This window comes from Canis lupus, chromosome 4 (assembly GCF_003254725.2).
Source record: "Canis lupus dingo isolate Sandy chromosome 4, ASM325472v2, whole genome shotgun sequence".
Lineage (NCBI taxonomy): Eukaryota > Metazoa > Chordata > Mammalia > Carnivora > Canidae > Canis > Canis lupus.
Window position 1 is genome coordinate 10,071,994 of NC_064246.1, and position 72,089 is coordinate 10,144,082.

The 72,089-nt window shown below is 42.1% G+C and overlaps 1 long non-coding RNA gene and 1 other non-coding gene across 2 annotated transcripts; both read left to right on the plus strand.

Moving 5' to 3' along the window:
- The first annotated feature begins 1,415 nt into the window (after positions 1–1,415).
- On the plus strand, positions 1,416–37,075 carry LOC112660845 (uncharacterized). The gene is made up of 3 exons (XR_003137244.3): positions 1,416–2,482; positions 3,137–3,716; positions 31,968–37,075. It is a non-coding gene; the product is annotated as an uncharacterized LOC112660845 (long non-coding RNA).
- On the plus strand, positions 26,272–26,378 carry LOC112660928 (U6 spliceosomal RNA). The gene has a single exon (XR_003137318.1). It is a non-coding gene; the product is annotated as a U6 spliceosomal RNA (small nuclear RNA).
- Positions 37,076–72,089: the final 35,014 nt, after the last annotated feature.

The window sequence follows — 72,089 nt, forward strand, 5'->3', positions numbered from 1 at the left end:
TGCTGCAGCAAGCCCTGCTAGAGAGCAACTGCAGACCTTTGCTTCTAATTGGCCTCCGTCTCTGCACACAGCCATTTCCTCTGCCTGCGGCAGAAGTCATAAAAAGCCAGGCTTTCTTCCATACCTTTGAAAAGTTCAAAGGAACCCATATCCTGGGGAGATCTGGCAGTGCAGGCACCTGGATCTGAGGGGACCGAGGACTCTGGGTGCCCCCGCCCCTGCCCTGTACTGCTTGTCAGTGTCAGTATCCCGTGCTGCACGGGAGGGGAGGCTCAAACCTTCCAAGGCCAGCTCTGTTCTGTTTTATGGGATCAGGCTGTGCTCTTTAACCCTGCCCTGCATTTTGCAGCAGGAGCTCTCATGGCCACAGAGCAGGTCATGAAACAGATGTCAAGCCCATCCTAAAGCAAGTGTGTGATAAAGCCAGACTCAAAGCTGGTGAGTCAGTCAGCCCTGCTCTGGTCACATACTGTCTCCATGGCTTTGCTCCCATCATGTTTCTGCTCTTTCTCTGGGGACCCTGTGTTCCACGTGGAGCCCAAGGTGCAGATGTGTTCAGGTTGGGGGTAGGCTTTGCAGGCTCTTAGGCATAGCTTTTTGGTATTGACTGAACTTGGTTCTTTCCCAGTATCCAAATTGGTGACTTTTTAAAAAAATACTTTATTTATTTATTCATGGGAGACACAGAGAGGCAGAGACAGGCAGAGGGAGAAGCAGGCTCCCTGTGGGGAGCCCGATGTGGCACCTGATCCCAGTATCCCAGGATCACAACCTGAGCTGAAAGCAGATGCTCAACCACTAAGCCACCCAGATGCTCCCAAATTGGTGATGCATAACATCTTAGATACTATCCTGAACTTCAGACCCCCAGAGTTTCTAGGGGAAAATGAAATAGGTCTGTGCTTTCTATCCCAATTGGTGGTGCTTACAATGTGCTCTAGAAATGTTCAAACATTTCTGAGAAGGAAAACCCAGAGGTCCCAGGTTCTGGAACTCTGATAAACCGAGCCTTCCTGAGGTGATTGGATTCTTGAGGGATTGGGACCAAGGGCTGAGGGGCAAAAGTAGGATTCAGGGAATGGAGAAGGTGCTGACAAGCTTTCCACTGTACACATTAATGCAATTGAATAAGCATCCCATATTCATCTACCAGCTAGTTTGATGGGCAGTAAAAGAGTGAATCTCATTGGGGGGGGGATATATAAAAATTTCACCTTCCAATCTAGCCCCATCCTCTTTCTAGATACATGTGACTAAACGGCTCCCTTTTGAGATCCCAGTTTCCTGTTCCCTAAGCAGAATTTATTCATCCATTCAACAAGAGTTTCTTTCTTTTTTTAAAAGATTTTATTTATTTGAGAGAGCATGCATGCACACATAAGTGGGAGGAAGGGGAGGAAGATGGTAAAGGGGGATGCAGACTCCCTGCTGAGGAGGGAGCCCTAAGTACATGGGCTCAATCCCAGGATTCTGGGATCATGACCTGAGCAGAAGGCAAAGTGTTTACTCTTTTACTACCCATCAAACCAGATGGTAGATGAATATGATATGCTTATTCAATTGCACTCATGTGTACAGTGGAAAGCTTGCCAGTACCTTCGTTCCCTCCAGTGTTTGACTGAGTCCCTACTGCAGCCACTGGGCAAGTATGTGGCATCTGTAGCCACATCATTCTTAGCACATTGGGCTGGAATGTCTGCCTGTTGCTTCACATCTACAGCCTCTAGATCATGTAGGGTGGAGGTGAGAATTGAGCCCTCCCTTTCCCCCCAACACACGCGTATTCACACACACACAAGCACACACACATATTCACAAATACACAAATGTGCATACACACTTCTACACACAAACACTACAAACATGTACATACTCCCCTCTCCCTCAACCTCCTCCCACTGGTTGAGGAATTGGGCCAGAAGAGAAGATAAGGAAACTTTTATCTGCTTTTAATCACAGCATTCTGTACAATAATTATTCTGTAGGATTTTTCAATGTCTCACTGAAATTGTTCTAAGTTTTACTGATAACAATAGTTTAACACTATACAAATAGATACGGTTTTTATGGTTTGCAGCCTCTGGAACATGGTCATTTGTCCACATTTAAAGAGTTTGAGGCAGCAATATCCTTCAAGGTTTTTTTATGTTATTAGTTTGCTTCTGAAACACATCTGCTCAATCCTGCTGTGGTACATATCGCCCCAGCTCCACCCAGGTTATGAATGTCAGTGCTGAGTTCTGCCTTGAGATATGAATTCAGTTTGTCTGGCAACAGTTCTGATTATAGTGTGTTTTGTGCAATGAGTCACCAAGCTCAGCATCTCCCCACAATGGGGGGTTCTGTGTGGGGCTGACTGCTTTCCTGACCAGCCTTGATCACTTCTGAGTGCTGTAAGCTTGGAATTACTGTGATACTCTGCTGTTCGCTCCTCCAGCTACTTGGCCATAGTAGTGCCTCTCTTTCAGGACTCTTGTGACAAGTAAGTGAGAGATTTTAGTAAAACCTCTGACACATGTTTTGTGGCCCACTGGTGAAATAAATTTGATGGGCTGTGACCAGTGTTAAAGAAATAAATAAACAAAATAGAATGGATATTGATTTTTCTTTGGGGTGATGAAAATGCTAAAAGTTCCCAGAATAGATGATGGCGAATGTTGCACTACTCTGGAAATATGCTAAGAGGTATCAAGGCATACACTTGAAATGGGTGAATTTTGTGGTATGTAAATTGTATCTCAATGAAGCTATTTATATATATATCTCTATATATCTCTATATATAATCTCTAAGAGATTAGGAGCCCTAAAAAAATCCATCAAGCTGTGTGTTTGAGATTTGTATACTTTATTATGGTATGTAGGTAGGCCTCGGTTAAAAATTAAATATAAAAAATGGAATAGAGAATATAAGAATCTCTCCCATGTAGTGAGGCCAAACAGTATTTTTGTGAGACGTATGTGTAAATATGTGTGCGTTTGTGCATGTGTGCATGCACTGGGCTACAATAAAATGTGCTTCTTACTGTGGGTTGTTGCATAAAATGTTTAAAGCCTAAATGTTTAGCCTAGATCTGCCCAGTCAGAATAGGCATTTAACAATGGTTATTTATACCCTCCCTTCTTTTCTTTTCTAGAAACCCAGAGCGTGCCCATGTTCAGTCATTGACCTTCCAGTATGGCTGTTTTTGCCACAGAGAAGAGAAATTCTGACTAGCTATAGAAGCCCCCCCCTTCCTTCCTCCCTTCATGTGCACACGCGCACGCGCGCGCGCACACACACACACACACACACACACACATACAGACACACACTCAATTAAGTCAAGCTGTTTTTTCCAGTTAAATAAACATCACACCCTTGAAAGGAAGAACAAATAGCGGGACTATCCCCAAAGAAAACGTGCCTCTGGGCTTCTGGTTTTGAAGGTTTTGTAATGTTTACTTTTCAGCGTTCTCTACTTGACTGCTTCCCTCTTTCATTTGATTTTAAATACCATGGTTTGAATTAGCTATCCTTGTGCCCTGACCCTGGGTAAGGGGTTGTTTTGACAGACATGTGGCTCCCCAGCCCCTCCCTCCTTCAGAAGTGAGAGTGGTAGAGCTTGTATCCAGAACCTGGAGATACAGAAGCACAGCTGTTGTGTGGGTGCGTGTAGCACGGGGATCTCAGCCACTGACACCCTCAAGACATGTGTGGACTGTGACTCAATCCAGGTAAATAGATTAAGTCATCAAGCACTTGGTGACCTTATGAAAATGACCAAGTTGCAGATAGCCTGGGGTTGACTCTGTTTGACCAGGGATGAAAAGATTGTGTTTCTGTTGCTTTTGGACAATGTTTTTTCCTTTGGGTGTTTGCTCATGTGACACCTTTCATGACTATCGAGGGGGCTGGCACAGATATACTGGATGGAGAGACCAAGTTGGGAGTGACAGGGATGGCAGCTGTCTATTGGCACAGGGATGGCACTGAAGTCTGGGAAATTGGGGAATTATTAGAATTTAATCTGGTTTTGTAAGTTCTGGGTTCAAATTCCATTTTGTGTTTTAGAGCAAGATGACTAGTTTGGGGCCACTGGGCAAGTGGTTTGGGATAGAGGGTTAGCCTCTGATTGTGATTAGCTATGATGATGAGAAGGCCATGTCAACTCCTTTAGTCACTTGGTATCCCTGAATGCCCAGAGCAAGGGTGGATGTTTTTATTATTTTTACTTCTGATTTTCTGCCCCCCCCCACCAATAAGATGATCTATGGTAGATGATAAATAGTAGATGGTGGGTGGTAGAGGCTCGGTAGTCGATGGCCAGTAGTGGATGGTAGTGGTTAGGTCCCAGACCTTGGACTCAATCTACCCACTGGGAATCTTGGTTTTGTCTCTTATTTGCAGCCTGGTCTTTGTGCTTCAGTTGCTGTATCAGCAAAATAATAGCACTTTACTTGTGGGATTTCATTTCTATTGTGGTAAAATAATATGTAAAATTTACCATCTCAATTGTTGTCAAGGGTACTGTTAAATATATTCATATTGTGTTACCATCACCACCATCCATTTCCAGAACTCTTCATCTTGCAAAACTGAAACCCTGTCCCCATTAAACAACAACTCCCCATTCCTCCTCCCATCCCAGATCATGGAAACCACTGTTCTATTTTCTTTCTCTATGGATTTGACTGTTCTGGGTACCTCATATGAATGGAATCCATACAATATTTTGTTTTTTGTGACTGACTTATTTCACTTAGTATAGTGTCCTCAAGGTTCATCCATATTTGTATCATGTGTCAGAATTTACTTCAAGGCTGAATAATATTCCATGTATGTACATGTTTTGCCTGTCCACTAATCCATCAATGGATACTTGAGTTGCTTCCACCATTTGGTAATAGTGAATAATGCTGCTGTGAACATGAAGGTAGAAATATCCATTTAAGTCCCTGCTTTCATTTCCTTTGGGTGTATACCCAGGAGTGGAATTCCTAGGTCCTATGGTACTTCTATTTTTCATTTTTTTGAGAAGTCCATATACTGTTTCCACAGCAACTGCACCATTTTACATTCCTACCAGTAGTGTACAAGTGTTACAGTTTCTCCACATCCTCACCAACACTTGTTATTTTCTGTTAAAAACACCTTTTAAATAATAGCCCCCCCACCCGGATTTTATTTTTGAGGGTTACATGACAGAATGTATGACAAGCGCTTAGCATAGTGCTTGGCTCAGCAGATGATAGCTGCCTTTGGTACCTCAGGTTTTAGCTCTTTCTTTCCTTTTTTTTAAAGATTGTATTTATTTATTCATGAGAAACACACAGAGAGGCAGAGACACAGGCAGAGGGAGAAGCAGGCTCCATGCAGGGAGCCTGATGTAGGACTTGAGCCTGATGTAGGACTTGATCCTGGGACTCCAGGATCATGCCCTGGGTTGAAGGCAGACACTTAACCCCTGAGCCACCCGGATGTCCCACTCTCTTTACTAGTAGAATAAGTGCTAACTTTCTCAGAAGCCACTTCAATGCCTGCTTGTCACCTTGCAGATCACTGGCCCAGGAATACCAGGGCTGTGCATTTGGACAAGAGTAATAGATTCAGCTGTAGTCTGGAAAGGCCCTATATGGCTTGGGGTCATGTCAAGCTTGGAGATTCTTGAGAACAGTGTGGCTTTAAGGGTACCCCAGGATGGGGAGTCCTTTCTATGTAACCTCTTAGTCTTTTCTTGTCTGAGTTCCCACCACCTTACCAGGTTTCACTACCTGGCTTGGTAGACACAAGCTCTGTATAGATAGATGAGCAATGAGAATATTTTGCTGTGTCCCATGGACTCTTACAAAGAAAGACATGGTGATTAACACAAAGTTTTTTTTTTGAATTCTTATGGAAATGTTGGGAAACAACCTTTTTAACACTTGATCATTTAGTAAGAGGATATTTGAAATATTCTCTTGAATAACTAGCAAGATGAGAAATGGCCTTTATTTTCTAGATTGAGGCTGCATATTTGAAAAAAGGACAAAATGAACATGATATCAGGTAGGAAGACAGTTAACATCAATAGCATTTATTTCATAATTGGAATATTCCAAAAGAGGCTAAGAGACATGCTCTGCGTATACACTATTTCTCAGCCAGACATTGGGCTCTGTCCTCTCCACCTTCAGCAAATGACTGCAGATTTATGTACCACATGTAGGGGTTTATACTCTCTGGTAAGGCCTGAGAAGTGATTTTTGGACTAAAAAACCAGAAAGGGGGTGCCTGGGTGGCTCAGTCTGTTAAGTGCCTGTCTTCAGCTCAGGTTATGATCCCAGGGTCCTGGGATGTAGCCTAGCATCTGGCTTCCTGCTCAGCAGAGTCTGCTTATCTTTCTCTCTCCCTTTGCTCCTCCCCCCTGCTGGTTCTCTCTCACACTTGCTCTTTCTCCTAAATAAATAAATCTTAAAAAACAAAAAACAAAAAACAAAGGAAGAATTCAGTAATTCCCCCCCCCCCCAAAAAAAAAAATAAAAGGAAAAGGATAGAAACTTCTTTGTGGTCTGGAATTTTGCTCAAAAAAAAAAAATTCAGGGGAAGGTGTTTTTGTTTTTTGTTTTGTTTTCTTTTCCAAGGCAAGTTCCCCCCCCGCCCCCAGGCAAGTTTTTTTTTTTTTTTTTTTTTTTTTTTTTTTATGATAGGCACACAGTGAGAGAGAGAGGCAGAGACACAGGCAGAGGGAGAAGCAGGCTCCATGCACCGGGAGCCCGACATGGGATTCGATCCTGGGTCTCCAGGATCGCGCCCTGGGCCAAAGGCAGGCGCTAAACCACTGCACCACCCAGCGATCCCAGGCAAGTTTTTAATAGTCATGTTTCCATCAGCTCCATAGTCCTTACCCCTCAGTTTAAAAACAAACCTAAATGTAAATAGTTTTACATTTTGATCCAACCTTAAAATAACTCATTGGAGTATACTTGTTACATATATCTATGTATCTACATTTATTGCGCGCGCACACACACACACACACACACACATATATTATCTGTAGATACAGGAATGGATACCAGTTCCATAGTGTGGTAGCTCATAAAATTTCAGTGGCCTTTTTAAAGAAAAAAAAGACATATGTTCTTACTGTGCAGAATTTTCCAGAAACACAAGTGTGTTAACCCCTCCCAGGTTCTGGCGGAAGCTGAGTTTCGCCGGCTTCCTGGAAATCTGCCCGCGGGCATACATGACCCTCTGTGAGGTGTGCCCCTGCAGAGGCTCCCCGGAGGGTGCTCCCTTGTCCGGGGCTCCGCCGGCGGTGCCGCACCCCGGGAGCCCCGCTGCAGGCTCCCTCCCGGCTCCGAGGCCGCGGCCCCTCCCTACCCGCACGGGCCGACTCGCGTCCAGGAACGGCGCTTCTCCGGAGCGAATCCAAACGCTTTGGTCTTGATGAGAAGATGAGAAAACCTGCGGCGGGGGGAGGGGAGGGGAGGGGAGGCAGAGAGAAGAGGGGGCGCAGCGCCGGCTGGGGGGTGCACAGGGCTCTCCCCGCCGCCGCGGCACGAGCAGCGCCAGCTGTTTCAAGCTGCGCTGGCAATGGCCTCTCCACGTGGAGGCCGGAGGCCGGAGGCCGGAGGCCGGGAGGCTGGGAGGCTAGATTATTCACGAGACGCGAATCGGCCGGCGCCCCTGGAGCCCCCCTCCAGCAGGTGCGTGGTCACCTCCCCGGGGTCCCGGGAGCCCGCCCGGCCGAGCTCGGCCGCCTGGAGCCGCGCTGACCGCCACGCGGCCGATGCTCAGCGTCCAGCCGTCCCGTCTGTGCGTCCTTCTGTCCGCAGAGGCGCAGGGTGGGTGCTCGGGAGAGGAAGGACAGCAGACGCACCCCAAGGCGAGGGTGCCCGTGAGGAGAGCGGAGAGAGACCGGGGAGATGCTCCCGGGTACACGGACCAGGGGCCCGGTGTCTCCGCGCCCCGTGTACCCAGACTGGATCCTGGGTCAGGGAGAGAGGCCATAAGGGACGTCATGGGGCAAAGAAGTTGATACATGAATTATAGAATAGATCATGGTATTAAATTTCCTGCATTCGAAAATTATACTGTTGTTATGTAAAATAGGATCTTTGTTCTTCGGATGAAAATGCTGAAATATGTAGGCGTAAAAGGGAATATTGTCTCTGAAACTTACTTTCAAATTGTTCAGAAAATAGTAATTATGTATACATATATGTATACATACATATATAGAGAGTGTACAAATGTAGCAAAATGTGAGTAATTGCTAAATAAAGGGCATAAGGGAGTTCTTCGTACCATTCCCAAATTCTCTAAAGTTTGAAATTATTTCACATCAGAAAGTCACAAAATAAAAAAGTGGAGGGTATGGAGTTCCTAGAGCCATGTATTTTGGGGTGTTTTCCACCTGTCTATGTTAGAATTCCTTGGGGCGTTTAATCCTTTTTTTTTTTTTAAGATTTTATTTATTCATGAGAGACAGAGAGAGACAGACAGACAGACACAGGCAGAGGGAGAAGCAGGCTCCACGCAGGGAGCCCGATGTGGGACTCGATCCCGGTCTCCAGCATCACGCCCTGGGCCGAAGGCGGGCGCTGAACCGCTGAGCCACCCATGAGTCCCGGGGCGTTTAACCCTAAATCAGCTCCAGCTCCTGCTTCTATGGCATTAGATCAGAATTTTGTCTGCACGTTGGAGGGACGGCTAGCCTGGGAGAGGCTCTGACAAGGAAACACACCTGTCCTTCCACCTATTAGGTTATAAGCTCATCTTCCTGGAGGAAGTGTTTCTTAAAGTAGCAGCTGCTGGCTGCCTGAATCAGAATCATCTGGGGGTGCTTGTGGGAAATGTCTACTCTCAGGCTCACCCCAAATCTGCTGGAGCAGAGGTCTGTGGGTAGAACCCTGACTCTGTAGCTTAAACACCACTTAAGTATGGGGAGGGGGCATTTTCTGTAGGTTCCATTAGGTCTGACAGATAAATATTAGTTATGTCCCAATAATAATAATAATAATAATTATAAAAATACTGAAAGCTTTTGTCTCAAACTCTTAATCAATGGCTTTTGGAATCATCAGGGGTTCCAGAACAGGTGGACTCTTCCCCTCTTTCATTCTCTGGTAGTTCCTCTCTTTGGCTACATGAGTGATACTGGTGCCACGAGTTCCCTCGTGCCATCACCTCCAAGGTGCCCCTTGCTGTTCCTTGTAGGTAAGGGCCCAACTATCTCTCTTTTCTCTCCAGCAGTTATGCTTATTTATTTCTTATTTACTTAACTTTTATTTAACCTTTATTTATTGAGTAGCTCATATACTCACAGAGTTGAAAAATAAGAGGTATGAAGAAGACATGAATAACATCTCTGTGATTCCTGCCTCACCAGCTCTCCCAGGGGCACACAATTTCTTGTTTATCATTCCAGAGAGAGTCTCTCTGTATTAAGGAATAGGCTTTTCTTCATTTTTAAAGAACAAATTCTAGTACATTTTAGATTTTATTTTGTACTTTGCTTCTTTTGCCTATTTAAAAATATATCTAGGAGATCATGCCCCAGCAGTCTATAAGAGGGATCCTCATTCTTTCTGTGACTGCATAGTATTCCATTGTGTATATGACCCATGATTTGGTTAATTGATTCCCTTTTGATGGCCATTTAGGTTGTTTTCAAACTTCCCATTATAATACATATATGAGCATATTGCATGTTAAATTCCTAAAGGTAGAATCAGAATTGCTGAGTCAAAGGATATAAGCTTTGGTAGGTTTGATACATGCTGCCAGATTTCCTTCCACTGAGGTACCAAATGACATGGCTACCAATCATCTGTAAGAACCTATCTTACCACACTCTTGCTGCCATAATAGATTATCATTTTTTTTGACATTTGCAATTTTATAAATGAAAAAAATGGTGCTCCATTGAAATTTTAATTTGGATTCTTCTTATAATAAGTGGATTTGAACATCATTTCATGTTTAAAATCCATTTTCATTTTATTTTGAAGGCATTCCCCTGCACCTCCCCACCCCTGCCCATATCTCTCACTCTTTTCTCTTGGGTTATGTTTTTATTGACAAGGAGCTGTTTCCAGATTAGCAACTTGTTAGTGACGTGAGGTGCAAAATGTAATGCCATGCAGACTCTGAAACATTTGTATGTAGTTCAACGGATCAGTCTTTTCTTTAATGGATTCTATTTTGTTTTGTAGTTAAGGAGATATTCTTTATGCCAAGATGACTTAAACAATTATTCCATGAAGACTTCTAACTCTTCCATGACTTAATTTTTATATTAAAAATTTAAATCCAGACTACATTTACTCTGGTGTAAGATGTGAAGTATGAATTCAACTTCATTGTCCCCACAGATGTTTATCTAATTGTTCCAACATCGTATTTTCTGTACTGATTTGATGTGCTGTCCTTTCCATACACTAAATTTTCATTTGTGCTTAGGTTTATTTATAGACTTTTAGTTCTATTTCATTTATCTGCCTCTCTACTTTTCATCATTACCACACTATTGCAATTACTAATCATAATATGTCAGTATTTGTCTGGGTTGTCTGTTATTACTTTTCTTTTTTAAAAATGTGACTGCTTTGTTAGCTTGTTTCTATGCATAATCTTTAGGATCAGGTTATTTACTTAAATAATCTTGTTGGTGTTTTATTTGGATTGTTTCTTTATAGGCTATTTATTTATATAGTAAGTTAGAGAGAAGTGACATTGTGTTATTTCCCAATCCAAGAGTATGATGAGCCTTTGTATTTGCTCAGGATATTTTTAATGTGTCCTACAGTAACATTTTAATTTTTTATATAGATTTTTACTTAGTTCTTTTTGACTTTATCCCTAAGCAGTTTATCCTTTTCTATTGTAAATTACTCTTTTCTTTAATACATATTCTAATTGGTTGTAGTTAGTGTATGTTGAAGGATATTGAGTTAATCATTTTATATTATCACTGAATTTTCTTATAGTTTGAAAGAAACACTGAGTGGCAGTTTTAATCATTAAAAATTAGCTTTCTCCCTCTTCCCTTTAATATTTATTCATGGGATAAATTCTTTCTCTAACACTGGTCAGCTCAAGTTTTCTTGTGCAAGTGACTGATGTTGAGTACCGTTTACTTTGACAGAACTTATTATCTAATTTGTCATGGGTCTCCTTTCAGTGGGACTGGTTTCTCAGAAATTTTATGTTATTTATGTTGATGCCATTTTTGGGGTCAAGTCAGCAAAAAAAAAAAAATAGTTTGCTCAAAGAATTTTGTAATTCACTTCTCTTCACTGATTGAATTGTCAAACAATACAAGAACTTATTCATCATAATTGATTATGTAGACTAGAAATCTTTTTTTCTGCTAATTAATGTATTATTGCTTTTGTTATGGTCCGAAATTTCTTTTGGTTACAATTTGCTTCTTGATATCAGAACAATTTCTATTGGTTTCTGTGCTTCTATTTGTCACTTTTGTTTCATATTCTAATGGAATTTATATATGAATTTTCTCTCAGGTTTTTAAATAGATAAATTTAAAGGTGAGAAAAGAAAGTCCCTTTCATATATACACAAAAAAAGAAATTTGTACTTATGTTTCAAAACATCTTTCAGTGGCAGTTATAAGGGTGTATTTAAGCTTTAATAAACTTTTAAAAAACATTTTATGGGACACCTGGGTGGCTCAGCGGTTAAGCATCTGCCTTCAGCTCAGGGTGTGATCCTGGAGTCCCAGCATCAAGTCCCACGTCAGGCTCCCTGCGTGGAGCCTACTTCTCCCTCTGCCTATGTCTCTACCTCTCTCTCTGTGTCTCTCATAAATAAATAAATTAAAAAAAAAAACACCACAAAACATTCTGCATTTTGTTTGTATTCTGGGTTCTCTTCCTTGTATTTGGAAATACATTTTAGACTCCGTAAAACAATGTTTACTCATGTTGTGGAGCTTGAATAGTGGATTTTGGGGAACCTGGTGAGAGTTGGGGACTCATTCCCTTAGGTTTAGTGGCCTTCAGTCACCTCTGTGTATCATCAGTTGCTGTTAATGTCCTGGTGTGGGCTAGCTCCCAGGAATATCTTATTGCCAATCCTATGACTGACCATGAGGATGTAGGAGCCAGTTCTGTAGCCACCTACTCCAAAACAGAGAGGAAAGAGATGGTGGTCCTAATGGAGCTCAGTTAAGATATTTCATCTTTGCAAATATTCAGGAACACACAACCACATTAAGGCTAGAGCTCTTTACAGGTGTTGAGATGATGGTGCAGGTGATAGGCTAAGGCTTGGCCTCTTCAGTCCTTTGCAATCACCTCTGATGATGCACCTGCACAGGCTCCATGGCTTCTCTAGTTTTTCTTAGAGAATCAAAGGTCCTTTGGTGACTTTTGATTGCCAAACTCCATTTCAGCTAGGCAATTAGAATGTGCAGGCCTGTGTAATAATGAAATCTTCTAACTTGATTCAAAGTTATACTAATTTCTACTTCCCCTGGTGGGCCTTCTGCACTTTGGAACTGGGATGGGTTACAAACTTTCTTGTTCCTAGTACAGATTTTATTTTTGACAGTATTTTTGTTGATTTTCTTATTCTTTTCCATGTAAACAATTCTATTGTTTGAAAATGATTGGAATTTTGTAATTCTATGTTGATTTTTTTTTTAGCTTTAGTTTCTTCCTTTTGCCTAATTGTTTTGGCTAGTGTGCACAAGAGTTAACATGGCAGGCCTGAACTGCTTTCCTTGGGAAGGTCTGCTTGCAAAATTGGCACTTGGCTATCTGGAACTTTGATTTCAGGAGCATCCCACCATTCCCACAGGTGACGAGTGGCTCACTGTACCTAAGCTGTTTGTACAAACAGCATGGTCTTTGCTAAACACCTACTTCCTTCTAGGTATCTGGAATTTGGGTCCTTGCCAGCTAGAGGCTGCTTACATGATCAGCCCCCGATAAAATCCCTGAGCAATGAGTGTCTAATGAGCTTCCCTGGTTGGCAGCATTTCACACAAGGGAGTTAACCCTCTTGACGTTTTGATATCAAGAGTGAACACTGCCAAAGTAGTATAGCCATCTCATGAAGTAATGAGATCCCAACAAGAGTTAAGGCTAACAGGGACCTTGGTGAAGAGGACACAGTTGATAATAATGAGATCAGAGTCAAAATCTTTTCAACTATGGGATCAGTGTTTCATTTTCAAAACCAATAGATTCTTTCAGGCTTTTCTCCCCACCCCCATTCCACTCTGCACACTACACCCAGAATAAGCCACTTTTATCATATCACTCTGTTCAATATCAGGAGTGGCCTCTACTTGCCTGGCTTGTTTTCAAATCCCTCCAAAATTGGGCCCCACTAACCTGTCTATAATTCTTCATACTATATTTAAACATCCTAATGTGGGGCCATACACATAGCATATGTACACCACCCCCATGCCAGTTTTCTCATTGCCTCCAATAGACGTAGTTTCTTTCTTTCTTTTTTTTATTAAGGATTTTATTTTATTTGTTTTTCAGAAAGAGAAAGAGAGAGCACAAGCAGGGGGAGTGGTAGGCAGAGGGAGACACAGGCTCCCTGCTGAGCAAGGAGGCTGATGCCGGACTCGATCCCAGGATCCTGGGATGCATGAGACACTGAGCTGAAGGTAGACAATCAACCGATTGAGCCACTCAGGCTTCCCGTGACATAGTTTCTGCTCATCTTGTTGTTGCCTCCCTAAGCCACCAGTTCTTCTTTCATGTAATAATTACTCCAGAAAGCCTGGCATAGTTGGCTATTCTGGAACTGACATGGGTTTTGGGGTTCCTTTTTTAAAAAAGATTTTATTTATTTTTATTCATGAGAGACACGGAGAGAGAGAGAGAGTCAGAGACATAGGGCAGAGGGAGAAGCAGGCTCCATGCAGGGGACCAATGCGGAACTCAATCCTAGGTCTCCAGGATCACGACCTGAGCCGAAGGCAGTCACTTAACTGCTGAGCCACCCAGGTGTCCCTAGGGTTCCTTTTAATATCAAGTTCCAAGTGCTTTTGGCATCCCTGGAGCTGTCCTCAAAATGCCCAAGAGCAAATGCGAACGAGGCATAGCTAATCTGTAGGACAGTAAGGTGAGCTCTTACATGGCTGATCTGAGGCTGTGTTAATCCATCAAAGCCTGTCCTTTGCAGCAATTCCAGGCTGACCAAGAGACATGCTGTTACAGTTAGCAATCCACAGAGTGAATTTAAATATAATATATTTTTCACAGTGGAATTATAAGATATTATCAGAGGTCAGGTTTAATCAGAACATTGCATTCAAGTACAGAGCTGTAGCAGCATATTTTCAAAAATTAACTTTTATTTATATAAATAATTTGTACTTATTGTACAAATTAATAATCAAAAGTTATTAAATAAAAGGTTCTTCTGAAATTGCCCACTTAACAACACTTTGCTGGGAATCCTTTCCAATAATTTACACATAATATATATTATATACATATATGATATACATATGTATGCTTTTCTTTCACAAATGAGAAATAATTTGTACATATTATTGTTTTGTTTCCACTTATCCATATAAGCCAGACATTCTTCCTTGGCATATAGAGATAACTCGTGTTGTTTTCAACGGATACAGGGTATTTTGCTATATGGATGTTCCAGTATTTATTTTAGCAGCCTCTTCCTTTTAGCCTTCTGTTTTTTCCCAGTTCTTTTGTTACTAAAGACAATACTGAAATCAATATTTTTATGCAATGATACCATTGTATATTTTTGAAACTTTATCTGGTGGAGAAATGCCTGGAATTCCAATATAATTGCTGGGTCAAAAATATACATATTTATAATTTGGGTGGATGTTATCAAGTTGCTCTCCAAAAAGGTCGTGTTGATTTATACTTCCACCTACAGCATTTGAGAGAAGAGCTACATCTTTGGCTACAAAGATGGAAAGAAGATATCTTTCTACCTATCTGTGCTCTCAATGGCAGCATATGGAGAAGTGAAAGAGCACAGAGATGGTACTCAAGAAAATCTTGTAGCATCAGTTTGGTGTCGGACAGAAATCAGAGAGTTTGGGAATCATAAAGACTTCAGTTTTCATCTTGATCCTGCCAGCCACTAACAGTGAATCTGGTGCAATTCACACAATCTCTTTCAGTGGTGACAACAGTGCTCCCCTGCAGCGGTGCTGTGAAGGTTTAATAAGATAATATATACAGAGTATATATAGGTAACCATCTGGTCCTGGACTTTTTTTGTTGGGGGTTCTTTGATTACTCATTCAACATATTTGCTGGCAATCAGTCTGTTCAAATTTCTATTTCTTTGTACTTTGATTTTGGTAGCTTATATGTTTCTAGAAATCTATCCATTTCGTCTAGATTGTCTAATTTGTTGGCATATACTTTTTCATAATATGCTCTTACAATTTTGTATCCCTGTGGTGTTGATTGTTATTTATCCTCTTTCATGTGTGATTTCATTTTTTGGGGGTCCTCTCCCTCTCTCTTTTTTGATGAGGCTGGCTAAAGGTATATCAGTTTTGTTGATCTTTTCAGAGAACTAGCTCCTGGTTTCATTGACTTATTCTATTGTTTTTTTTTTGGTTTTTGTTTTTTTTAATTTTTATTTATTTATGATAGGCACACAGTGAGAGAGAGAGAGAGGCAGAGACACAGGCAGAGGGAGAAGCAGGCTCCAGTGCACCGGGAGCCCGACTGTGGGATTCGATCCCGGGTCTCCAGGATCGCGCCCTGGGCCAAAGGCAGGCGCCAATCCGCTGCGCCACCCAGGGATCCCGACTTATTCTATTGTTTTGTCTTAGTTTCTATATCACTTATTTCTGCTCTTCTCTTTATTATTGCCTTCCTTCTGCTGGTTTTGTTTTTCTTTTTTCTTTTTCTTTTTTTCTAGCTCCTTTGTGTGTAAGATTAGGTTGTTTATTTGAGGTTTTTGTTTTGTTTTGTTTTGTTGTCTTCTTGAGGTAGGCCTGAAATGCTATAAACTTCCTCTTAGAACTGCTTTTGCTGTGTCCCAAAGATTTTGGACCGTTGTATTTTCATTTGTCTACATGTAATTTCTGATCTCTTCCTTGAACCAACCAAGAGGCTGACCCATTCATTATTTAGTGGTATATTATTTAACCTTCACATATTTGTGGTCCTTCCAGTTTTTTTCTTGTAGTTACTTTCTACTTTCATAGCATTGTGGTCAGAAAAGATGCTTGATATGACTTTGGTCATTTTGAATTTTTTGAGACTTATTTTGTGCCCTATTCTGCAGAATGTTCCATGTGCACTTGAAAAGAATACATATTCTGCTATTGTAGGAAGGACTGTTCTGAATATATCTGTTAAATCCATCTGGTCCGGTGTGTCATTCAAAGCCATGTCCTTTGATGATTTTTCTGTTTAGTCCTGTCCATGGATGTAAGTGGGGTGTTAATGTCCCCTACTATTATTGTATTACTATTGATTAGCTTCTTTATGTTTGCTATTAACTGTTTTATGTATTTGGGTGCTCCCACGTTGGGTTCAGAAACATTTACAATTGTTATATCTTCTTGTTGAATTGTCCCCTTTATTATTATATAGTACCCTTCTTTGTCTCTTCTAACAGTCTTTGTTTTAAAGTCTATTTGGTATGATACAAGCATTGTTATCCTGGCTTTCTTTTGACACCCATTTGCATGATAGGTGTTTCTCCATCCTTTCACTTTCAATCTGCAGGTGTTTGAAATGAGTCTCTTGTAGGCAGCATATAGATGGGTTTTATTTTTTTTTTTTTACCCATTCTGTCACCGTATGTCTTTTGATTGGTGTTTTCAGTTCATTTACATTCAAAGTAATTATTGATAAATATGTAATTTAAAAAATATGTAATTTTTGCCATTTTTTAAACTTGTTATATGGTCGTTTTGTAGTTTTTTTTTTTTTCTGATCTTTGTTCTCTTGCCTTCTTTCATGGTTTATTAGCTTTCTTTAATTTTTTTTTATTAGCTTTCTTTAGTGATATACTTAGATTCCTTTCTCTTTCTCTCCTTTTAAAAGATTTTATTTATTCATGAGAGACACAGAGAGGCAGAGACACAGGCAGAGGGAGAAGCAGGCTCCCTGTGGGGAGCCCGGTGTGGCACTCAATCCCAGGACCCCAGGATCACGACCTGAGCTGAAGGCAGATACTCAACCACAAAGCCACCTAGGCATCCCGATTCCTTTCTCTTTATTCTTTGCATATCTACTACTGGTTTTTGATTTGTGGTTACCATTAGGTTTGCATAGAACATCTTCTGCATAGAGTAGTTTACATTAAGTTGATGGTGGCTTAAGGTTGAGTCCCATTCTTTACTTCTCTCCCCCCATGTTTGACATATATGGTGTCATATTTTGTATCCTTTTATTTTATGAATCCCTTGACTGATTTTTCAGAAATATTTATCTTTATTGCTTTTGTGTGTTTTGCTTTTTATACTCTCCCTTATGGTCTTTCATTTCCAAAGAGTCCCCATTTTAATATTTCTTGTAGGGCTGGTTTAGTGGTCATGAACTCCTTTAGTTTTTGTTTATCTGACAACTCTTTATTTCTTCTTATATTCTGAATGACAGCCTTGCTGGATAGAATATTTTTAGCTGCAGATTGTTTCCTTTTAGCACTTTGAATATATTGTGCTACTCTCTTCTGGCCAGCAAAGTTTCTACTGAATATCTGCTGATGGCCTTATGGGGTTTCCCTTCTATGTAACTGTCTTCTTTTCTTTTGCTGCTTAAAATTTTTCTTCTTTATTACTACTTTTTGCCATCTTAATTACTATGTGTCTTGGTGTGTACTTTCTTGGGTTGATTTTATTGGGAAATTTCTGTGCCTCCTGGATCTGGATATGTTTCCTTCTCCATTTAGGGAAGTTTTCAGCTATTATTTATTCAAGTATTTTCTGCCCCCTTTTGGTGTGTCTTCTGGGATTCCTATAATGCAAATGTTACTACACTTGATGGAGTATAACTTTAGTGGAAGTCCCTTAGACTGTCCTCAATATGCATACTTTTCCCCCTCTCATTTGCTCAGCTTGATTACTTTTCATTAGTGTGTCTTTCAGGAATTAATTCATGCCTCTTGTTTTTCTAGCCTATTATTTGTTCCATCAAGTTCATTTATTGTGTTTTTCATCTCTGCTTGCCTCTTTTTTTATCTCTTTGCTAAGGGTTTCACTGATGTCCTCCACTGTTTTCTCAAGTCCAGTAAGTATCTTGATAATCATTCCTTTAAATTCTGTCAGACATATTACCTATATCCATTTCACTTAGGTCTCTTGCTACAATTTGGTTCCATTCTTTCATTTGGGACACATTCCTTTGTCTCCTCATTTTGTCTCTTTGCATCTGTTTCTGTGTTAGGAAAGTCAGTTATGTCTCTTGGTCTTAAAGGTAATAGCCTTATGAAGAAGAGGTCCTGTAGTGTGGTGTCTCCTGTTCCCTAGGACTTGGCAATTCAGGGAGTGTCTCCTATGTGTTTTTCATGTGCCTTCCTGCTGAGACCTGGCCTCTCTTATAGTCCAGTTGTCTGCCAAGGCTCTTTTTGCCTGTTATAGGCAGTGTTTGGTCCCCGGCTGGGTGGGGCACTTTTTAAGAAGATATGTGCTGGTCTACTTGTGAAATGAGACCTGCTGTCACTGCTGCCAAAACTGAGGCTCCATAAAAGGCATAGGTCAGGAGACACAAGGCTGGTCTTCTGGGAGCGGGGTACTGCAGCACAGGGACTGAAGTAAGCAGGACTGGAAAGTGTGGATCCGTGGAAGCATGGGGAGCAGGGCTTGGTGTAAGCAGGTTATTTAGTGAGTGTTGGCATGGTAATGGTTCCTGCAGATGGCTATATGTTTATGTTTGAAGGGTTGGGGAGGAATATGGTGCATGCCAGCTCCTTTGTTCCTGAAAGGGTCTCCCCATGATCTCTGCCTCTCTGGGTTATGCTCTGAGATGAGTAAATAATGCTCCTTACCATCTGTCTCTAGCATTTTTCAAAATGCTGCTTCCAGGCTGTATCTCCACTGGCTGTCTGCTCTCTCTTTAAGGGCAGGGACTCAGCTTCCTAACACCCTCTGTGCTCTCCCAGAGCCAAGCATGCTGATTTTTAAAATTCCAGGCTCCAAGTCCAGCTGGTCATAAGAACTCACAAAATTCAGTCCCTCCTGCTTTCAAAGCTGAATGTTATGGGGATTTGTCTAACCTGAATGGGCTCCCCAGTGTGATTTTCTGTTTCTTGCCTTTCTCTGCAACCCCAGCTCCCTCCTGCGCAGATGGTCATGGTTCTTTTCACTCCCAAACTGCATCTTTGCCCTTCCTACCTTCTTTGATGTGGCCTCTTCTCTACCTTTAGCGTGGAGTTTGTCCTGCCAGTCTTCAGGTCATTTTTTGGATTATTTATGCTGATGTGAGCGTTAGCTAGTTGTACCTGTGTGATGAGGCAAGCTTGGATTCTCCTACTCCACTATCTTTCCAGCATCCTCCCCCAATTGTTCTGTTTTGGGACTTAAGTAACTAGTGCATGTAAGTGCTTAGATGAGATATGGAACTTAGCAAGTCCTAAGTAAATGTTTGTTAGAGAAATGAATTACTTAGGGCCCTCTCTGCCTAGATGACCCTTAGACTTGTTAAATGGATTTGCCATAAAACATTTCAAGCAGGGTGCTCAGTTCAGGTGAAAGAGCTAGGATCTGGGGACAAGGGAGCTAGATCCAATAAACTCTAAGTAGCATAGTTGCTTTTCCTGACCAACAGGTTTCTTGCCAGACCTATATATCACAGGGCCAAGAAATGACACAGGATCATAATAAAAACTCTCTATTGTTTCCAGTGTAATTACAGCTGAGAATGGAAGCCAAGTCTCCTTTCTTCACTTCATTTATTGTGGTTATACCAGCATGCTCTGTTTTACCTTCAAGCCATAAGGTCAGACTCCAAGCACACTTATACCACCCCTTCCTTGGCAAACATAACCCCAAAGCTGCTGGGAAGACAATGTCTGTACTAATTTTGCCCCAGTAGGAGCTTTGGAGCCACAAGGAAGAGGCATTGAGGGAACAAGAGCTGAGTCTTGGAATGGAGAGCCCTATAAACTGCTCTTAAATTCTTACAAAGTGGCGATGTCATGCAGAGTGATGGCTCAGCTATGAAGAGCTTGTTGTTCTCTATGACATCAGAGGACCAGAGGTCCTCTTCAGAGATCCCTTGTGATGAGTCTCAGCCTGCAGTCTCTGCCTATTTCTGGGTATGTTTGGCAAAGTCAGCTCTTTTAGGTAAATCTATCTTGGATGGAAGGAGAGATGACTTGGCCTGAAGTAGGACTCCTGGACTTATTTCTGGATTCACCCACTGTTTTTCTTTCTGATCTTGCAGTAGTCATTCAACCCCCTTCCTGATTTTTTCTTACCTAGCTCTAAAATTGCCATTCAAGAAGCCACTAAGTCCCTAAGCCACAGTGAGGAATTGATGATGTTCAGGAGTGGCTCATACTCATGCTGCTGAGAAAGAAAATATCACTTAGTCTCCCTCCCTCTCTTCCTTCCTCTCTTAATAAGAAGGGGCTGAATTCATCTTTGGGACACAGTCAAGAGATTTGGAAAGTGATAGAAAAATCTTACATACTTAAGAAGAAGTCTTTAGAAAGGACTCACTCATGAAGAGGTGGGATCTTTAGATATTCTTTGGGTTCTGCCCTTAATTTGTACTGTCACTAGGCAGTCATAAGACAGGTATGTGTCACCTTTGTTGCTGGGGAGTTGAGAGAGCTAATAAATTAGGGTTCTTGTGTGTAAAATTGTATGAGACGTAACAAAAATATCTTTACAAAAGTGAAATTTACAATCCAATACCTTGAAGGCAACAATGATTTTCTGTGATTTAGTAGGAATAAATTGTTGCAGCCTCTCTGTAGGGAAAAAAAAAATCCTGCCCTAGACCCTTTGACACTACAAGTACCTGCTGGTCTGACTTGTCATCAGCAGTAAAGATCCTTTAAAAATAGAGCCTAATTAACAAGGCAGAAGCAGGGTTCTTTTTTTTTTTTTTTTTTTTTTTTTAAGATTTTATTTATTCATCATAGAGAAAGGCAGAGACATAGGCAGAGGGAGAAGCAGGCTCCCTGCAGGGAGCTTGATGTGGGACTTGATCCCAGGACCCCGGGATCACTCCCTGAGCCAAAGGCCGATGCTCAAACACTGACCCACTCAGGCATCCCAAGAGCAGGGTTCTATAATAATCCTATAATAGATGGGAAGGGAAAGATAGTTCTTTTATGGTACATAGTGCACAACCCTCTACCCTGGGAAAAACCATAACATGAAGTGATATCATACTGTTTCTCTCTGTAGCAGAGACTAATGTCCATTTCAAGAGTACTCTCCACCCTGGCCTGGAAAGAGAAGTAGGATTGCAGCCAATTGTCAGGGGAGACATGCTGCATGGTAAGACCTGCAGTGAGTATAGGGCTAGCCCACTTGGGAGCTCACCTGTTAAGGGCCTACAGAGTGCCCTACCGTGGATGCTTAGCAATCTGCATGTTCTCAGTGGATGACATTTGAAATTCAGATATTGGGACAGCTGAAGGTCAGTGTATGTTCTGTATAGCATTTAGCACATGAATGATATTTAGCAGAGGGATGAAGTTTTATTGTTTGAGAGTCTATGACCTCTCACCAGAATCCACAAGGATCATTCCTAGAAATTGTTCAGGTGAGAGCTGCTCGGGGTCCAGAGAGTTTGGGGGCAGATGTCCCCAGAGGAAATCTGCCCTGCTGCTGGGGTCTGGCCTGTGGGAATCCTTATGTCCTGTCTCTAAGTATGCTGACCTGACTTTCTGATCCTCTTTATTTCATCAAAGTGGAGGAGAAGATGGTGGGCACTTACTTCTGCCATAAAGTGCTGAGGAAGGCTTTTCTCAGGTAATCCACATATCTTTGAGTTATGGAATTCAGAAATAGGATAAGACTTAGGAGTCTGGCCACATTGAATACTGCAAGAGACAGCCAGGAGAGGCTTATGGTAGATGAATTTGAAGACCTCAAGGGGGTTCAGCCAAAAAATGGCAAGAGAGAAGTTTGAAGGAAAAGGAAGAGGACAGGCATTTCAGACCATCTAAAGGGCTCCTCGCCTATTGCTGGAGCAGAGGGGAGAGGACACCTCAACGGCCAGTTGACTCACCTAGCTGTTTTTCCTTTTGGTGCCTGGCCACGACCTACCCAAAAACAGTGCTGAAGCATGGAGGAGGAGCCAATTTGCAATTTGTGATTTGCCCATTATCATTGCAAAGCAAGAGGGACTGAGTGGCTTAGTGTCCTCAGTCTGACCTGACTTGGGAATGGGACACTAGCTCTGCATGGAGGCTGATTGACACAATGTCAAGTAGCAAATGATAGATGTGCCTCTGAATTTGTGACTACATAGGAGAAAAACACTTGGCTTTGGAGCCAGACAGGCTAGACTGAAATCTAGGTTTCATCACTTAGTATTTTTGCAGCTTTGAGAAAGTCCTCTCCAAATATCAGAGTCCCCATTTGTGAAAGAAAAAACCGTTCCATTGCTCAAGGTGGTGGCCATTGCAGAATTTGCATGCTCAGAATGGCAGGGAGTCAGCTATGGCTTTTATGATGGAGGAGAGCTCCTGATCCTGTGTCTTTGTGTCTCTTCTGAGCCTCCCAAGTAGTAAGCCTATGAGAGACACATTGTTAAAGGCAGAAGGCACTAAAATATGCATGTGCCAAATGTTGGGAAAGCTTGAATGTAAGCAGCGTAAATTGGAAACAGCCTTGCAGTGTAGCATGACTAATTTTATCGCTCAGAGAAGTTATCGAAGCTCCTCCATATCATCCAGATGACTGTATTAAGGAGAACATCTTGAAAATTTCAGATGAGCTTCTGATCCTAAGCGTGACATGCCATGGTTTCACCCTTAATGCTTTGTATCTCCCAAGGTGGGGTTTGGTCGTATTTACAAGCTCACTGATGGTAGCCTGGGGAGAGGCCAGGGCTGAACCCTCTACCTAATCCCTACTTTTCCCTGGGCAAAAAACTGGCAGGGTTTTCGGTTTCTGAGGCGATTCTGTGATCATGGCATTTTTTTTGTTTCCTTGCATGAGCTGGTACAGGACTGGCAGGGCAGCTGTCTTAGTGGCTGGGTAGAGGGTGTGGAGGGAGGCCAGAGGGATAGGGATGGGGGAGGGTTAGGGCCAGTCTTTGATCTCAGGTCTCCTTCCCCACCCTCTGGACTTGTACCCTCCTGCCACTGGCCTCATTCTCTCTCCCCAGAGGCCTTGACTGGACCTTTCTGGCTTACACACCACTTCTCTTGAGACTGTTATCTCCATTTGTCCTCAGATTGTAAGGAATGTATACTTCCGGGCCTCATCTGCCTGGTGCTTTTGAATATTGAGATCTAAAACCATGCTAGGGCAGCCCCGGTGGCGCAGCGGTTTAGCGCCGCCTGCAGCCCGGGGCATGATCCTGGAGACCCTGGATCGAGTCCCACATCGGGCTCCCTGCATGGAGCCTGCTTCTCCCTCTGCCTGTGTCTCTGCCTCTCTCTCCCTCTGTGTCTCTCTCATGAGTGGATAAATAAAACCTTTAAAAAAATAAAAATAAAAAAAAATAAAACCATGCTAAACTGAAGAAGTATAGTTTTTGGTCATAGAAGATCAGGCATATTTTCTCCTTTTACTCCTTTCCCACTTTTCTCAATGCATAGGCATCCCCTACATGTGCCTGGAGATGTCTCAAGTACAAGGCAATCTGGTTCAGTGAAGTTCCTGTGGACATATTCCTGGTTGGAAAGTAGTTGGTTCCACATACGACCTTCGTGGAAAGTGTGACTGCCATGCTGGTGGGGCTCCTCTGCTTTGGGGACACTGTGGAACTTCACATGGGCAATGCTGAGCCTGTGTTCTTGGAAAAATGGTCTTCAATCTGCATGAGGCTACCTGGTCAGCACTAGGAAGTTGCCTTGTCCCCGCCTTCTGTGGATGCTCCCTGATGCCTTATCACTGACTAGAACTCCCAGCCCTCCTGAAGCCCATTGCTGGGACAGACACCTTTTGAAGCCGCTATTCTACTATTTTCTGAACACAAGCTTTGTGCCAGGGACTCATGTGCATGCCCTCCTCTAATCCTGACAACCCCTCTGCCAGAGAGACATTGGTAGGCTCACTTTACAGTGTAGAAGCTGAAGCTCACACTGACATACGGACTTACTCAAGGTCATGTGGCCTCTGGGATTGGAGACCAGCCCAGCGGGCTCAATCTCCTACCACACTGTACTGCACACAGGCCCTTGACCAGCACAGGCCTGGGTGTGGCAGCAAGCTGCTGAGTTAATGCACAATGAGAAATGGGACATGTGTAGGTGGGAGTGGTTTGATTGACAGCCCAGAAAATATTTCCAGAGCCACACTCAGACTTATGACTCCTTTCTTTCCTTTCTGGTTTAAAAATCTGTATCCTGGGGATCCCTGGGTGGCGCAGCGGTTTGGCGCCTGCCTTTGGCCCAGGGTGTGATCCTGGAGACCCGGGATCGAATCCCACATCGGGCTCCCGGTGCATGGAGCCTGCTTCTCCCTCTGCCTGTGTCTCTGCCCTTCTCTCTCTCTCTGTGACTATCATAAATAAATAAATAAATACCTTAAAAAATTAAAAAAAAAAAAATAAAATCTGTATCCTGGGTTCAACAGTTCTCACCTCTAGAATCACTGCAATTGGGATATTTTTCTACTCCCAACTGTTTCCAAGGATAAAGTGGAAGTGATAAAAATAATAGCAGCATTCTGAAAAGTATGGAGCATCAATGTCCAGAAAATATTTATGGCTTTGGAAAGTCTATTAACCAAAGGGCTTTTTATGCTAAACAACCTAAAATGCACAGAAGCCCAAGAAATCTACAATTTCAGAAGTGAATTGTAGGAGAGAAAAACAGCAAGAGTTCAACCAGAGCTTCACTGAGCCTCTCACTATGAGAGAAAACCCTGGATTCCACAGATTTCATCCCTGTAAACTTTGATGAGTGAGTGACAAGTCCTTCACCCAGTAAGATTCCACGTTGGAAGCATTACATCATGGAGGCAAAAGCTCATTGGTTGTCTGGCCTCCGAGATCCAATCTCTGGCTGCTGGCAGGTGTAAAAACTGCTTTTTGTTGGAATGATGCTTTATCCAGCTTCTAGCATCCTTCTGTTTCAGAAGGCACATGTTTGGTGTCCCTTGTACCCAGATGAGGGATGCATGTATTTGCACTATTAGGGCCACTGACAAGACCTGTTAATGAATACTGCAGCTTCTGCAATCTGTAATTGAGTTTCCCTGCGAATCCTGTTCCAACTTTGTGGTAATTCTAGTGTCACTGCAGGACAGATATGTTCTATTGGATCAGGAACTGGGAAAGACAATTTTAACAGTTGGCTCATTTGCTTAGTGACTGGAGGTTTAGGTCTGTATTAACCTCTCAAAGCAGATAAAGTCCAGATTACTGCAGTTTGAAGGTTCTTCTCCCCAGAGGAATGTTGTAGTGGTACCTCTCCTTGGCCTAACAGGGATGGGAAGAGCCCTGTAGATTCTACACATAGAAGGATGGGGTAGGAGTATCTGTTCCCACGGGAAATTCAAATTCCTGCTCCAGGAAAGCATTTCCAGCTGGGAATGGAATCATCTGTGTCTGGGAAGGGTCTTGTTAGAACTGGGAAGAAGAGTGATGTGTGCTTATCTTGTCTGTTATTTTTACATGTTTGAAGTCATATGGCAATAAAACTTGCAGAGAGAGATAGAGAACCCCAAGGCCACAGATGGGCTTTCTTTTTCCCTTGCATTATGATATGTGGGAGAGACCACCGGATTTGAAGTCAGAAGAGCTGGATAGAAATACTGTATGACTTTGGGCAAGTCTCCAGGCCTCCTAGTGTCTTGACTTTCTCAGATGTAGCAAACTGTTGATAATAACTCATTTCTTACATGGATGATATGAGAACTAAATTAAGTAATTTGAGTCTATGCTCTTAACCACTAAAGGAGAGGGCAGTGTCAGGCCATGACAAAAGCCCTCCTGGGATATCTGGTTTTATATTCTTCTGGTTTTACCATACCATAGCTAATATCATAGGGTGGTTGTCAGAGAATTGTAAATATGGATTGCTGTAACTCAAGGGTTGCCTGCGTATATAATTGTGAAATAGTTTGGCACCAGCTCTTGGTAAAATTGCAGTTCAGAACAGAGGAGTTAAATTGTTTTAGTAATGGCAGGTAACTGCTATAACAAATACTCAAATAAAAACTTATTTCTAGTGCTCACTTTGGCAGCACATATACTAAAATTGGAATGATACAGAGAAGATTAGCATGGTCTCTGTGCAAGGATGACATGCAAATTTATGAAACATAGGAGAAAGGAGGGAAAAGCAAAATAAGATGAAATCAGAGAGGGATAAAAACCATAAGAGACTCTTAACTATAGGAAACAAACTGAGGGTTGCTGGAGGGGAGGTGGGTGGGAGGATGGAGTAATTGGGTGATGGGCATAAAGGAAGGCACTTGATGTAATGAATACTGGATATTATATGCAACTGATGAATCACTGAACTCTACCTCTGAAACTAATAATACACCACTATATGTTAATAATTGATTTTAAATAAAACTTAAAAAAGAAAAAAAATTATTTCTATCTTACTTGGTGGTCAAGTGTGTATGTGAATGTGTGTGTGAGTACGTGTACATGCATGTACATGATACGTGCAGGGACCCAGGTTGCTTCCCTGTAGAAGATTTGCAATAACCTGGGCCTTTGAGTCCTCCACTGGATGCACTGCATATGGACAGCTAGTGAGGAAATAAAGCAAGAATAATGGCTCAGAAGACTTTTTAGGGGCCAGACCTGGAAGTGCTATGGACATTTCTACCCATGTTCCCTTAGTCAGAACTGTTTAGCCCTACTAACTACAGAGAGACTAGGAAATAGAACTCAGCTATGTGTCTGAGATGAGAAGAAAAATGGGATTTGGGAAATACATAGTATTAATGTGTTTGCCATAGTCTATCCTTCTGGTCATTAAATACCTGTTTTATCTTTCTCCCACATTTATTTCTCCCTAAAAGAAGCACATCCCATAATCCCATCCAGTCTCTGCATCCAGTTTAATGATCACACACAAATGATGTGCAGTCCTCCCCACCAGTCTGCATGTAGCTGCTTATGGTCTAATGCCCTAAAGACTAAAATACATGTCTTTCCACATCCTCATAAACTGAACATGAAGGGTAGAACGAAAACAGGATAATCACAGTAGAAGTTCATATTTGCCAAGTTTGTCTAGAACTGGACACAAATTGAAAAGCAGTAGGCTTACAGTAGTTTTAAACTCTTAGTGGACAGATTGTGAAGAGCCCCTCCCCCCTTTTGATTTGATCATTGTATTAGTTATCTATTGCTGCATAGCAAAATATCTTAACATTTACAACTGAAAGCAATAAATGCTTACTTATATTGTAGTTTCTGAGGGTCAGGAATCTAGAAGTAGCTTTCATGAGTAGTTCTGGCTCAGGGTCTCCCCTAAGGTTTCAGTTAGTATGTTGACTGGGGCTGTTGTCATCTGAAGGCTTGACTAAGGCTGGAGGAGTTGCTAACCCACACAACCGTAGGTTTGAGGCCTCAGTTCCTCTCTGGCTGTTGATGAGCAGTCTCAGTTGCTCATGATACAGTTCGTAGGACTACGAACTGCTACATGGCAGCTAGCTTCCTAGAGCGAGCTATCTAAGAGAGAAAGAAGGAAGCCACAATGCCTTTTTAAAATGCTTTATTTCAAAAGTCATACATTATTCCATCACCTTATTCTATTTGTTAGAAGCAAGTTTAGACATTTAAAACCATCACAACCATGATTCTGCCTTCTGGAAGAATACCCAAGTCCATTGTTTCCATATTAGTTCTGTGTTAGTAACACATCCAGAGCATATTTCCTAGACATTATTACTACTATTATTTTTCTTTTTTCCTCCATTATTATTTTTACTAATTATTTTTCACATAATCATTCCTCTTTCTTATCAACTTAATGGTGGCCATTTTGTTATTATTCAAGAAAATTATTAGGGAAACAATACCCTTAATGTGATCATTGATGAAAGACTGAATTATTCAGCTGAGAAGTTTACTGGACTTCTGACATTAGAAATAGTTGGGTTTTCCAACCTTTCAACACCCAAATTTCCAGACTATATTTCCTTTCATTCTGCTTACTCATTGGTCAGGTCTCTCTTGGTCTCTTATCTTATATATCTCGCCCAGAAAAAGCCAGTAGTGGCCGATGCACTCTACCTTACTGGTTCTTTCCAATTTTTAGTACATGTGCTGCTGAAGCGAGCACAACCACACTGGTTCTTTCCAATTAGTTACCCTGAAGCCCTCTGGTTGGTAGGCAGGTGGTTTCCAAGTTATTGCAGGTGGCAGTTTTACCAAGTGCTTTACCACCACAGAATATGGGGTGCCATTTTTCTAGACTCTGATCCTGGTTTCTGCATGCCTGCCACACAGCTGTTAAGCAAGCTAATTCCATATTTAATTTTCATGGTGAAGACTCATTTCAAGGCTCCAATGACTGTACCAGTCAAAGTTTGGTCTAAAACTATTCTGGGGCAGCCCCGGTGGCTCAACGGGGCCCCTGATCCTGAAGACCTGGGATCGAGTCCCACATCAGGCTCCCTGCTTGGAGCTTGCTTCTCCCTCTGCCTGTGTCTCTTTCTCTTTCTCTTTCTCTTTCTCTTTCTCTTTCTCTTTCTCTTTCTCTGTGTCTCTCATGAATAAATAAATAAAATCTCTAAAACTACTCTATATTTTAATAGAAAAAGATATAATATGAGGAATTATATGCTCATAAAATTGTTGGCAGGGTTGAGGGTACAAGGGAGAAACACTCCTGGATTTGAGAAAAATTAGAAAGTGCTGGAATTGTAGGAGGTCACCACTGGGAAATCCACTACCTGCTGAATTAAAGCAGGTGATTTCTGGGAGCTTGCCTAAATACCATGAAACCTGTGTCTGCTGTCTGGTCATACACCTATTCACTGCTATTAGAGAAGAACAATACTTCATCCTTTCTCTTCCATCTTCCAGATTTCATCTTCCAGTGGCATAATGGCATAAGCTAGACCAGAAGCTTCCCTGGTTGAGAGAATAAGATGTAATTTCCAGGATTTCAGTCCCTGTGATATAGGAATGATCAGAGGTGAGAATGGTGCTGAGGATCAGGAGACAGTAGGACAAGGGCACCATCCTGGAGAAAATAATACTTGATTCAGGAAGCAGACATAGGATTTGAGTATGTAAAGAGACTAGATGATGCCTTTGAAAGTGACTGGAATCATATGATGAGAACATATGTATGACAACTTGCTTAGTAGTTTTGGTCCTAAATGTACTCCATAAATAGGTGACAGATGAATGTAGGTGGAGATGAGTGTACTATATTCATGGAAAGAGACATCTGAATGGGAAAAAGGAGTGGATTAGATCTAGAAGGGTATCATGCCATCTCACTCATCTTATAGTTTTCAAAGTTCACCTATATTATCTTTGGTCCTTTTAAGTAAGGTAGGGGGTGGATTATCAGGGAGCTTGACAAGAGGTGTGAGAATTCAGATGAGGGATGGGAGATGACAGCTGGCATTTACTGAACAGTCATTACATCTAGGCTTTTTACATACCTCTCCTTGTTACCTTTGCCTAAGTAGTTCATCCTGTTCACCTTCACCTCAACATGCTCACATCTACCCCTATATATTCACCTTGTTCATCATTATCTTTACATAGTTCAGGACAATCCTAGCTGAATGCAGTTTTATTGTTTACTTTCTAATGAGAAAGATTAATGTTTAGAAAACTTAGGTAATTTTAGGGCAATGCCTGAATTTGAACTTAAGTCTGCCTGACTTTTGGTCCCAGTGCTTTAATCTTAAATCTAATCCAAGATTTCCTCTTGGGCAAGAAAGAGCCAGGCATTCCATGTCTCAAGAGCATGACTTTACTTGGTAAAAAAAAAACTGTGTAGGCTGTCTCCAGGTAGCAAGTCCTTATCTGGCCAGGACTGACTCCCTCCTCCAGGTTGCAGTTTCTAATTCCATAAAAAGAGGGGATTGGACTAGAACAGGGTCAGCCAACTGTGGCTAGTGTCACGTGGCCCTTGCCTGTCCCTGTGGATATGGCTTTATGGGCACAGCCACACCCTCTCACTACCTCCTGTCTTTGAGGCTCTTGCTGTACCACAGTGGAGCTGAGTTGTGACAGGGACTGTATGGTCTACAAAGTGGACACATTGACTCTCTGGCCCTTTACAGACAACATTTGTGACTTTTGGACTAGATGATCTAGAAGGGCTCTCCTAGGTTTGTACTCTGAATTGTAAGGTCAGTTCTTAAATTCCTCAACTAACTGTCAAACCCTTGCCAATGGATCATTTACTTCAAGAAATATTTGTACCAATTCCCTTTACAGAAGATCTCTTGCAGTTTGTGTGATGGGGTGTGACCCATAACATTGCTCAACACCCTTGTTGCCCACAGCCCATTGCATCCAGACAGGAGGATACTGGATACTGACCCTTTTATCATGTGTAAAAAGGGTGACCTCTGGAAAAGTAGCAGACCTTGCAAATATCCAGGTAGTACATTCCCTACTGTTAAGAGGCACAGGGGACCGTGGCCTCTCACATCCTTATGGTTCTGGTGAGGTTGAGCAACAGTTGGAGCACGCTGGGCAGAAGAATGTGAGCTGGGTGGAGCTGGCCTGGCCCATCCTGAGGGGCACTGCTGCCATGATCTCACTTGAGACAGCAAGATGTGGCCTGGGATGTGAAAAAGTGGGCCATCTGGTTTTGTAGCTGCCTATAGCCTACCAGATAGTTTATGATCAACTGACCTGATCAACTGCTCAGGTAATTCCAGTGACCCCTGCTGGGCTATTCCTAAGTACTATCCCCTTTGTGTGTGCATAAGGAAGTTGTCTTTCCATCATGTTGCTTTTTTGAATAGTTTATCCTCAGATCACTGGCTTTTGTGCTATTTTTTTTTTAAGATTTTATTTATTTATTCATGAGAGAGAGAGAGAGAGAGAGAGGCAGAGACACAGGCAGAGGGAGAAGCAGGCTCCATGCTGGGAGCCCGATGTGGGACTCGATCCCAGGACTCCAGGATCACGCCCTGGGCCAAAGGCAGGGACTAAACCGCTGAGCCACCCAGGGATCCCCTGCTTTTTTTTTTTTTTTAAAGATTTTATTTATTTATTCATGAGAAACACACACACACACACAGAGAGAGAGAGAGAGAGAGAGAGAGAGAGAAAGGCAGAGACACAGGCAGAGGGGAGAAATAGGCTCCATGCAGGGAGCCTGACGTGGGACTCGATCCCAGGTCTCCAGGATCACGCCCTGGGCTGAAGGTGGTGCTAAACTGCTGAGCCACCTGGGCTGCCCCACTTTTATGCTTCTTTGAAGATGATCTCAGTAAGAAATTCATTTTATAGTAAACCAGTAGGTAAATACTCAGTGCTGATAGACGTGTATGTGTCTGCCTATAAAAATGAAACCGTTTCAGACAACAATACTCACCCTCATTCTTAAGTGATATAATTTGATAGATCCTATCCTAGTCTGTACTTTATCATGGTTTCAATTTACTAAAGTGATTTTCCAGGAAAATCAAGTCATGACTTACAGTTTGAAAATACTGCTCTAGATAATATGTGGAAAGCTTTTGGGGGAGCTATTATTATTTTTCCATAATTCTTAATTGCAGGCCACCTCAGGAACACTGGCTTGTATCATGAGAAATGCATTTGTGCCTATGTATCTGTATGAGCTTAGACATGTCACTCCCCACTCTTGGGTGCCTCTGCGCTTGCATGTAAAATGGGAGTTAGGACTGGCTAGTAGTAGCTGGGTTTCCTTCCAGCTCCAAGTAATCAGTGAGTCTATGTTGTGTGTGTTCCCAGGGTGTCAGGAATACCTATCCTGTAATATCGGAGACAACATTCAAGGACCCCTCTGCTCAGGAAGGAAGAGGTGCTCCTGGATGCTTGTCCATTGCAGCCCAAACAGAAGGAACTTCTCAGAAAGGTCACTAAGAAGTCTCAACTTGGTTGTTGGGCTCGTCATCTGATGTACTCACATGTATTGTCATCCTTCTTTCTGGAATATTCATATTTACCTCATGATACTCTCTCTTCATCCCTGCAAGGACCTGCAAAGTGCCTATGTGCTGTATGCACAGAACTGCAGAGGCCAGGCTCCTTGTGCAGAGCTGGATGAAAATCTAGGCCTCTGACTCCCACCTAGTGGGATCTTGAGGCCCCTAAATGGGCAGAGTTGATATCTCTGGCTGCAGAAAGCAGGATGGAGAAGATGGCCTGTTCAGGGGACCCTGCCAATTCTAGCATTTCTTATTTTGTCTACTGTAGGAGACCTATCAGGCATGGTGCCTGCTATAAGCAGTGTCACCCCTCCTCCCTGCTCTAACCCTGCTTGGGAAGGAAGCAGTTCCAGGCTAGGTTGGTGTGTGTGTTTACCTGACCCAGAGGCTGGCTTTGAGGTTCTGCCCAGAAGAGCAGGGGCAGGCGGCCACACCAAGCAGTCTAGGCCCGAATCATCTAAGCTGGGGAGACGGTAGGACTGGCCAGCTGGTGGGAAACAGGCAGACCTGGACAGAGCAGCAGAAGCTGTGAGGCCATGAGGGCAAATGGGTGTCCACCTTGTACTTCCTTGTCCTCTGTTCCAGGTTCAGGCTCCTTGGAGCCTTGCAGGCAAGGACCTCCTTCCTCTCGGGGTGGCTGACTGTGGCTTGGCCACCCACAGTTGCATCCCTTGCTCAAAATTATGTAGCAGGGTGGGGGAAAGATGGGATGTTCCCAGCTTTCAACTCCCCGCTCCAGCCTTGGTCCTTATGTTCTCTGATCATGTCAGTGGAAAGGTTTTGGGCTTACACTCTCAATTGTGAGTTATTTATTTTATTTAATCTATTGTACAACTAGTGTTAATATAATTTGTATATTAAAAATATACACAAAATAAAGATCAAAGTGATATACAAGTAATATTTTGAGTTAACATTTGTTTATTACTTATTAAAGAGTCCAAAAATCATTTTCTCTCAGTGGGGAAAAATATTTACATATTCTCTATTTTCTTTTAACATCTTGGCTCAACTCTGAGTGATGTAGTGATTCTAAGGCCTGTGATAAACCCAGTTTATTTAGATACATGGATTAATGGCTGCTGCCGCTAAAGAAGATACACTGGGTCCAAGTGGAAGCTGCCCATACGAGGTGGCACATTCTAGGCCTTCACTGAGTGTCATTACTCATTTTTCAGTTGTATCTACTGATTATGCAAAGTTCTTTATTAAAACTTAGTAACTACATTTCTACCTTTCTTGCATTAATCAGTGAAGTTCTTAAAATGAATTGGATTGCCTTTATATATGCATTGTTTGGAGATTTAAAAAACATTTTGGAAAGGTCTGTTTTTAAGGATTTTTTGGTATCAGCTTTATTGAGATATAATTCACATACCATATAATTTACCCATGTAAAGTGCCCAATTTAATGGCTTTTGTATATCCACAGAGTTGTGCATCTATCACCACAGTCGATTTTAGAACATTTTCATCACCATAAAAAGAAATGCTAACCCCGTTACAGTCCCCCCTCATTTTTCCCTTCCCTTTAGCTCTAGACAACCACTAACCTACTTTCTATCCCTATGGACTGCCTTCCCTGGACATTCCATATAAATGGAATCATTCAGTGTGTGGTCTTTTGTGACTAGTTTCTTTCACTCAGCATATTATTTTCAAGGTTCATCAATGTCATGGCATGTGTCAGTACTTCATTCCTTTGTATGGCCAAATAATATTCTTTTATATGCATGTATCACATTTTAAAAATCTATTATCAGCTAATGGACATTTGGGTTGTTTTCACTTCTGGTTATTATGAATAATTCTACTGTGAACATTCATGTACAAACTTTTGTGTGGACATATGTTCTCATTTCTCATACCTAGCAGTGGAACTGTGGGGGTCATATGGTAACTGTGTTTACCTTTTGAGAAACTGGTGGATTGTTTTGCAAAGTGGCTGCACCATTTTATCTTCCTATCAGTAACACTTGAGAAGTCCAATTTTGCTATAGGTTTTGCTTTTGTTTGTTTGTTTTTGTAATGATTGTTATTATCTGTCTTTTTTATTATAGCTACCTAGTGAATGTGAAGTGGTATCTCATTGTGGTTTTGATTTGCGTTTCCTTAATGTCTAATGATGTTGAACATCTTTTCAGGTACTTATTGGGCATTTGTGTATCTTCTTTAGAGAAAACCCTATTAAGTTGGGTTGTTTGTCTTTTTATTATTGCATTATAAGTGTTCGTTGTGTGTTATATGATATTATATATGTGATTTACAAATATTTTCTCCCATCCTTTGGGCTGTCTTTTCATTTTTTTAATGTTTCTAAGTTTTAAAAATGTATAGATACCAGGGTTTCTGTAGGTGTCACACTTAGGTGGTTTTAGGAAGGAAGTCACATAATGATGTAAACATTTTGTGACTGGTTTTAAAAATGCCTTCTCCAACACACAACTTTGTTTCTAAAAGAGTTCTTTTCCCACTCTTGGTTATAACTTTTCTTTTATCTTGAAGAGTAAGTGTGTTTTAAAAATTTATTTACATAATCTTAATAAAATCTGCTGGCAAACAAACTGCTGAGTCCCTCTTGTCATCACAGAAAATGTCAGCCAACTTGGAGTACCTTGTATAAGAAGAACAATTGGATTGATAAGTCTTTTAAGTATCTTGCCATGAGGCAACCATTATGGTACAGAGTTTCATGATCACTCTTAATAAAAGTTTAAAGGTTTTGTTTTTATAAAACTAAACACATTGGAGACATCTAGCAGCACTTATTGTTGCATTGTGACATCCACTGTTATGCCAGAGTAACTTGTCTGCAAATGAAGTTCAAGTGAGGTGCTTTATGAAATTCTGGAATTTCTCATATATATATATATATATATATTCTCATATATATGAGAATCCTGGTTATAGCAGAGTTTTAGTCTTCCCATAGACTTTATTTTTATTGAAGTATCATTTAATGCTGAGTACATCTCCAGGGCATCTTTTAGCAGCTCATAAAAAAAGCCTTTTTAAGACACATTGCATTATTGATTCAGACTCTAATAAATACTAACTATCAGCCAAACCATGTTAGGGACATCTGTCTTTTCATCTAATTGTATAATAAACTTCCTCAATGAATTAATTTGCTTTGATGCTTACTTCTTCAAATGCTCAACAAGATTTGAACTTGTGTCTTTCAGTAGTATCTGCTAACAAAGGGTTACATTTTAGTTTGTTGCTATTGTTTTTCATATCTTTTATTTCAGTCATTCTTCCCCCAGCAGGACAAAAAAAAAATATGTGTTTCCCAAAACAATGATTTTGTTAGTCTACTGTTATGAAATTAGAAGAATTGAAAAGAATTTTAAAATTTATCATTTAGTGAGCTTTTCAAAGGTGGTGGATGAAATATTTCCTCACTTTTTTTTTTTTTTAATTTATGATAGTCACACAGAGAGAGAGAGAGAGAGGCAGAGACATAGGCAGAGGGAGAAGCAGGCTCCATGCACCAGGAGCCCAACATGGGATTCAATCCTAGGTCTCCAGGATCGCGCCCCGGGCGGGCCAAAGGCAGGCGCTAAACCACTGCGCCACCCAGGGATCCCTATTCCCCCACTTTTAAACATCACTGAAGAACGGATACAGGTCTGTCCTCGCATCTATATTCTTGTTTAGATTTTAAATGTCTCACTCCTAATAATGATTTCATTATCATTAGCCAGGATCTTGACATAATATACACTTTGAGGAGATTAAGAGTAGCCATAAATTCATTCTTCAAATCATCTTCTTGATTATTGTAATATTTGTGGCTGATTATCCATCAGGTCTGATTAGATTGTCCATGTTTTTACTTGTGAATGTGACTGATAGAGAGTTTGTATCAGGGATGGGAAAAGGATCATCTCTGCCATTTTCTGGTAGTTCACTAGGCTTAAATGATTAATTTTATCTTCACTCTGTCGTTTTCTTGCAGGAATCTTTTAAGGTCGTTTTGTAAGAGTTAATCTAGTTCAAACTAGACAACCTAATGGGGCACATGTCACTGCACCACGCAGCAGCCACTGCAGGAAGAAATGAGTGAATGAGAACCCCATGCCACCTCTTCCAGGGTCCCTCAGGATACCTGTGCATTGCTTCCAACCTGGGACAGTCTGATATGTAGAAAAAGCAAAAGTTGCAACTTCAATCATGGAGTAAATAGCACAAAACAATCTCCTCATTTTGTAAGATAAAAATTAAATTTCTAACATTTGTTTCCATCCCCTAGTAGATTGTTGTGACTAGTTTTAAGGTACATGCACCCTACTTTGGAAACCAACTACTCTAAACATTAGACCAAAATAACTTTTTAAGACAAAGATAGCAAGCAAGTCTGATATATATAATTGTTTTTCAAAAAGAAAAAACCCAAGCCTCCCTAGAGGCATGCCCATTTAACAAATGTATTACTTAATAGTTTTATTGGAAACCTAATTTTTAAAACAAACTAATCTAAGTAGATAAGGAAAACTTGTGATCCTATGATGGATGAATCCATTGTGTAAAACAAATGATCAGTCCCTAACTGGATTTCATAATTTTGGACTTTGTTTTTAACCCCAGACATGGAGGGCTGAGTTAATAACACTTCTTGGCTCAGGGCACATTATCCTCATTGTCTGTACAAGATCCTACTCTGGTTTCTAATTTTCATTATTCATTTCTTTTTATAGGCGTTTCCCATTACCATTTTCTTTCTTTCATAGGCAACCCTTCCCCATTTTGGATCTGTATCTATATCTGCTTTTTTGTTTTTTGTTTATAAACATACAGTTTATCCAAATACAGTTCGTGCATAAACTATGTATAAATGTAATTTATAAAATGTGGTGTAGTTTTGTATGCATGTGTTTTTAAAATTTAAATAAATGGTAATGTGCTCTAGATCTAATTCTGTTTCCGTTTTTCACTCAACACTATGTTTTTGAGATCTGTCTGTACTGCTGTGTGTACATCTGGTGTGTGTTTCTCACAGCTGCATAGGATTCCACAGTGCCTGTCTACCTCATGGGTATGTTGCTTCATCTGGAAATGGGTGCTTAGATCACCCTACTTCCACAACACCACAACAAACGGAGACGAACATCCATGTATTCATCGCCTTCATCCCCTTCTAGGACATCTATGAGTACTTGCTATAGACTGAATATTTGTGTTCTGAAATTCACATGTTCAGATCCTAACCCCAATGTGATTAGGGAGAAGGGCCTCTGGGAGGGGATTAGATCACAAGGGCAGAACCTGTATGAATGGGGAAAGTACCCTTAGGAAAGACACTCTCCAGAGTTCTCTGAACCCTTGTGCCACTTGAGGACAGCCACCCATGAACCAGAAGTGGCCTCTCCCCAGCCACTAAACCTGCTCGTGCCCTCATTTTGGACTTCCCAGCCTCCCAAATTGTGAGAAATAAATTTTTGTTGTTTATAAGCCACCTGGTTTATGGTACTCTGTTCTAGCAATGCAAATGAGCTAAGACAGAACTACTCAGGAGCTGGATGGTGGGTCCTAAGTGTCCATATACCTACATGGAATAGCAACCATCAGGTTGTTGGCCACATGGCCGCACCAGTTTACAGCAGGGCACTTAACACTGCCCAGCCTTTCAGTTGTTGCCAAATTAAGAGGTATTATGTGATATTTTGTTGTTTACTTTCATTTTTCTGATAATAATGAATTTGAATATCTCACCCATGTGCTTGTCAGTCCTTTTGGATGTCCTTTTCTGTGAATTGCCTATTTCTATACTTGGCATACACGCTATTTTTCTGTTTGGCTTCCTTGTTCTATGCTTGCTGGTTTGTAGGAATTCCTTATATATTCTAAATATCAGTCCTTTGTTTTTAGACACATTTTAGACACACTTTAACAAGTAGCACCACTCTGTGGAGTGGCTGTGTGGCAAAGTAGAATGTGGCTCCCAGCGGCCTGGCTGGCTCAGTTGGTAAAATGATCTTGGGGTTGTGAGTTCAAGCCCCACATTGGGTATAGAGCTTACCTATAAAAAAATGAAGAAGAAAAAGCAAGAACATGGCTCTAGATGTTTGCATCTAGACAATCTGGGTTTGCTTTCTGGCTAGGGCCATTAACTATTAACTATGTGATCCTGAGTATGTTAACTTCTGTGCAGCTCAGCACCTTATCTGTAGAATGGGGATAAAAATAGTACCCATATCATAGGGCTTCTAAGAACATGAGATCAGTCAGTATTTTGAAGCACCTAGATCAGTGCTGGCACATAGTATGTTGTATAGGAGTATTTGTTAAATAAATACAAAATATTAACTTTGCTCTGGAGTTTTTTTTTTTTTTTTTTAAGATTTTATTTATTCATGAGAGTCACAGAGAGAGAGGCAGAGACATAAGCAGAGGGAGAAGCAGGCTCCCTACAGGGAGATCCTAGGACTCTGGGATCATGATCTGAGCCAAAAGCAGATGCTCAACCACTGAGCCACCCAGGTGCCCCTGCTCTGGAGTTCTTAGTTGAACAGAACTCCTAAAATTTGATGCAATCATATTTGTCAATATTTTAATTCATGTTTTGTGCTTTTTGGGATTCTGTTTAAGTTATTCTCCATTCCTAGTGAACAAGTTTTTTTTTCTACATTATCTTCTATAAAACTTACAGCCTTACTTTCTACATTGGGATGTTGAACCATCTGGTTTCTACCATTTCATATGGCTTTAGGAAAGCATCCAGCTTTATTTTTTGGAGTCAGTTTCCTAAGCCCATCCCGGGATGTCCTGGCTTCAGTGATTATAGTTCACCTTCATCACAGCCTCAAACACACTTGGGCTGGTGGAGTTCTCAGTCATGTTTATCACCATTACTGCTGTTGAGCTGTTGTCATGTGGACATATTAGTGGGGCTTTAGAGATGGTAGTAATATCTAGTTACGTTTTTTTTTCTCTTCTTTTTCAATATAGATTTAGCTATATATAGATATTATTCTTTCATAAACATTTTAGAATGTGTTTATCAAATTCCTCATAAGGTTCAGCTATCATTTTTACTGGTGTAGCATTGAATTTACACATTTATTTGGGAGAAAAAAGGTATCTTTAAAATATGATGTTAACCCAACTGAGATCATGGAATATTACCCTATTTTTTCAGCTCTGTTAAAATGTCCTTTAAAAGAGTTTTGTTTTTCACAGAAGTCTGAGATATTCTTTAAGTTCATTCTTTGATACAATTTTTGCTACTACTGTTAATCATTTATTATTAATATTCTCTTGTTGATTTTTGGTGATAAAGAGAAATGTTATAGTGATTTAGTTAGTTTTTCTTGTCTCTGGGAATTTTTATGAAATCCATTTGGTTCCTTAGTATAGATGATTCCATTCTCTGCAAATAATGATACATTTTTCTTTTTCCTTCCAAATTTTATGATATTCATCTTTTTAAAGAAATTTCTTGGGGTACCTGGGTGGCTCAGTTGGTCAAATGTCTGCCTTTGGCTCAGGTCATGATCTCAGGGGCCTGGGATTAAGCCCTGCATCAGGTTCCCTGAGCCTGCTTCTCCCTCTCCCTCTGCCTGCGGCTCCCTCTGCTTGTGATCTCTCTCACTCTGTCAAATAAATAAATAAAATCTTAAAAAAATAAATTTCCTGTTGGCTGAGACCTCTAGGACTGGGTTAAACGCTGGTGATGGGAAAGCACTGTCTTACTTTCAGTCTTAAAGGGAGTGAGGCTGAAGCTTCTCCCATAAGCATAACATTTGCACGTTTGTAAGTTTTCTGGTATAAAACTTTTTCTGAGTTAAGATATTTCCTTTCAACTTGTAATTTGTTTAGTTTCTTAAGAGCTTTTAAGATACTGAACTTTATCAAGTGCACACTTTATCAAGTGTGTTTTTTGCAAAAATTGAGATAATCATAGAATTGTTATTTATTCTAGTAATGTTAAAAATTACATTGACATATCTTCTTATTTTTATTTTTTTAAAGGATTTTATTTTTTTATTTTGAGAGAGAGATAGAGCACTCACGCGCGCCCATGCACATGACTGTGGGGAGTGGGGGGTTGGGGGCAGGGCAGAGGGAAAGAAATCTCAAGCCAACTCCATGCTAAGTGTGGAGCCTGTCACGGGGCTCCGTGCCACAAACCTAAGATCATGACCTAATCCGAAATCAAGAGTTGGACACTTAACCAACTGAGCTGCCTGGGTGCCCCTAGATCTTTTTATTTTTTAACGCTGAACCACTATTGGCTTCTGGAGATGAATCCTGATTAGTTATAATTTTTCTTGATATACTGTGAGAAACAGTTACATTATGAAAAATATCTATTCCTTGAAAATTTGGTAGAATTTACCTATAAAACAGTCTTAGTGTGAAGATTCAGGTTTTGATATGTAGTGTTTTCATTGTTAGTTCACTGCTAAGTATTTTATAATTTCTCCTTTAATTTTATTTTTAATTTGATATTGATTTCTAATTTTATTGTTATGTGGTCAGAGAATATATATGGATATATTAAAAATATATATTTACATACTAAATATATATACATATATATATTTATATTCCTTACAACCCGTCAAGGTACATGGTTGCCTTTTTATGGATATTTCATGCATTCTTTAAAAGAGTGTGTATCTTCTTGCTAGGTGGTGTTAAATCCTACCTACAGCCGATAGCTCAAGCACACGCTACATCTTTGCTCATGACTTTTGTCTACTTGGCCCATTAGGGTTTGAGAAAGTGTGTTGAATTTCCATCTACAACCATTGATTTACTGACTTCTCCCCACAGGTTTGTTAGTTGTGGCCTCATATATTTTGAGGTTATACTGTTTTGAATTTAAGTGACTATGTCTTTTGGTTCTATTATTCTTTTCACTAGTAATCTGTGATACCATATGCTTTGGATTCTATTTTGATAAATATTGTTATCCTAGTTTTTGGATTTGATTCACATTTGCCTAGTAATATTTCCCACCTTTTATTTTCATCCATTTTTAAAAAAAATTTTTGTTTTTAGTTCCCAATGACTATGTTTTAAAGGTGAGGGTATTTGTGTTGCATTCTACGTACGTGGAGAGTTCTATGGTACCTGTGAAGCAGAATTTACTCAGGGCAGCAGGTGCTTTTTCTGATGGATGACCAGTCCTGGTTTCTCTTTCTCTACCAATGCCTTCATAGCTCCCTGACTGCAGAGTGTGTCTGGTAGTGTGGCTTTCCTGAGTCACACCAAAAACAAAAGTAAAGGTCGAGTTTCTTAGTCACTGGCCTCCCAAGCTTGAGAAGCCTGAGCTTAGTAGGAGTTAGCGTTAACTCTCTCATGGACACTAGTTGATGTTTATTTGAAGTACGACCCCAATCCTAGATGAAGAAACCAAGAGAGGAGGCAGGAAGTTTCACTGAAGGATAAGCCTAAATGATGCAATTGAAGAGACACTATAATGGTTTGAATTTTGTACCATCTTGTGCCATTCTCATTACTCTCTTCTCCCACTTTATGCACTGAGAGTTGGCCTGAAGGCTTCACCCCCTAAGCTCTGATACAGGCCTTCTTCTTTTTCCTAACTTTCATAGAATGAATCTGCCCCTGCATGTGGGTTAGGCCTGTGAGCATTGCCTTTTTCTTCACTGGTCCTGTTCCCCTGCTTGGTCCTCTCCATCCCTCCATGCTCTGCTCTTCACAAATCATCTCTCACCCTCAACCCATCTTCTCACCCACCTGCAGAACCTGATTTCCCTTTCTGACTAATAATTAGATTTGGAGCCGAGTTCCAGATGCCAAGGATTTTTTTTTAATATTTATTTATTTATTTATTTATTTATTTATTTATTTATTTATTACTTGGGAGGTGGGGGCAGAGGAGAGGGAAAGAGAGAATCTCAAGCAGACTCCCCACTGAACACAGAGCCCACACAGGGCTCCATCCCATGACCTGAGATTGTGACCTGACTGAAATCAAGAGTCCAATGCTCAACCAACTGAGCCACCCAGGAGCCTTCAGATCCTAGGGATTTTAATCTTGAAGACCCAGCCAGAGAATGACCTTGAGAAGCCAGCAGGCACACCCATACTATTGTGGCCCTGTGTTTGCTATTCTGTCACTATGGGAACAGTGGCATTGCACGTGTCCCGACCTGGCAGGGACTTAGATTGGAACCATCTGCACACAGAGCTTGGGACTCACTCACCCTGGCTCTTACCTATCCTGGGGTGACCTGGGATAAATGTTCACCTTTATGAAACTTTGATTTCCACCCACATTTAAAAGGTAGAAAATCAGCCTTGATCTTTACCCATTCCTATCAGCTCTGGTTTAAACTGATTTATTAAAAATCCTTTTGTCTCAGCCCAATGATTCAGGTTTTAATTATCAGTCATTAGCAATGTGTTTTGTGTTCTGCTCTTTCCTCTCCTTGCAATGATTTACCTTCAGAGAATTACTAATGAATTTGACTTGAAATAAAAGTTGAGACTCATCCGACCACTTCCTGAATGTATTTTCTAAGGCAGGGGTTATCCCAACCCCTTCTCAAGGTTCTGTACGGGTGGGACGAGGAGACCAGGCCTTGGAGAGCTGCAGGTGCTGACAGTGTGGGCCTTGCACAGGTGAAAGCATGTGTCTATGCATGAGCATGTGTATAGAACAGGGAAATAGACTCTGAGATTCTGAAGGCAAATCCAATGTGAGTTCTAGGTATTTTATGAATATTAATCATCTAGAGAAGAGGTTGTTTCTTGAAGGTTCCTGGAATTTGGTTCATTACTTGAATTTTGCTTTGTACTTTGTAACCTGTACCCATTTAGATTGTGCTGGCAGTCACGATTCATTGGACACAGCTGGAAAGGATGATTAATTACTCCTTTGTTCCTGTGGTTTGATTTGAGAGCACATAGGGACAGCTGACCTTTGGAGGTTGGTGTGAGAAGCTCTGTGCTGCTGGGGTGTTTAAGGCCTTGTGCATGGCAGATATCTTAGCCTCCCAAGATTTAAGTCCTTGAAGCAAGTTGATTAAAGCTTGGTGTTCTTTTGCTCACTCTTTGTCCCTGAAGAGTGAACAGTTTTATACTTTCCTGAGCTTCGTTTTGGTGACTTAGGAAGGACTTGCCTTTTGAGCCGCGTCAGAGAGGACAGAGGCAGAGTTTGGGCCACCAACTACTAGTGCAGCTCAGCCATGAGCCCTATTGGTCTGGTAATAGTGACCATAGCTGAGGCTTCTCTGTGAGATCAATAGGTTAGGGAGGGTGGCAGGGACAGCTCATTGCCATTTTTGGAAAGGTAGCCTAGGATATGTTTCTTCAGCTGTAAACATTTATTATCCTATGTGAATTGACTGGAGTAGATGCTGTTCAGTATAGCCCAGCTCTATCTAATACAAAGGGAAATTTGTTACAAAGCATGCATATGAAGTGGTTTATTGATCATTTCATTCTCTTGCAAGAGAAAAGGGAAGTATGAAGGTATTGAGGGCCTGGCCCACAGGCAGGCAAAGAAAATGTGGGGAGAGTCAAAATAGACAGTTGGAAGGTGATTGGAGAACCCAGAGCTCCATGTGTCATCCCTGACCACTTCCCACTCTGGCTCTGAGAGTTGACTGGGAGAGGATCCCTGCATGTGAGTGTCCTTGTGGATTGTGTATGACTTCTGCCAAGTGTGGCTGTGATAACCCTGTGGGCCTGGGGCATTTGCCTTGTTATTTAGACATGAAATATAAGAGAATGTCACCAATTCATGAAAGCCCTAACTCTGGCCACACTATGTTCTCTCTCATGTTCTTGATGACTCTTTTGGGTGATCTATTTAATAGGGTTGTGGTACTGACTTCAGTGGTTGTTAAGAGCTTTAAATGCATCTAATGTACCCCCACTCCATCCATATTTGTGCACCCAGGAAAGAGTGTAGATGAAAATCCTCCCCACTGCCCAGCCTTGACTCTGCACTGCATCTCGATGGCCTTATGTCCATGTGGTGGAGACCTTAATTTCATGTCCCTGAAGACAGCCATTCAAGCCTAGGAGTTTACACACCTACAGGGTGTTCTGTCCTTTGGAAGATGGATCCAGGGAAGAGGTCTGTGTGGTCCTGGAAACTGACCCATTTAGGGGCAAGAGCTTCAGGAGACTGGCCTGGAAGGGAAGGTATACCTGGTCCCCTGACCCCCAGACTCCTCACCCCAGAGGGAGAGAGTGGACAAATGAGAACATGAGCAGGACCCTCTCAAGTGGGAGACCCAGAGACTGGAGTGGCTTAGGTCTAGGGCTGGTGCTGTGACACACCATAACCTATTAGGAGACTTTCTGATGTAAGGAAAAACCTAACTCTCTCTAACCAGCTAAGGAAAAAGGGACTTATTTGCCTCAATCAGAAAAAAAACAGAAATGGGGGCAGCTCGGGTAGCTCAGAGGTTAGGTGTCTCCTTCCGCCCAGGGTGTGATTCTGGGGACCCAGGATCGAGTCCCAGGTCGGGCTCCCTGTGTGGAGCCTGCTTCTCCCTCTGCCTGTGTCTCTGCCTCTCTTTCTCTCTCTCTGTGTCTCTCATGAACGAATAAATAAAATCTTAAAACCAAAACAAAACAACACAAATGGAGTGGCTTTGGGCATGTTTGGATCTTAGGACTCAAAAAGTGAGGTTGAGGCCTCTCTTTTTCCTCTTGTCCTCCATCAGCCCTGGGGTGCCAGTGGGTAGACTCGGTCTCCTCATGAAGACAGACCTGTTTCTTATGTAGCCAAAGAGGGACACACAGATCACATCAGTTTAACAGCACCAGAACAAAATAAAGACTTTTTATTGTGCTCATTGAAAATACTGGTCACATGCCCATCCATCCCTGGGCCAATCATGGTGTCTAAGTAGAAGAATACTTACATCCTAAGTATTAGGATGGGCCAGGCCAGGGCAAGTTTTGGGGTAGGATATTGCAATGGGTGGAAGCACTTGAAGGGAGAGAGGCAGTTCTCCAACAGAGAGAGGTGCTGTGAGAAGGCTGTGTGGTGTGAGCAGAGGGAGCTGGATAGACAAAACAACCTGTGTACCACTCCCCACCCACAGCCCTGCCTAGGGAGGAATCTGCTCAGCCTGGAAGAGGAAGCAGGCCAACCCCCCAGTCTTTCTGTTTTCTCCTTGGAAAGCATTTATTATGAATAACTCTTATGCAAAGGAGTCACTAAGATTTTCCGTATTTATCTTTTTTTTTTTTATTCATGATAGTCACACACACACACACACACACACAGAGAGAGAGAGAGAGAGAGAGAGAGAGAGGCAGAAACACAGGAGAGGGAGAAGCAGGCTCCATGCACCAGGAGCCCGACGTGGGACTCGATCCCGGGTCTCCAGGATCGCACCCTGGGCCAAAGGCAGGTGCCAAACCGCTGCGCCACCCAGGGTTCTCTCCGTATTTATCTTTATCCCCAGTAGGGTCTGATACTCTTTCCAATTCTCCATAAAAGTGGGAGCCTAATCATATATGAAAATATAGGGAAAAGCTGAACCTATGGATCTGGACTCTGGTCTTGCTCCCACTCCCCCTAACTCCCTACCCTTCATGGTTTCTCCTCTTCTCCTCCCTTTTTACTTCCCTTCCTGTCTTCTCCATCCCCATCTCTCCTCCCCCTTTCTCTCCCTCTGTCTTTCCCCTTTCACTCCTATTCTTGGTAGATTTCCCTCATTTCTTGTACATCAGCTGGATTCACATGTGAACAGATGTTTTGATCATGGACTTTGCCTAAGTGCTAAAAGTAGCCAGCTAGCAAGTTCGGTACAGTGCACTTAGAAGAATCCCTCAAAACGCAAAGCAAAGGTAAAATTTTCTTTGATTTTTCTTCTTGTTTGTCATCACATTGCTTTAAGGTAGGTTTATCTCTCACAGCTGCAGGCTATATTTATCTTGATATATAAGTTTAAGGGATTTCCTCTACCCACACCCAATATAAGGTCTTAAGCTTTCAATCCAATTACTTTCTGATTGGATTTGCATGCTTCTTCCTCAATTAGTAAATGAGCTGTCATTTCATCCATGGGGCATGTCCTTCCCTCTTTGTTGAAGGTAGCCCTGAAGTTTTCCGTTTTTCCTCAGGCTGGGTGTGTCAAAAGCTGAGCCTGCAATATATATATATATATATATATATATATATTTTTTTTTTTTTTTTAAGATTTAATTATTTATTCATGAGAGTCACAGAGAGAGGCAGAGACACAGGCAGAGGGAGAAGCAGGCTCCACGCTGGGAGCTCTATGCGAGGACTCAATCCCGGGTCTCCAGGATCACGCCCTGGGCTGAAGGCTGCGCCAAACCGCCCAGCCACCCGGGCTGCCCTGAGCCTGCAATTTAAAGCCTGCTTCAACCATCTGTAGACAAGAAGCTCTTTCCTGATATATGGGTGTCAGCACCCTGTAACACAACATGCTGGATGAAGCTGGTGCTAGCCAGTGTACACTGATGGTGCAATCTCTGCGGTGGAGCCGGTGGGCACCACTGAAGCTTGAAGGATATAGTTTAAGACAAAGAAGGAGGAAGAATTGCAGTTAATAAATTTATGAAGCTGACACAGTCTGGAAATATTACTCTGTATGTCCAGAGTCATAGACAACAGAAATGTGATGGGCCGTCAGTGGTGTTTTTTGTTAATTTTATTAAGATGCTCCATTTGAAATGTTCCTAGAATCATCAAATGCCCTACAGGGCACCATCTAACTGAGTGTTTTACCATGGGGCCCTGCTGATCTGGACAATTGCTTGTGCATGGAATTGACACCTGCATAGCAGAGCATTTAGCATCCTAGGTCCCTGGGTAGTGAAGGCTAGGAGCCCCTTCCCCGTTCATGATGTGAATCAAAAATGTTCCCACGCATTCCCATAAACTCTCTATAGTTCTCACTTTTTGGACAAGGAATCTAAGAGAATTGAGGCTTTCCCAAGAGTAATAGCTTGGTGGTGTCTTGACTCCCATAACTTTCTACTTATACAGGTCAATTTGCACAGAGTGAGGGGCCTGAGCTAGGCAGAGTGGCCAAGGAGAAGTGTCTTTACTTTGTTTCATGGTTGGTATTAGAGGACTGAGTATGTGCTCTCTTGCTCTCTCTGTCTCTCTCTCTGTGTGGGTCTCTCTCTCTCTCTCTCTCTCACACACACACACACACACACACACTCTCATCCATCCATCCACACACACAATCAGCGTTCTCTGAGGTTCTTTCTGTGTTTTCCCTGATGCTTTTAGCCCTCCCCAAAGTGGCCTTGAAATGCTAAGGTTCCTTGCATCAAACCACAGATCAGAATACAGGATTTGTTATTCCTATTCATTTTACTTTTGGGCAAGAAACTCAGACATAATGGTGAGCGGTTTGTTTGTTGTTGTTGTTGTTGTTGTTTTTGTCTTTTTAATCCAACAGAATGGTGTATATATAGATTTACTAGACCATGAGCTCCTTTAGGGCTGCATATTGTCATCCTCACATTTCTGTTTCCAGGGGCAACCACAGTGCCTAACACATAAGAGTGAGTGTGCTGTGCAACAAGTGAATGAACGGGGGATGGGCAGACCTCAGGCTGTCCTGATGGGCTACACAGTTCCTGTCAACATTGACCCCATGAGGTCACAGTGACAGAGAATTGCCTGATGTCAAAGGGCAGAGACCTCAGAGGTAATATTGAACTATCATGAGTTATTAACACTGTGTACATGGTCCATTGTTTGCAGTTATGAGTAAGTAGGGACTCATGTATTAGACTAGAATAGTCTCAGGAAGTTTGCTACTAATCCACTTAAATATTAACAGTAATGAAGTTCATTGTAGATCCTTTCCTAACCAGAACTTAACTGACTAGACCTGTGAGGTGAATGTTTTCCTTTCTACATTCAACTTTCAGGAGACGATATTACTGTTTTTTGCTGAGACAAAAAACAACCCCTGTCTCTCAGTGATTTTCTTCTCTTCAACGGGTTGGCAGGGCAGCTGCCTGGCTTTGCTCCAGGTCGGGTCAGGTCTGGGGACTCCTAGGTGAAGAAGCCTGGTCTCCTGCTAGGGACCAAGCAAACCCTTGGGAACATTCAGAGCTTTGCCTGGACTTGGCATAGTCATGCACATTCAGATTTCTTTGGCAAGTCTCATGTCCCAGCCCAGGCAAGGGTGTGTGTGTGTGTGTGTGTGTGTGTATGTGTGTGTGTGTGTGTGTGTGTTTGTGTGTATGTGTGTATGTGTGTATTTTCTTGATTCCAAGATACCATCAATTCTAAGATACATCCTGACCACTTAATAGCATTTTACAAACAAAAGAAGTACTTTAGTGGAAACATGAATCCATTTCAGAAATAGTAAAATGTGATAAAAGTACATTTTTAAATTGCGAAAACATATATATCATTCCCAAAGTGGGACCATGCTGCACATACTGTTTTGTAACACTTAAAATTAATATCATAATTATCTCTCCTTTCCATTAATGCGATTCTACAACATAATTTTAGATGTCTGTAATCATTAACTTAAATCACTATATGGATAAACATAAAATATATGACTAATTCTCTGTTAAAAAATTTACAATTTTTTTCACAGTTTATTCTGCAATTAACTTTTTGTTTACTAATATATGTGCATACCTATGATAATTTTCTTAGGATAATATTGAAACATTGTTAATAATTGTTATATGTTAATGATTATCTTGGAGTTTGTTTTGTTTTGTTTTGTTTTCTAGTGGTTGTCCTAGGGCCTAGCATATGCATCTTTACTTATCGGAACGTATTTCAGATTTATTAACTAAGTGTGCTTACTAACTTAATTCCAGTAAGATATAGAAACACTCCTGTATAAATCTACTCTCCCATCCCCCTTGGAACACTACTACTCATTACACATTACATCAGTGTATGTTACAAAGCTAATAATACATTGTTATAATTATTACTTTATATTCTCTATGCCTTTTAGAGAAACTGGGAAAATAAAGAAGAGCAGGTACACAGTATATATTTATTTCTTTCATTTCATGTGATCTTGTGGACTTGTGTTACCCTGTGGTGACATTTCCTTATTCCAATACAGTTCGTCTCCACCTACCTCCTTTGTGACGTTATTTTCAAATATATTACATTTCCATATATTATAGGTCTGACAGTACATTACAAATATATGCAATTGTTTATAAAATCAGTTCAGGGCAGCCCGGGTGGCTTAGCGGTTTAGCGCCGCCCTCAGCCCAGGGCGTGATCCTGGAGACCGGGGATCGAGTCCCATGTCAGGCTTCCTCCTTGGAGCCTGCTTCTCCCTCTGCCTTTGTCTCTGCCTCTGTCTCTCATGAATAAATAAATTTTTAAAAATCTTTAAAAAAATAAAAAATAAAATCAGTTCAGAGAAGAAAATAATATACATTTAAAATATATTTTATAATTACATAATTACCTTTATTGGTACTTAATTTTTTTCATGAGGATTTGAGTTATCATCTGGCCTCCCTTGCTTTCAACTTAAGGAACTTCCTTTAGTATTTCTATTAAGATGGGTTTGCTATCAATGAATTATCTGTTTTTGTTTAACTGGGAATGTCTTTATTTTGTCTTTGTTTTTTGAAAAATAGTTCTACTTGATATAGAATTCCTGATCAATGGTTTTTTTCTTTCAAAACTTTAAATATGGTATCCATTTAACAAAGCAGCAAAGAATATCTATCCACTGGAAAAAAAACAGTATTTTCAATAAATGGTGTTTGGAAAATTGGACAGCCACATGCAGAAGAATGAAACTAGACCATTCTCTTACACCATACAAAAGATAAACTCAACATGGTTGAAAGATCTAAATGTGAGACAAGAATCCATCAAAATCCTAGAGGAGAACACAGGCAACACCCTTTTTGAACTTGGCCACTACAGCTTCTTGCAAGACACATCTATGAAGACAAGGGAAACAAAAGCAAAAATGAACTATTGGGTCTTAATCAGGATAAAAACCTTCTGCACAGCAAAAGAAACAGTCAATAAAACTAAAAGACAACCTACAGAATGGGAGAAGATATTTGCAGATGACATATCAGATAAAGGGCTAGTATCCAAGATCTATAAAGAACTTACCAAACTCAACACCCAAGAAACAAACAATCCAGTCATGAAATGGGAAGAAGGCATGAAGAGACATTTTCCTAAAGAAGACATACACATGGCCAACAGGCACATGAAAAAATGTTCTACATCACTTACCATCAGGGAAATACAAATCAAAACCATAATGAGATACCACTTTACAATGGTGATAATGACTAAAATCAACAAGACAGGAAATAACAAATGTTGGTGAGGATGTGTAGAAAGGGGAACCCTCTTGCACTGTTCGTGGGAGTGCAAGCTGGTGCAGCCACTCTGGAAAACTGTGTGGAGGTTTCTCAAGAGTTAAAAATAGAGCTACCCTATGACCCAGCAATTGCACTACTATGTATTACCCCAAAGATACAGATATAGTGCAATGATGGGACACCTGCTCCCTAATGTTCATAGCAGCAATGTCCACAATAGCCAAACTGTGGAGGGAACCAAGATGTCCACGGAGAGATGAATGAATAAAGAAGATGTGATACACACACACACACACACACACACACACACACAATGGAATATTAGCCATCAGAAAGGATGAATACCTACCATTTACATTGACATGGCTGGAACTGGATGGTATTATGCTGAGTGAAATAAGTCAGTCAGAGAGATAATTATATGGTTTCACTCATATGTGGAATATAAGAAATAGTGAAACAGTCTATAAGGGAAAGGAGGGAAACTGAGTGGGGAAAATTAGAGAAGAAGAAAAACCGTGAGAGACTCCTAACTCTGGGAAACAAAGGGTTGCAGAGGGGAGGAGGATGGGGTGGCTGGGTGGTGGGCACTAAGGAGGGCACTGGATGAAATGAGCACTGGGGTTTTTTTTTTTTTTAATTATTTATTTATTTATTTATGATAGTCACACAGAGAGAGAGAGAGAGGCAGAGACACAGGCAGAGGGAGAAGCAGGCTCCATGCACCGGGAGCCTGACGTGGGACTCGACCCTGGGTCTCCAGGATCGCGCCCTGGGCCAAAGGCAGACGCCAAACCGCTGCGCCACCCAGGGATCCCTGGGTTTTATACTATATGTTGGCAAATTGAATTTAAATAAAATATTAAAAAAATAGATAACTATGGCATCCAACTGCACCTGGCCTCCACAGTTATTGATGACAAGTCAGCTGTTAATCTTACTGGGATGCTTTGTATATGATGAGTCATCTGCTCTTGCTGCTTTCAAGATTTTCCTATCATCTGCCCAATTATTCTACTTACAATATATTCCAGATAGAAGGCACAGTAGTGTGATAGTTGTTACCTTTAATTTTACATATAAAATTATATATAAATTATAATTTGCTTATATAATTTAACATCTACACTTAATAGATGATCACGCTTTGCTATCTAATCCTCTTAACAACTGCAGGAGGTTATAATTTTAATTTTATTGATGTGGAAACTGAGGCCCAGAGAAATTATGAAATGTACCAATATGACAGAGAAACTAAAGAGTCTTCCTTCTCTCTGTCCCTCTTTTTCTTCTCCTGCGATCTAGAGACACAAGAAAGAGCAATAAGGGTGTGAGTTCATGTGAACATTCAGAGGGGAGAAAGGATTAGATTGGGAGGGAAACACCTTTTGGGGATATATCAGTAAACAAGTCCTGCCCTGATAGAAGTTTCACACTAGTTTGGGAGACAGCCACACTATGGCAGATCTGACCCCTGCATGGGCAGCTCAGTGGCTCTTGTCCTGGGCCTAGATGTTCTGTAGGTCTATAGAAACTTTTATCTTGACTCTTGCCTTTTCCCTCCACCATGTCTTCTTGCTCTTTCCTGTGGAATGCTTCTCCACTTTATCCATCTTTCCCTTCCTCCCTCCCTTCCTCTTCTTTCTCTTTCTCTCTCTTTCTTTTCTTTTCTTTCTTTCTTTCTTTCTATCTTTCTTTCTTTCTTTCTTTCAACACAACTGGACACCAGACACTTAGTGAATCTCCTGGATCTCTTCCATGACCTTTTCACTGGCCCTAGCCTGGTCTCTATTACAAAACTTATTGTGAGTCCCTACTGTTGTATTTTCCAAGGCCAGGCTCCCTGGTAGGTCTTCAAGATGATAAGATGGTCCATAATTTTGCCCTTCCCAACATATTTGACTTCATCTCCCATCCTCTGGAAGTTGACCCCTGCTGGTTAACCAAGTTCCCCTCCCTGTGTCCTCCACACAGATCTTAGGTTCATCAAGCCCCCACCTGTCCTTTTGCCTACTTTTTTTTTTAATGTTTTATTTATTTGGGAGAGAGAGAGAGTGTGAGTACAAAGCAGGGGGAGGGGCTAAGGGAGAAGAAAAGGGAGAAGTAGAATCCCTGCTAAGCAGGGACCCCAGTGTGAGGCTCAATCCTAGGACCCTGGGGTCATGACCTGAGGTGAAGGCAGATGCTCAACCGACTGATCCACCCAGGTGCCCCTCCTTTTGCCTTTTTGAAAAACAAGTTCCTCCTGCCTCCTGTCCATCCTAATGTGCAAAATTGTAATTTTGGGCTTCAAGTTAAAGAGATCTATGTTAAAATTATGTAATTACCACTTGGCTGTTGTGTGTGACTTTGTTTAACATTTAAAGTCAGAGTTACCGCATATAAAATGAAAATAGTAGGAGCAATTTCCAAGTGTTGACCAAAAAAATGACATGGTAGAGAGTCACATACAAAGCACTTAGCATAGGGCAAATGGGAAGGACTCACATGTGGTTATGGTCATTGTTACCATCCATTCTTTAAAGTCCATCCCAGATCTACCTTCTTCATGAGGCTTCTTTGGTTTCTTTAGCTACATAGCAATCAAGTCCTAGTGTACCAAGGGCACCAAATTTGGCTAAATTTTTCTCTATGTGGTGAATGTTTTAGACATATCCTCCACACTAGACCACACACTTCTGAGAATGTAGACTGTGGTTTTTCTTTATATGCCTTTTGTCTGTCCACACCACTTGTGAAATCTTCTGGTCAGAGCTAAGGGAAACATAGGGTGGTTTCTTCATCCATTGCAAGTCCATGTCTTCTGAATCTAAGCTTCTGAATATACTATGAGCCCACAACCCCCATATGATTTAGGCTGTGGTCACCCCCTAGAGGGTTGCTGTAACCTGGGAAGACCCCCAACTGGGTTTGAATAAAGTTGGTCTGTGGCAAATGGAGGGGGTGGACTAGGGCTGGATGCCCAGCAGTATATCAGCTTGCTAGGTGAGAGAGGGCTTCATAGTTATGGCCCTTAGGGGCCAGTCAGTATCCTGCTTTGCACATCTCATGGAATCTTCATGGGTAACATATTGAAATAGGTAGAAGGATTTTTACATGAAACAGGCATGAGTTCTATTTAATGAGAGGAATTTGAGAAGTGAGCTACAGAGATTATGTGAACCAACTTCTTGACAATGTTATTACAGGCTATTTTTCACCCCTAAATTGAGATAGCTTAACAAGGCACTGGCCCTATTTTGGTTAGCATAAGGGAACAGAGACCTACCTCTGCCTTTCAGCAATGGGCTGAGGCTGTCTTTGATGTTGGAGTACCAAGGAGGTACATCTGCAGTGGAGTGGTGCTTGTGTTAAGAATATTCCTAAAAACAGGTGGGGGTGGGTGGGGCAATTGGGTGATGGGCATTAAAGAGGGCACCTGATGTGATAAGCACTGGGTGTTATATGCAACTGATGAGTTATTGAACTCTACATCTGAAACTAATGATGTACTATATGTTGGCTAATTGAATTTAAATTAAAAATAAGAATATTCCTGGGGTGCTTGGGTGGCTCAGTCAGTTAAGCCATCTGCCTCTGGCTCAGGTCATCATCCCGGAGTCCCAAGATTGAGCCTGCATTGGCTCCCTGCTCAGTGGGGAGTCTGCTTCTTCCTCAGACCCTCCCCTCTCTTGTATTGTCTCTCTCACTCTCTTTCAAATAAATACATAAAATATTTTTTTTAAAAAGAATATTCCTAAGAAAATGTGTGTAAATTGTTTTTTATAAATATTTTACCTTTGGCTGACATTATAGTATTATTCATTTTGAGCTGATCATCAAACACCTTGAATGCTTCATTTTTTAGTTTCATAAGTAGTTAATTATCGTAAATATGTGAAGGAGGGACTCTATTTAAAGCAATAGGCTGTTTTAAATGAATCTTTTGTAAAGCATAAAATCCTATTTTGGTGAAGAAAAATTTTCCCCAATTGATCTAATAAATAGGGTTTCTCTTGCTGTATGTAATCTCTAATGTACTAGAAGTAGCCATGTCTAGATGGCTCTTGAAGTGTATACATGTGGGTAGAGCAGTGTGGTGGAGGAGCACCTGATACACTCTTGTGTAATGTACTCAGAGCCCTGTGAGGTAGGTATTATTATCACCATTTAGCAGATGAAGAAAGTGGGGGCTCAGAAGAGGTCCATGACCAAGGTTGCATGACAGGCAGGGGCAGTGCTAGGACCCAGTCCAAGGCCACCTCACCACCTGGCCCAGAGGGATGTCCCAGCCTCACAGTCCTCTGCCTCATGCCCAGGCTTTTCAATGGGAAGCAGCGTGGGAGAGCATGTAAGCTTTGGGTTTCCAAGTCACCCCCATTTGCAGTTCTTTGAAGTCAATCTCAGGGTCAAGACCCCTTATCCTTAGAAAAATGGAGATGGATATTCTCAGGATGCAGTTTTCCTGCGTGGCTCCACTGTGGTAGTGGAGAATAGTGGAGAAAAAAATGGTGGCTCAGCATTTCTCTCCTCATCCTCCCCAATACCTTGGACACTGCCAAGTCACTTTTTTCTTTATCTTCTCTTCTCCAAGGTGAAGGCAATCCTCTAAGACGACCAAATTATTTAGGGCAGCAAATAACTTGATTGTCCTATTTTGACCAGTAACTGGGATTAACATTTTTAATGGCTAGGGGTTTCTCACATTTTATAGATGCTTTGAATAGAGTCACAAAAATAAAGTTCAAATTTATAAACACCAATACATTGAGAACTGATGGAGTAGGAAGAGTATTTCTATTTTCAAAATGCTAACTGGACAAAATTTTTCTTTAGCATTCCTTTAAATGGTGAGCTACCTAAATGCATATTATATTCCTAAAGTTAGAGCTAAGTTTTTATTCAAGTCTGTTTTATTAGAGATAATTTATCTGGCATCAAGCTATTGCATAAAGTATATGAATTAATGTTTTAGGGGTGGCCCCGGTGGCTCAGCAGTTTAGCACCGCCTTCAGCCCAGGGCATGATTCTGGAGACCTGGGATCGAGTCCCACGTCAGGCTCCCTGCATGGAGCCTGCTTCTCCCTCTGCCTGTGTCTCTGCCTCTCTCTCTCTGATGAATAAATAAAATCTTTAAAAAATTTTTTTAAAATAATAAGTACAACCACAGCTAGCCTGGATCTTCCCAAACTGTGCTCTGTGGAACTTTAGCATCCTGCGATGTTAACAAAGTGTTCTTTGAAAAAACCTGTTCTATAACTAAAGCATTAAGAAAATATTGAGTCAAACAAAGTAAAATGCAGTTAAAAACATTCAGAATGCCTTCTGAGATTAAAATATGTTAATATATTTGTATTAGTTATATATTGTGGTATAACAAACTGCTTTAAAATTTAGTGGCTAAAAACAACAAATGTTGAATAATGCTCAAAATTTCTATAGATCGGAGTTTGTGGGCAGCTTGGCTGGGTTGTTCTGGCTTGGAGTCTGTCTTGAAATTGCAGTTAAGATGTTGGCTGGGGCTGCATCATCTGCAGGCTCGGTTAAGGCTAGAGGAGCCACCTCTAAGCTACTGTACTCACCTGATGGGCAAGTTGGTCCTGGTTATTGGTGACAGCCCTCGGTTCTTTTCTATGTGTGTCTCCCCAGAGAGCTGCTTGAGTGAGTGTCCTCATGGCATGTTGGACACCTTCTCCCAGAAAACAAGGTGATCTTTGGGGACCACCTGGAGGCTGGCTGCCATCATAGTATGCAATCTTAGGTAGAGATTATGGTATGGAGTTTTCCCCACATTTGCTTTACCACAGATAATCACAAAATCCCTTTGTTTTTTTTAGGGAATGCTTATTTCTGGTATGTGTTGACATCTTATTATTCTAGTTCATGTTGTGAACCACTGTCTACCACCCTGCATGATGCCAGAAGACTCTTTTGTATTATGTGTGTGGGTATGTACATATGAAACTGTGTGTGGGGTATGTAGAGCCAAGATCCTGATATGAGGCTAGATGGGATGCACTGTGCAGGCCAGGAAAAGGCTGGGGTGTCCTCAGGCAGAACCCTGAGTTGAAGGAGCTCCTGAGCATTTAAACTGCACTCCTCCAGGTGGACCTTCCCTTGTTGTACATACTGAGTTAGTGCCCTCCTCTGACCACTCTCTCCCCATGGTCACAGATTCCCTTGGAGTCTCTACTTCTCAATCCCTTCCTCACCTTCTGCCTGGATCCTTTATTCTCTTCCACATTGAACCCATCTTCCTGGATTTTCTTTTACAAAAAGCCATGATGGCCAAATCAGAATGAGCCTTTAAAACAGGATTATGAGTCATTAGCAACAGAAAAAATCAGTTCTCTCTTCTTTGCTCTCAGGAAGACTCTACTTATAAACACAAGTGCTTGCTGTGTACTTTCTGGGAAATGTTGTTCTCTCTCCCTGCCCATCCTAGAATGTACCACATCTAAGGTGGGGAAAGAAACAAAAACAACTTGAAATTTTATAACAAATTAGATTGAGTATTCATATAAGGAACATATTGGAACATTGCTTCTATTGTAGGTCTGGCTCCACCTGCATCTACACTTGGGCATAAATGGAACCTTCATAATAATAAGGCTTCATTGAAGTTCAAGAAATACTCAAGAGATGATGTCTTTCCTGCTTTACTTTTGCAATGATGCTCCCATCCACTTCCCTAAACCCTTCTATATACTGAAATTGCTTCACATTTTCCTGCTGCAAACTGGGCTCATCCCTTCACCTGCTGTCTCTTACCTAGAGAAAGTGTGAAGTCATGGAATTAGTATCTGAAGGCTGTGATCCTGATAAACATACTGTTGCTAGAAGCTGAGGCTGTGATAACTAGCATCCCCAGGAAGCCAGGCAGAAGGCCTGGAAACCATGCGTGTTATTCCTTGTTTATCTGTAGGTTGCCTTGCATGGTGAATATGGGAAGGCCCGTAAATGCCCAATATCTTAAGTTACACAATCCTGGAAAGGGAGAAGAAATTCAACTACATCAGATATGGCCATTCCTGGGGGTATGAGGCAGTAGGAGTGTAAGTTCAATCTATGTGGACACTTAAAGCATCTCTGAGAAGCAGAGCCAGGGAGGAGTAATAAGTCTGTGTGTGTGTGTTTGCATGAGCGTGCGTCTCTGTCTGTCTCTGTCTCTCTTCTCTCTCTCACAAGTGATTTACTTTTCCATCCACTTTACTTGAAGTGACCTCCTGAGCAAAGGTTACTTATTTGTGGGAATCTTTTCCCTTGTATCATTTCCTTCCTTCTATGAAGAGCAGATGTTCCACTTAGGATATCTGGTCACAGGCAAGAGGAAAGTGTTTCCTAGACAGGGTAGTTCTGGAAATTTTTGGCTCTCCTTTATATTGTGGACCAACAGACTTAAAGTACTTTTTTTCCTACACAATTGCTGATTAAGCACCAGAGTTGTTATTACAAAGAGAAAAAGGGTGGTTTCTAATTTTGGCAGGGAGGATAAAGACTTAACCTCTTCAACAAAATGCTTATCAGGGAGTTTCAAACTCTTGTCAGAGATCTGTCTTCCCAACTGAGGAAGGTTGCCCTCCCTTGCTTCTTCAGCAAATCTGCTGATATTTTCACTTGTTGATTCATTTTCCCAAAATGCTGCACAATCATTTTTTCCTTCATTGTCTCATGGAACTACTTAGTATGTTTTTCCTGAGTAAAGGGTGACAAAATTGTGGCATGGAGACAAAAAAAAGCATAAATAAACTGCTTCGAAGGAACTCTTCCGGGGCTTATGGACGAATGGGGTGGAGTTGGGGCAGTGTGACTACCTGCATGACTTGAGTCATTTGGGCCAGGTGACTGTCTTCAGTCATTGATCCCCAGATCCTCTGGCCTAGCCTTCCACTGCATCATAGAGAGAATCTGGAGATCATTGCTGGCTCCTAGCTGTGGAATGTCCTGGAGTGGGATGGTCAATATGGAGCCATTTCTGAGCAGAAGACTTAAGAGCCATTCATGGCCACCCCATCTCTCTTTTCTCTCTGCTGGAAGACCAGCATGTCCCAGGGAGGGATGTTCCTTCACTTTCAGTCCTGATTCTTGACAACCTGGAGCAGGCTGAAGCTGAAGCCAACCCTTTTGGCTGTGACATAAATGAGAAATAAATCTTGGATATTGTAAGCCACTAAAATTTTGGAGGTGTCTGCTAGGGAAGGGTAAGTCAGCTTAAGGTAGCTGGTAAAGAGGTTAAGTCTATGTATATAATCAAGAGTTGATTCTCAGGAAACGGAGACAAGATGTGGAAAAGCTGGGTGGGCTTAAGATTTCAGGGTGTAATCAAGGTAACAGGGTGAGGGGTGAGACATTCAGAGAGCGGGAGGTTTCAGAGCAGCTGTGGTGTACAAGAGAGTTGGAAGGGACTGGAGAGGAGAGGAAAGGGATATCTTTTCTAGGTTTTAAATCAAATCACTATAATGTTCTTTGAGAGAAAAGATTCTACCAGAAGCCTTTGCATGAAACGCTGCTGAGACTGAATTTTTAAAGACCCAGGTCCTTGCAGCAGTTTCCAGAGCACTGGCAAGGACTCAGGGTGGAGGTGACAGGAGGCCAGAGGAAGTGGAGAGAAATGAAAAGGGATAACACAGGGAAGTCTTCGGTACCTCAGTGAAATCTTTGTTCAGATGTTCAGTGAATGTTTCTCATTTTACTAGGTATTGTCACACATGATACGCACTTCAGGAAGTGGATGATTATAGAGGGTAGAGTAGAAGACATATCAGAGCTTCACGCAGAAGCACAGATCATTTCCTTCTAGCTGCCTATCCCACTTTTGCTGGAAAAAACAAGAGCAGGAGCAATCCCTGATGAAAGAAATATCTATTTGCATTGGGGTGTCATTTTTCCATGGGTCAATCAGAGGCTCCTGTGAAAAGCAGCCAAACCTCTCCTTAATATGTTCGGGGCTGTTAACCTTGGCACAGACTCACAAAGATGGTAGACTCACTACTAAGCAGATTCTCCCAATTGGTTGAAATCTTTTCTACACTAAACTTCTTTTTTTTCTTTGAGAAGGGCAATTGATAAGAAAACCAGGTTATATTAGGCATTTAGTAAACAAAGAAGAGTGATTTCCAGATTCTCAGTTGATCCAATAAGACCCCCAACATCAGTGTCCTTTATGCACTGTTTTTGTTTTTTGTCTTTTGGTTTTGTTTTGTTTTTTTTTTTTGTAGTATAACTTCTTGGTTAAACAAGAACAAATCTTTTATTCTAATATATAAAACAGTGTAAGTGCGGTTGCCCTGGTTGAAGAAGGGGGGTGGGATTTAGAACTCCATCCCCTTGGACTAGACACCCTTTCCCCACCTCCAACCCCCTCTAGCTGGTAACTTACCTCTGAGTGTGGCAGACAACCCATTGGCCATCCCTCCACCCACCCACCCAGGGCTCCTGGACCATGTGGCACTGCACCAGCCTCAATGCCCAAAGGTCCTCTATTCTAGACCTAATCTACTAGGAAAGTAAACTATAGACTTATACCTGTAGGATAGGTATTGAGGGATCCCTGCGTGGCGCAGCGGTTTAGCGCCTGCCTTTGGCCCAGGGCGTGATCCTGGAGACCCGGGATCGAATCCCACGTCGGGCTCCCGGTGCATGGAGCCTGCTTCTCCCTCTGCCTGTGTCTCTGCCTCTCTCTCTCTGTGACTATCATAATAAATAAAAAAAAAAAAAAAAAAAAAAAAGGATAGGTATTGAAAATCATCCAATTCAGCTTCCTGTCTTCATAATCAAGAAAACTCAGGTCTAAAGCACTGTTGTCCTGGGTGAAATGGTTAGATAATTGTAGAACCTGGACAAGAAATCAGGTCTCCTGGTGTCATTCCAACAACCCCATTTGTTTTCTTGTATACCATTTGCTTGCTTACATTTTAGCAAGATTAAAGGAAAACAGTACAAGCTAAAATAAAAAACAAGGTGGGGGGTTTTTGTTAAAACTCAGTTAATAGGCATTTACGGTTTTCTAGGACTATTCCTCAAGCAGTCTGGCTAACCATTTTATCTGTGTATCTCAGATACTTCACATTCAACATGAAAATGGTAAACCCACAACCTTGGTGAGGCAGCATTTCGCCCCAGTGGTTGCATTTTAGTTAGATTTTATCCCTGGGGTTGGTGGGTGGAGAGATTTGATATTGAGGGAGAGATAGCAAATCATCATGAAGAGGAAGGCTTATCATAGGCACAAGGGGTTGTCCAGGGAACTATTGTGGGGAAGAGGCACCTTCCCCTTCTCAGTGCCCACAGGTCTGGAAATCTCTTTCTACCATATCCTGTCACAGGCTTTTCTCCAACAGTGGGCATGCCAGGAAGGTTTATGGAACATGCGCACTCAGGAAGTACAAAGAAATGTAATGTCCAGGCCCTTTATCCTTTGCAAAATCTTGGGGAACCACCAGAGGCCAGAGAGCAATCTGGCTTTGAGGATGCAATATGCTCTTGTAGGGAGGTTCTGTACTTTTATGGTTGAACTTTGAGCAAGGACAATGGAGAACTCACCTGTCCCTGCTGACACAGGGCGGAGACACATCTGACTCAGGCTAGTTTGGACTAGCTCAGGACATATAGGTAGAGAACAGAGCTTGGTGACTAACTTGAAGCACTCAGACAAACTGGGGCCAGGCCACTGGCTGAGGACCAGGGGCATGGATATTAGTAATAGGCTCACAATGTAGTTATATGTGTGCAGGGTTTGAAATTGATGTACTTTTATAGCTTTCTATATTTATGGTTAATTAACTGTTTGATAACCCACCAATGTTTATGCCATTGCGTGAATTCAATTCTATTCACCTTCTATTATGTTGTTACTTTGCAAATTCATGAGTTAAAAGAAATTGCTTCATGTGTATTGGGAAATTAGAGCAACTGATGTCTGGAAGCATGGGATCCAGAATTATGTCCTAAGTCTAAGACTCCATGAGCTTCCTGTGGGAGATGAGCCCAGAGAACAGCTCCAGGCAAGAGAGCACTTTGATGCAAGTTGAGGCTTTGGCTCTGACCTCCATTGCCATTCTCTGGAACTTTGCTATATCCTGTGGAGCAGGGGAATGTTCTGCTCCATAGACTCTGGCAGTCTAAGCAGCCTTTCCCTGGTGTCATTTTCAGATTTCTTCTGGGCTTTTTCTGGGAGTGGGGATGGGGCAGCCAGAGGAAAGACTCAGATCTGCTGGGGTTCCTGAATTTACAAGGAGAAGAGACAGAATGGAGCAAGCAGGGAGGGAGTGAGCACATGAGGGAGATAGAATGAGGGTGAATGATGGTGGGAGAGGTGTGTGTGTGTATGTATATGTGCATACGCATGTGTGTTCATGTGCATGCGTGTGTCTGTGTGTGCGTGAGCATGAGAGAGCAAGTTTGGAAATGGCTTGCTTTTCAGTATCCTTACCTCTCATGCCTTATGGGGAAAATGATGTCCCCAAAGAGCACGCTTCTATGGGCACCAAACTCTAGCTTCCATGTTCACTGTGTTCCAGTGTTAGGAATGGTTTTGAAACTAATCATATCACAGCAGAACAGGTCCTCCATGGAGGTGGGTTTCAGCCCTGGAGGCACTCCGAGCTTATTTTTTGTCAATATGGTGTTGTGGAGGAGAAATACTTGGCCTGGGTAGACTCCCCTGAGATTCCTTGTCTCCCTCTCAGTGGTGTGGTCTGGCTGACCGTGGCCTTGTGGACTGGCCCAGATCAGAGGCTATTGCTGTTTGGGTATGTTGTATCTGCTGCATGCCCACAGAGGGCTGTGGGACAGAGAGCTCCAAGGACCTACTAGCTGCTCTCACAAGTGCTCCTAATGCCCAGGGTCCCCCAAGCCCTCCCTAGAGGGATACCTGTCACCTGTGGAACTTATATACACCCTTTCAGACAGAGTTAAATGCTGAAGACCTCCTTATGGGGATCTACTGTAGGTTGGGGCATCCTTTAAAGGCATCTCCCAAAGCTCCTGTTTACCTCTTCAGATTTCACTTTAGATATGTGTCAGAGATCAGCCAGGCTATTGGAGAGAGGCCCTCCCTGCTTTTAGACCTAGAGGATACTGTTGATAAGTGCCAAATACATGTAGTAAGATGAACCTGGGCAGGGCTCGAGAGATAGTACTCCTGCCCCAATTCTGCCATCATCCACCTTGTCGCCTGAGTCCTCAATCTTCTGGGGGCAGAATGAGATGACAGCTGAGGTCCCTTGCCCTGAGGCCATCTGAAGGCTTATAGGTTCCAAAGGAAGCTAGGCACTAGTCCAGGGCCCATCTGTTGTCTTCCCATCTGACCTGATGGAGAGACCTCCTGAGAGAGCCCATAGGAATGGTCACCAAGAGGCAGGAGGTTGGGGCCTCTAGTGTGTCCTTTCTTATTAAAATCTCTCAAAGCCAGAGAGCATCCATGGATGGAAGACAACCTTGGGGTTCATGGAGTCTAGTGGTTCTCAAACTTAGTAATGCACCAGAATTACCTGTAGAGCTTTAAAAAGGCAGACTTCTGAGACCTGTGAAGTACCCAGTGAAGCAGGGTGTCCAGGGATGAAGCCTAGCTACGTGGCCCTGAGCTGGGGCAGTGCTTCTCTAGCCAAGCCATTAGCACATGTTTGTGGCCAGAGTGGATTATCTGTTTACCAGCTCTGTCTGTCCCAGGACAAGTTACTCAGCCTCCGTTTCCACGTCTGTAAAATAGGAATAGCAGCACAGGGCCAAGGTCGAGGGTTAAGGAAGCTGCTGTGTGTGAAGAACTCAGTGTGGGGTTTGGGCCCAGTTACCGAGTTACGGCTAGCCCCAGGTGTTATTTGCTGCGGCCCCATGGGGAGCAGGTGGCAGATCTCTTGTGGGGGAAGGTGACCTGCTCATCCGTCAGGCATTCTTTCCTCAGGGGAGACTGGGCTGCAGCAAGAAATCTATCCGATCATGTGAGTCCTGGACACAGAGGGAGTGACTTTGCATAACAGACTCTGTAGCGGGCTCAGGACACACCGTTCTGGGAGCGCCAGCTCCAGCAGAGACGGCTCAGCGTTATCTTTCCCTCACCTCTGAATACTGCCAATACAAACGGGTGGATGGATTGTTACCTGGGACACTTGATTAAGTAAAACCAGAGCTTTGTGCCCAGGGGAGCAGCTGGAGGATGGAGGGCTGAGGAGGGAAGGGGTTATGTAAATACTGGCTGAATAACTGGGTTTGTGTGTTGATTAGATAAGGGCTGAGAAGCTGAAGCCCAATGAATAACAATTGAGCTTCCAGGCTAGTAAATGGCCTGATTTGAAAGTCTGAGGCAGGACCGCCTGGCACGGGGTGAAGGGCGGATTTCCCTGATAGGTCTGTGGCTGCTGAGATAATGCCGGGTGACAGGGGGACAGAAGTACAGGGACCTCTGCATGCCCCTTCACAAGTGAGTCCAGGCCTATCTGCCCGTTCTCTTGTCCTCAGTGGAATACAAAGACAATCAAACAGATGGGAGCATTGCCCCTGGGAGTTTAAAATCCTAATGAAGCTTAAGTCAAATTTTGAAAGTTAACCAAATCCTATGTAAATATTTGTAAGCATCACAAATGTCATGAGCAGCCATTTGCAGGCTTGGGAGTCAGCTATGGGGACAAAGAAATAGCAGAGGACTAGCATGTACTGCCCTGTGCTGGGTTCTTTGCTAGTTATCTTTGGGGTTCTGTGAGGTAGACGATCTCATCTTCACTCTGTGGATGAAGCGGCTGAGGCCCAGGAACATTGAAGGACCTCGTAAGTGTCCAGCCTAATAAAAGACAGAGCCAGGATTCTATCCATGTCTACCTCAAGTCACAGCCCTTGACGTAGGAAAGTGGGCAGGAAGGACAGAGGGGAGCACAGCAGTTCCACTCATAAAAGGCTCTTCCAGTTACTGACTTTGGATGGTCTGAGTGTTTTGAGTCACACCAGGGGCAGTTTGCTGAGGCCAACTCAGCAAAAAGGCCAGATTCCTATGTTGAAGTCTTAATCTCCAGTACCTCAGAATGTGACTGTATTTGGAGATGGGTCCTTCATACAGGTGGCTAGGTTGCAATAGGTTATTAGGGTGGGTGGTAATCCACTGTGACTGTGGTCCTTCTAGAAAGAAGAGATTAGGAATAGACACATAGAGGGAAGACCATGTGAAGACACAGGGAGAAGATGATCTTCTGTGTGGCAAGGAGAGAGGCCTCAGAAGGAACAAACCATGCTAACACCTTGATCTCAGACTTCCAGCCTCTAGAACTGCAAGAAAATAAATTTGTGTGGCTTAGTTCCCTGTGATACTTTGCTGGTGGACCCAGCAGACTAATACAGTTGGTTTCACCAAAAGGGGAGAGTGGAATGCTATGAGCAGCACTGCCTGAAGGCTTCTCTCTCTTTTGCCACAGAAGCTAAAATAAGACCAATTGTGATTCCCGTGGAGAACCACTGGCAATTTCAAGACTAGGTAGTTTTGGATGTATATATGATAGGAATGCTTAGGAGTGAATTGGAACTATCAGAAGAAGCTTTATAAAGAATGGAAGGTGGCAGGGATGCCTGGGTGGCTCAGCAGTTAAGCATCTGTCTTGGGCTCAGGGCATGATCCCGGAGTCCCACGTCAGGCTCCCTGCATGGAGCCTGCTTCTCCCTCTGCCTGTGTCTCTGCCTCTCTCTCTCTCTCTCTCTCTAATGAATAAATAAAATCTTAAAAAAAAAAAAAAAAAAAAAGAATGGAGGTGGCTGACCCTTGAAGAATGAGAATGATGGAGATGAAGAAAAAAGAGAGACCCTCCTAGGTGGGTGTTCCAGCACATTTTCAACAAAAAGCAGGCAGAGGCCTTGTCCCAGGGCCCTAGGAGTCTGTGACTTCCTTATTGGGGATTTCCTGAGACTCCATATCACACTTTTAATCCATGAAAGATACCTCCAGCACCATGGAATTTTCTGGGATCTGCTGTTATATGGCCCAAGAAGCCTGACCTGCTGCAGGGCTCCTTCTTGCTCAGTGGCCCACTCAAGACTTGGTAGCCTTCTGTGTCTCCTGACAAATGGTTTGGTGTATTCTCATGTGCCACGTATGCTGCCTCTAAAGCCTGAAGAGCCCTACCAGGCACCGTGTTTCTCTTGTAAGTGCAACTTGCAATAACTTGTCCTCTACCTTGGAGAGTATTTCCAGGAAAGATAAATTTGGAAAAAATTCTGTGTCACCTGTCTTCGTATTTCGCCCCTCTAACTGGAGGATCATGATGACTTTTCAGATCTCCTCATGTCTGCTTCAGCTCAGACCCATATCTAATAGTTTTGGAAATATCTGTCTAAATCCTTTCCTCAGGGTTTAGTGACTTCAGCAAATGGCCTCTGGCCACTTTGAAAAAGGTTTGGGGGGAACTTGTGATGATGTTGCTAAGTCTTTCTTCAAGGGGATGTAGGGTCTAGTCAGTAGGGTCTAAATCTGTGAAAGATTTATATCTGAGAATTGAATGAAGGACCAGAGCTTAATTTTTTCAGTACAAGTTGAGTGGCACCCTATATATAGGATGGAGATAGACTCTCCATCTATCTTGTGCCTGATAACACCAGGGTCTAGTAGCCGTCACCACACATAGCACCTTGATTACAATTCTGGTCCGGGGAAATTGTATGCAGTTTTCTTTTGAAATTTGAGCGCCTCCTGGAATCTATAGTTCCATGAGTCTGTTATCCTCACTGATATTGGAGAGCCCAATTCTATGACATCATCTTTCACTGTCAGCTCTGCCCTAAAGAATGCAGTCATCTCCAGGCTTTTCAGTGATGTCAGTATAGCCAACAACAGTGCATTCGTTATCATCTCAGTGAAGGGTGTATCCTCTAGGCTTTCTTGGGTAATGTAGACAGGGTGACTTCTCAGGTCTTATTTGGAAAACCACCCTAATTTCCTTAACCTCCCTGTGCTGATTGATCCTTTCCTTTGATACAATGAAAGGGAAGTTGGAACCATTGCCCCATTATATGTGGGTTCTCTTTATATCTTATCATCAAGGGGGCATCTCAGTAGAGTCTTGGGGCTGGCTCCAGGTATCCCTGTCATAACTTTGAACCCCAAGTTCCATGTCAAGTAAATTCTCCCTTATCAGCCTATGTCTCTTGCTTCCAATGCCAATATCCTCAACATTATTCCCACTTGTTTTTCCAGTTTTTGACAGCACTAATTATCCAGGATGGCAATTCCTTTGGTATGTAAACTTTATTGTAGAGCAGGGACTCTATTTTCCCATTTAGGTGACTTTTGTCCTGAAATCAATCAGGGTAGCCAGGAGCAAATCCAGAAGAGAATAAGTATCATCAAGCACGTCATGTGCTTCAGGAAGGTCTTTTGCTACTCAATTTCCAGGCAAAGGGATACTCTTCTAGGAAGGAGGATTGGGCTTCTTCTTCTTTTGGTCTTTTATTATTATTATTTTTTAATTTAAATTCAATTAATCAACATATAGTGTATTAGTTTCAGAGATAGAGTTCATGGATTGTGTCAGTTGTATTTAACACCCAGTGCTCATTACATAATGTAGGATTGGGCTGCTTCTGATGGTCCACTAGATTTAGGATAGTCTAGAGACTCAAAATTCTAAGTCTCATCCATTCAAATAATCTTGGTACAGGTCTCAGGGTCCCACTTTTATTTTTTTCCTCATCAGGGCCTTGACTTTGACTGAGGACACCTATCAAAACTCTGAATTCAGTCTCTTCTGTAGCCAGTATGGCTCTGCTATGGTTATAGTTTGATCCTGGGCCTGATTTTCAGCCTACCCTGCCCTGTGCCTGCAAGAGGCTACACCCTCAGTAAAGCCAGCATTGAAGCTTTCTGACATTTACCAGATATGAGTTGGGAGAGGACTGTCCTGAGTTTATTTTCTTTTTTTAAAAAGATTTTTAACACAATAGTGTGTCTTCTACTTGTACCTCATTTCAGTTACCCATAGATAAAAGCATTCAGTATTTCACGATTAAGTGTGATATTAGTTATAGTATTTTTTCAGAGACAGGATTTACCAACTCATGATTTGCTATGAGTTGTTATCAAGAATGGATGTTGGATTTTTGTTAAATGCTTTTTCCAATGTTAACTGAGGTCATATAGGGTTTTCTATTAGTCATTTTATGTATTGTTGGATTTTGTCCATTAAAATTTTGTTTTTAATTTTTAAATCTATGTTTTTAAGGACAATGATCAGTAGATTTCTTTCTTGTAATGCCTGTGTCTGGTTTTATTTTCAGGGTAATACCTGTCTTATAGAATGCATTGGGAAGTAGTATCCTCAATTTTCTGGAAGAATTTGTGTAAGATTTGGCATTATTTCTTTATTAAATAGTTGATAGAATTTACTACTGGAGTTACCTGAGCCTGTAGTTTTCTTTGTGAGAAGGCTTTTAACTATAAATGCGGTTTCTTTGATAGTAATAGGACTATCCAGGTTATTTAGTTCTTATTGAGTGAGATTTGGTAGTTTGTGTATTTCAAAGAATTTATCCATTTCATGTTAGTTTTCAAATTTGTTGGCATAAAGTTGTTAATAAAATGTCCTCATTTTAATATCTGTAGAATTTGAGTGATACTATGTTTCTTGTTCTTGTTATTAGGAAATGGTGTATACTTTTACATTGGCTTAATCAGTTGAAGTAGAGTTTTGTCAGTTTTATTGTTCTCTCAAAGAACTAGTTTTTATTTCATTGATTTTTGCTTTTTTTTTTTTTTAAGATTTTATTTATTTATTCATGAGACACAGAGAGAGAGAGGCAGAGACACAGGCAGAGGGAGAAGCAGGCTCCATGCAGGGAGCCCGATCCGGGACTCTGTCTTAGTTTCTTTTTCTTTTTTTTTTTTTTTACATTTTTATTTATTTATGATAGTCACAGAGAGAGAGAGAGAGAGAGAGAGAGAGAGAGAGAGAGGCAGAGACACAGGCAGAGGGAGAAGCAGGCTCCATGCACCGGGAGCCCGATGTGGGACCTGATCCCGGGTCTCCAGGATCGCGCCCTGGGCCAAAGACAGGCGCTAAACCGCTGCACCACCCAGGGATCCCTTAGTTTCTTATTCTATTTTCTCTCTTCCCTTTTGTTTTCATTTACCCTCTTTCTTTGTTGCTTGTGGTCTCTCTGCACTCCCTGCCCCCTGCACTGCAAAGTCTCTCACTCTTGGTTTCATTTGAAATTGTCTGCTTCAGTGGATATAGGACCTAGGGGATATGTCCTCTTAGGGACAAATGAAGTATTAGAAAGTGTTTGGTTCCATCCCTGAATTCTTCATCTCAGTTAATACATTACTTTAAAGAAATGCAACAAAGGCAGATGCCAATGCTGCTGCTGGGGTGGGACAGGTCTGAGGTTTGGATAAAGCAACACCAAACCTGAGTAAAATCAGCCCTTCTGATTTACTGGTTATTGGAAGATATTTTGAACCCACTCATGATGCAGTAAGGCACTGAGCACCCCACTGTGCCCTCTGTCAGCCCTGCCTGTCAGCCCTCTGTCAGCTGTCAGCCCTCCCACTGAAGCAGGGACAGTGAGGCAGGACACCAAGAACCTTCTGTGACCCTGTCTGCTCCTGACCCCTTATGTCCAGATTCCCAGGGAGGGCAGTAGACATGGACCCTGAAGTCCACCCGTTGGGTTTAAGCCTGATTCTAACACTACTGGGTGTAAAGCTGATTCTAACGGTTGGCTTTCTCACCTGTGAAATGGGAGCAACAGTCTACCTCACAGCATCATTCTGTGCACTGACATGAGGTGGGTGAGTCACTTTGAAAATGGCACCCAAAACAAGAACTCTTCAAAGAAAAACATGTGACCTGTTCTTCTCCAGTCCTAAAGTGGGGGAGGACATAGTTGCCACTGACTTTCTGCAACAGGAAGGGAAATGAAATGACTATGTCCCTAGAGGAGTTGAAAGGGGATGGCGGCCTTTTGTGTAACCAAACTCTGTCCCCAGTGGCAGGGCATGCTTTAGTTAACAGGCACTGACTGGCAGAAATGTCTTTAGAATGTGAGTAGTATGCTACCACGGATCAAGTTTCTCTGGAGGTTGATGGTGGTGGCCAAGACCTTGCTATGCAAGTGCTGGCTCTCACCATGGAAGCCTGGCCCTGGGCTGATTGGCTGGCTCCCTGCTCAGTGCCTGGAATGCTGCAAGGAAAGGCCCTTGTTGGCCTCTATCAATCTGGGGCTATTTATTAGAACCAGGGGCTGACAGGAAGAGCCTCATTCTGAGCTACAAAGATATCCTTAGACCCTTTCCCTCCCCACTACTTCTCTGACCCAATTTGGAGGCAAGTTCCCTTCCCATCTCATTTCAGTTCTATTTTTAATTTTATTTTGATTCTGGCAAGGTGTAGTGATTTATGATAAGGATTTCTTTCCTTGCTGGCACACATCTGCATAGTAAACATGTTATTGGAGCTGTCAATCGCAGTGTACCAGTCAGTTGCTCTGGGTGATTGGGAGGAGGGCTGGATGGATATTTGGACAACTTAGAAGTGTGTGTGCTCAAAATCACCATCTCTAAGTCAAGACAGAAAACTGGGGCTACATTTTGAGACCGGCTCCTTTTCTTCCCTCCAAGGGTGGGGAAAGACAGAGCCATTGTTGGGTTGGCAGTCTTAAAATTTATATTTTATTACTGGAGCATGATCAATGTAAACTTTGCTACACCGAGTAGGTCTTCATACTAAGCGTCAGTGAAAGACTAACAGTGAATGTTCTCACGGACACCTCTTGTAACATTCCCCAGCCCCAGCCAAGCACAGACTCTGGGACTCCACTGACTATCCAGCAACATAGGCTCAGCCCCTGGGTTTTTGAGCCATTCTGATCAGCAGTGGACTCTGTGCTAAGTCTCCATAGCAATCTGAGGTCTCATCTGCTTGTGGAGACTCTGCTCTCACACATGCTGTCAGGACCATGGGCTCCTCTAAATGAAGCTACATGTTCCTTACCAGGGCTTCTGTCTCAATTCCCTGATTTGCAATCTACATACAACAGCGGCGACAAATATTTTCTGAGCATTTGTTGTATGTAGGACATTGATGGTTACAAAGATGAATCAGACATGGAGGCTGTCCCCAAGGTGTGGCCATTCTAGTTGGGGAGATAGATGGGAAATAGAGGATTCTAATGCAAGGTAGTAAAAGAAGAGGTGAGAACAGAACATCACAGGAGGCCTCAACAGGGACCCCCAACCCAGATTGGGTAAGGGAGACTAATCTAGGGAAGATCTCCCAAAGGAAATAGAACACTCCCACCCCACACCTGGGACTAAAGCCCTGATTTAAATCTCACCTGGGAACTGTATCCTGTTGCCTGTTTGCAGCAAATGTCTGGCCTCTGCTCTAGGTCACAGCCCACCTGGTCTTAAGACATGCTATTGCTGCGCTTCGGTATTGCACTGCCTGAGGACTCCTGGTGCTTGCCTACCCACTATACCACAACCCCAGCCCCAGCCACCATTTGGGCCATGTGTGGTTTCCCCAGACTCAGTCATTTCTTTGGGGTCTGGTCTCAGAGGGTGCTTTGGGCTCTATGTTTTTTGGGGGGGAGGGTCCTTCTCTAGTAACCTGGCTGACAGCCTTGCTATCTGTTCTTCTGACTCAGACATCTGAATGAAGGCAGGATCTTTTGCAGTTGGTACACTGACTTCCATTCTCAGTACACTCAAAGAATTCTGCATCTGTTTTCCTCTTGACTTCCTGTGGGCTGGTTTTTGGGCACCTTAGGTACCCTTCAAAGTGCCACACTTGAGGCAAAACCAGATTCTCAAAGAGCAAAGAAGAAAGGAGCTGGATGGTAAAGGGGGTGGCTGGCCCCCTTTCTCTTTCAAAAGTCATCCTTAAGACTGAACCTATCTGCTGGGTGAGTGTGGTGGCCCTGCCCCCTGACCCATGGTGTTCAGATGCTTTATAACAATGTATAGATGTGGGTTTTGATGCAATTTCAGTAGGTTAAGAATATATGATGAAAATATCTAATTTAAAAAAATAAATCTTTTTCTTTGGTAAAAGCCCATTGGAGACCCACATCATTTGTGACACTTCCCTAAGGCTCAACTCTTTCTTTAAATTCTTCCCCAGACTGACTCTTGATCTATCCAACTCACTTGGAAATTTAATCTTGGCCTGCCTTGCAGTATTTTTTCCATTTATAAACTTTGCGTCTGCAAATAGACGGTCAAGACCTCAAGGCCAAGGACTGTGTCACACTTCTTTTTATCACCCCCCTCTACCCTTCCACCCCTTCCCTAGAGCTTTGCCAGACTCAGTTTAAATGCTCACTACACACTGGACTGGAATGATGAATGTCATCTGTTATTTCATCTAAGGTTTTTTTTTTTTTTTTTTTTGAAGTGGTTTATTTTCAGTTTGAGCCACCTTTTAGGTAGACAGTTTTGAAGCTTATATAAGAGAACTGGACTATCTTAAGGGCATGTGTAATTTCCCCTCACATCCTGATGTTCAAATGAGCTTTTAGAAATTCCTTGAAGGCAAATTAGGGGCAGACTCAAGGGACCAGCTGTCCCTGGGAACTGTGAATTGTGGCCTAACTTCTGAGGAATGTGTGCACAGAATAAGAATGTGGGCAAAACAGAGCAGACCCTGGAATGAAGGAAAGGTGTGCTCTCATCATACCCACAGAGGCACCACACATT